General features: G+C 36.7%; 4 protein-coding genes across 5 annotated transcripts; 1 reads left to right on the top strand and 3 right to left on the bottom strand.

The window, feature by feature from the left end:
• Window positions 1–5,173: 5,173 nt before the first annotated feature.
• LOC121781548 (protein FAR1-RELATED SEQUENCE 5-like) lies at window positions 5,174–6,739 on the bottom strand. The gene is made up of 3 exons (XM_042179273.1): window positions 6,303–6,739; window positions 5,278–5,977; window positions 5,174–5,182 (listed from the first exon to the last, which is right to left on the bottom strand). The coding sequence occupies exons 1-3, from the start codon at window positions 6,737–6,739 to the stop codon at window positions 5,174–5,176; spliced, it is 1,146 nt and encodes a 381-aa protein (XP_042035207.1).
• A 29,597-nt stretch (window positions 6,740–36,336) lies between these two features.
• LOC121782947 (phototropin-2-like) lies at window positions 36,337–42,894 on the top strand. 2 transcript variants are annotated; one of them, XM_042180961.1, is made up of 23 exons: window positions 36,337–37,030; window positions 37,199–37,381; window positions 37,688–37,779; window positions 37,856–38,093; window positions 38,176–38,389; window positions 38,547–38,617; window positions 38,800–38,906; window positions 39,006–39,055; window positions 39,139–39,243; window positions 39,332–39,391; window positions 39,500–39,589; window positions 39,807–39,883; window positions 40,081–40,165; window positions 40,483–40,563; window positions 40,742–40,845; window positions 40,982–41,031; window positions 41,133–41,239; window positions 41,619–41,738; window positions 41,836–41,887; window positions 42,018–42,130; window positions 42,207–42,347; window positions 42,435–42,544; window positions 42,629–42,894. In XM_042180961.1, exons 1-22 carry the CDS (start codon window positions 36,564–36,566, stop codon window positions 42,540–42,542), a joined length of 2,715 nt encoding a protein of 904 aa, XP_042036895.1. In that variant the 5' UTR covers window positions 36,337–36,563; the 3' UTR covers window positions 42,543–42,544; window positions 42,629–42,894. The 2 variants fall into 2 exon arrangements, with proteins under 2 accessions (XP_042036895.1, XP_042036894.1); XM_042180960.1 differs by having other exon boundaries at window positions 38,173–38,389.
• Window positions 42,895–43,647: 753 nt separating this feature from the next.
• Window positions 43,648–48,461, bottom strand: LOC121782948 (ER membrane protein complex subunit 2-like). Its single transcript, XM_042180962.1, has 9 exons — window positions 48,101–48,461; window positions 47,331–47,395; window positions 46,919–46,967; window positions 45,646–45,740; window positions 45,413–45,498; window positions 45,266–45,325; window positions 45,056–45,137; window positions 44,214–44,327; window positions 43,648–44,091 (listed from the first exon to the last, which is right to left on the bottom strand). Exons 1-9 carry the CDS (start codon window positions 48,285–48,287, stop codon window positions 43,921–43,923), a joined length of 909 nt encoding a protein of 302 aa, XP_042036896.1. The 5' UTR covers window positions 48,288–48,461; the 3' UTR covers window positions 43,648–43,920.
• A 5,191-nt stretch (window positions 48,462–53,652) lies between these two features.
• On the bottom strand, window positions 53,653–54,849 carry LOC121781547. Its single transcript, XM_042179272.1, has one exon. It carries the CDS (start codon window positions 54,847–54,849, stop codon window positions 53,653–53,655), a length of 1,197 nt encoding a protein of 398 aa, XP_042035206.1.
• Window positions 54,850–72,089: the final 17,240 nt, after the last annotated feature.

The raw sequence follows: 72,089 nt of genomic DNA, 5'->3' as shown, positions 1-72,089 counted from the left end.
AAGCTTTTCATGTTCCTGTTGGAAAATGCGTTGATAGAGACCCCGTCTGACGGCCATTGCAAACCGAAGATTCTTAATTTCATAGACGATGTGGACGAAATAAGGAACCTAAACTGGTGTGGTTACGTCCTGTCTGTGCCTGAGGCTACTTACCCTAGCTGGGCAAACCGCCAGAGTGTGAACTTTAGCGGTCCAATCTACTTTTTGGTGGTATGGGAATAATATGTGCACTATATGCCCCTTTTCTTGCATTATGCATTAGTATAAATACATTATTTAGATGTCCACATTGCATTATGCATTAAATGGCCATTTCATGCATTATATAGCCATTTGCATGCATTACATGGCCATTTAAATGCATTATGCATTCTGCATTAAATGGTAATTTCCATGCATTATGCTTTATATAAGTACATTACTAAGGTGAGCTTATTGAATTATACGTATTATCTTACATTATGCTGTTTTTATTTTCAGGGGGCATATGTCGATCGTGTGGTTTATTGCCGGAGAAGGGTGATCCGTTCTTGGCCAACGATCAAAGGTTGGACAACAGAGGCTTTGAAGCAAAGGGCTGAAGTGGAGCATGGCCAGTACGGAACAGGCTGGAAGGAAGGGTCGATAAAAATAGCTGGCTGGAGGAAGAGAAACGAAGGAAGGAAGACATGGATACCATAGGAGAGCACGTAGCACCCGGCCGACGCAAAGCATATAGCCTAAGGAAAAAATTTGTTGCGTCGAGCGCCTTGATGGCACGTGCAGTTTCAGAATGGGTGGATAACTTCAATCAAATCCCAGTTAAGTTGCTCGATGACGAGTGCTTCCGTGTTGGAAGCCAGATTGGGAGAAAATTGATGGGTATTGAGGAACAAGAACTGGTGGCGGATGAGGATATTGTGACGAGGCTGAAGCAGGCGAAGGAAGATGTGGAAGAATACAGTCCTGAGTGGATCGCGGAGTTAGAAAAAATGATGGTGGCGTATGATAAAAAAAAGACATTGAACAAGAGCACCACCAGGCCGTCTTTTTCCTAGATGGCTTCGATTGCCCCGACCCTTTTGCCACACAACCATCAAACGGAGCTGGGGGGAATGGTACTGGCGGCACCGAGCCGCCAGTTGCTGACATTGCACCGGAAGCCACAAACACAGGCCAGCCGGGAGGTGAAGATGTCGAAGGAGATGTCAGCATTCCTGAGCCGTTTGATTATGAAATCCCTGATATGATGCACACCGGCGCAGGTGTTAAGGAACCACAAATCCCGCCAACAGGCGTAGCGGTTGGCGGGGGACTGCCGAGCACCACAGAGGTAGGCATCCAGATAAATATACTTGAGTATTATCAATGATTACCGATATTAACTCATTTTAATTGTGTGATTGATAGGCACAATTGAATGCTTCCGTAGAAGAACCTGTCCACGAGGCTTTTGAGGGAGTAGCAGACGCCGGCGTTGGCGGCCAAACAAAGAAAGGCAGGACATCAACAACGGGTGTGAAGATAGGAGCATTGGGCCAGAAGGGTGGAGCTGTGATGGACAATGCCAAGGTTTGTGTTTCTTAGAAAAAAGTGAACTGTATAACGTCATGATTTCATTGGCGTTACGCTCTCACTGAATTTTTATTTTATGTACAGTACAACAAAAATAAGGGGGCCGCAACAAAGGGAAAGAAGGGCAAAGAGCCGTTGTCTCGTAAGGTATCAGTGTTTAATGGAATTTTATACACAGCTCCTTCTACATTATATACTGGTTAACATGCATTTTTTGTGCTTCATTGTTCATTACAAGAATCCCCCACAGTCTAAGGGTAAGGCACCGCTTATTGAAGAGTCTAGAGCGGGTGGTAATTTGATGGATATTGTAATGCCAACTGTGGTTTCGCATGACAAAGGAAATGGAAAGGCGATACAGAAGGATGCTGGTAAGAAAAGTTAATTCCCATTTGAAAACATAGTTTGTTTACTGAATTTATGGTAGTTTGACATGCAATTGGTCAGGGAGTGAATGTAATACATGTATGTTCATTATTTGAAGTAAAAGGTTCATTATTGATATAATGGGATGCATTAAAACAATGCTTTCATGCATCATGATGCTATTGTTAAACCTAATTCGAAGAGTTGGGTGAATGCCTAAATGATGAACGGGTGTTACATCTGTATTTTACATATCTGTACTCTCATTGGTAGGCGGAGAACGTGGCGGTGACCAGAATCAAAAAGCCAACTCTGGCTGCAAGATCACCGTTCAATGAAAGGGTTGTCAGACTTACAGCCAAGGCAATTATTGTTGACAGAGAGTTGTACTACTGGGTGCTGAGCAGGGTAGCAAAAAATAAGTATGTTTGGAAATTTTGCTCATTTGCTATTTAACAAAAATTTAGTTGTTGTTAAATTGTTTGTTGCCTCTCAAGGACGACGTTGTATACCAGGACAGCTTTAGGGAAACCGTGCATGGTGAGTTCGAGTCATTAGCTCCATTCAAGAGGATCAGCCCTGCAATTATAGACACGTGGGCTTCTTACTTGAACAACATGGAGCAGCTCAAAGCTCCAGAGACAGTGTCTGGGCTCTTCTTCTCCACGAATCCATGCGTGAGTGATCTACGTTTTAATCTCATGTGCAACCTATTTAAATTCATTTTACATAATTAACATGTTTACCAATAAATTTCTAGAAGGATACCGTGGTCGACGCTCCGACGGAGTGGAATGAGAAGCAGAAACTAGATACATTCTGGACAAGACTCTTTGGAGAAGCACTTGGAATGAGAAACCTTCAATGGGAGACATATGATCTGGTAAGTGTGTGTTGCTTTGTGCATTATTCGGCTGAAACTGTGCATTATTTGGCAGAATATAAGCTTTACGGTATCATTATTGGTTCATTATTTATTGAATCAAACGACCGAGATTCTGAATCATTTTTAATGAAAATAATCCGTAGTTGTGCAGATCTTTTTCCCCATATGGGGTGCAGCGCAGAAATATGTCATATGTTTTGATTTGCCAGACGGGAAAATGAATATCATTGACCACAGTTTGGCAGAACCGCACGCTACCTTTGAAGCCAAGTTCGGCAAGACACCATCTCTTCTGGTAAGTAATAAGCTTACTACAATAGGCTGCCTTATGGTAGAAATAATTCCTATTATAAACAAGAACTTAACATTTTGTTTTGTGTTCCAGAAAAAGTTCTTTGCTGAAGCACTAACGAGGTGCAAAGTTCCTAAGATGGCAACCCAGGTCCGAAAGTGCAGAACACACGTTGTAGCCATGCCTTGGAGGAACAATAACGTCATTGATGAGGGAGGGATCTATGTGATGCGGCACATGGAAACCTATTTTGGAGAAAGGGAAAAGGACTGGGAATGTGGCCTCAGTGCGAGTGGAACTAAAAGCGTGGAGATGTTCCGCATCAAGTATGCAAGGACCCTCCTGACATGTATTTACAACACAAGAGGTGGTGACAACCAGAAGAAGGCGACGCGTTTTTGGAAAGAGAAGCCGAAAAATTTCAACTTTGAGAATTGGGTCGACATATACGGTCTTGAGTGAGGTGGGGTATGCATTATACAACTGTTGTGGGAGAAGCAATGGCATCGTTTAAGCAAACTTTTGAATTTTATCGTTATCTTCTTTTTTGTAAAGTACAGTTCTTCGAACGTCTATTAGTATGGATTTTTGGACACAAATGCCTGTGCCAGTGTTATGTGTTTTTATATCTTGTACAAAATATCAAGACATCACTGCATAATAATATCAAATAAGTTCATATTAATGCATTCACAGTCGTAAAATTTTTTTAAGATGAACAATAATTGGAATATAATACACCTAAGTTACAAGATGATTTTCTTGGTAACTAACAACCAAGCAATCCACATATAAAGAATGTATAGGCGTCAAAGAGAACCAAGCATCATGAATAACATTCTGCATTCCTCACGAAATATTCAGCTGTATCATTATATGTGTTACTATGTGCATTATTTTCCATTTATCATGCATTATATTCAGTTATATCATTATATAGTGTGCATTATTTGGTTTGATATTTACATTATATGTACTTTTTAATGCATTATGTTTTTCCATAACGGGTCTTCTGTACTCGGTGCTGAATATAAGTACTTATCATATGCATTATTATGTTATTTTAGTTCATCATGTGTTTAAAATTACAGCATTATTTGGAACCAGAAATACATTTGTTGGTGCTGGGGCCAAGATGAAATTGGTAACCAATTTTCCATTTATCATTCATTATATTGTGTGCATTATTTGGTTTGATATTTACATTAGGGGACTTTTTAATGCATTATGGTTTTTTTCATAACGCGTCTTATGTACTCGGTGCTGAATATAAGTACTTATCATATGCATTATTATGTTATTTTAGTTCATCATGTGTTTAAAATTACAGCATTATTTGGAACCATAAATACATTTGTAGGTACTTGGGCCAAGATGAAATTGCAGATGGCTAATGTGCACAGTGTCTTTCAATAAAATTGTAATTCCCGAGTTTAGTTAATTCTGATGCAACAAAGACATGTCACAAACGAAAAGAATAAGATAATATAGAGTCATATAAGAAAAATAATCCGGCTACATAAATCCATAAATTACATCACATCGTACTCTTGCCCTTCCCCAACTCTTTCTCCATCTCCATCTCTTTAAGTCTAGGACAATTTCTGGAGTCATGGTGGCCCATCTCATCGCAAGCCTTACACCGTCTTTAAGGTCGACTAGCATCCTTTAGAGCCTTTTCCCTTTTCGAAATCAGTCGGCTCTTTGAGCTGCTAGCATGCCCCTTGGTCTTGACCACATATGGAGGATGAACCTCCACAACTTCAGGCCGCACCATGCAATAGAACTCTTCAATCATTCGCCTTTTTTCAATTGCTGACGTTGTCGGATTCCCAGCTTGCAGAGATTTACCAAGTTCTTCAACGCCGCCTACAAATGCCCGTAGCAAATCAATGTCTTCCTCAAACCGCCGGAGGAAACCATAGAACATAGAAATGCCTTGCTTTGACACTGCTTGCCTATCGTCAACAACAGATCTGGTAGGAATGTCATCATGAATTTCCCCATGGACCGCCTTGGCTAGCGGAGTCTTCATCTATCTACTTTGGCAGTATTTTTCTGGTATTTTCTTCAACTCATTGTTCCTGAAAATGAAAAAAATATGTCTGCACAAATATCCATGCCTACCAAATAGTTTGCATTCGCAATAATATGACTCAACACTCCTATCATGAGTCACCAAATACGATTTGCGATTGCTATCCCCAAGCTTGTAGGTGTCAACAAATTCAGTCGAAGAAAATCCTAGCACGCGACATCTATCATTACCCTCAATGATTTCTACCTGTATTTTCCTGAACATCGTATCCGTGTAAAGCGTCGAAGCATGTTTCTCAAACGGCAATGTAGTCGCCAAAATGGGCAAAGCAGTGGCATCGTGGTAGTCTAACGCCGTCCTACTGTTACGCTGAAACTCAACAGCATGGTTGAAAATCATGTAGAACTCGGCTATGTTCGCACGGGGCTTCAGAAATCTTTTGTAGAAACTGTTCTCCGATTCGGAAATGGATGTTGTCCTAATCATCGAACCTAGTGGAAAATCTCTAAAATACGCCGGTATCCAGAAATGCTTGTGTTCGTACAATGAGTTAAACCAGTCAAAGTCTTCCAACCCATGACTTTCCACCACTCTTTTCCACTCCTCTTCAAATTCGTCAGGCTTAAGCAGATCAGACCAAACGCATGCACTGAATTCCTTCTTGAAAGCTTCATCCCTAAGCAACCTATTTGGGATCTTGGTGGACAACTTGTGCATTATGTGCCACATACACCATCGGTGACGCGTGCCAACCAGAACCTCTTCGATGGTTGATCTCATTCCATTGTCTTGATCTGTCACGATCATCTTCGGTGCTATGCCCATGCATTCAACAAAACGTCTAAACAACCATCCGAACGCACTGTTTTCTCATTGCATAACAAGCCAGCCGCAAAGGTTACAGGGCTTCCATGATTGTCCTTTCCCGTGAAAGGACAGAATATCATGCAATACCTACATAAACAATCGTTTGCGTGTCATCCAATTAATCCAACGAAAACATAATGAATCTATAACGGAATCATAATATACGAATATGTACTTTTAATGCACTTGATATAATTAACTAATAACAGAAAATCTAATCTGCATAATGCAACTGTTATACTAATATAATGAATGCAAACGTATTTATAATGCACTTACAATAGCAGAACCATATATACCTGTTTGTGTTATAGGTGGTGTCAAAGGCTACAATGTCACCGAACATATGGTAATTCCTTTTCATTAAGCCGTCACACCAAAACAACGCAACCAACTGGTTGTTTTCATTAACCTCATAATGATATGTGTACGACCCAGACATCTTCTTCTTTTTCGCCATGTCGTCCAATACCATTTGCACATCGAACCCATGCGCATATGCTTTAATGTCGCGTGACGCATTCCTGATGTCACCGACCGTACAACCAACGAGGTCAAAGCCACCGAGAGTTTCTTTCAATACCTTAAATGTCAATGTGGGTTCAATATTCGCTTTTGAACAATCAAGTATGAATTTCAGGTGAACGTCATCCAAATGAGGGTTCACAGTCATAAACTGCTGGTGCTCGGACTCAACCATCTCATGGTTATGAACCTCGCTGAAATCATGTACCATATAACCTGGATGTCCATTATCAGAGAAATACTTGAAGGAAATACTAGCTTTACAGCCACATCTCTTCGATAAGCGTCAGCGCTTCATTGAGAAGCCGGAACGTGCATTCAACTGGTCATCGTCGATGGACTTCTTATGGCCCTTCCTATTGCATACGACGTAATACCAAGTTGTAACTTCGTCCACCTTCCTCACACCTTGTTTGCGCGTGTCAAACCCAACTGCCCTAGCATACACATCATAAAACGCGATTGCAAACTCTAATGATTGGAACCTCTGACCAACAACAGGCTTTAATTGATCAGAACAGGCAGGCACAACCCTAACTGCGTGTGAACACGAAACAGTATGACATTTGGTAGGTTAAGCAAAAGATGCATTATAAGAGATATACGCTACATTACCGCACAAAATGAATGCATTATATAGTAATAATGATACATTGCATGTATAATTTTGTCCAACTACTACGTCAACATTAACACAAACACTATAGGGATGGCTGTAATTCGTGGAAATAAATACATGTTTTCAATCTAATAAAATATAACACTACTATTGCATGTAGTCAAATACTACTATTACTATCGGCTTCCCTGGGGTAATTATTGAAGGACGATGTCACCTAGTATTCTGAATGCACCATTGCCACCACAGACTCGTGACCGGTCCATCATATTTCGATAAAACAGTCAAAGGCACATCAACATCAAACACAAATTTCATGATCTACTAACATCGGGTAGTGCGACTGGACTTCGATAAGAAAAGTAAAACACCAAAAACAATAAACATGGAGAAAATTTTTTGACTTACCTTCTTCCATTGGCAACCGAACAACTTGAAAAATGAAAATATGTGTGCGATTGAATGTGAGAAAGGACGATTTCACAAAGTACTGTCGACTCAAAAAAATAAACCAGCGAAAATGGAGACTAGATAGGGCGAAAATCTGAGGGGAATAATTTGACGAATTGCAAAAATCGTGAAATGAGAAAATCATGGGACATACCATAACCAACTCCATTTGTTATTTCCTATTGTGCCATTTACACGGTTAACATGATTTAAATTTTAATGTTTCAGCTTAATATGTGAACCGCTAGATCAGTGCAAATCGACGGTGGAGATTAAGAAGGATAAAGGATTTATTAGGTGAAAAGGATTTGAATACAATCCTATATAGGTATATATATATATAGGTCCATGATCAACTGAGATTTTTTAGGCTAATTGAGAAATGAGATGCAACATCAGCCACTCATTTTTATTAAATGAGTGTGAAATGAGAAAATCATGGGACATACCATAACCAACTCCATTTGTTATTTCCTATTGTGCCATTTACACGGTTAACATGATTTAAATTTTAATGTTTCAGCTTAATATGTGAACCGCTAGATCAGTGCAAATCGACGGTGGAGATTAAGAAGGATAAAGGATTTATTAGGTGAAAAGGATTTGAATACAATCCTATATAGGTATATATATATAGGTCCATGATCAATTGAGATTTTTTAGGCTAATTGAGAAATGAGATGCAACATCAGCCACTCATTTTTATTAAATGAGTGGTCCAGATTTTGCCACACAAAAAATATTTTTAGATTAATTTATTATGAAAGGGAAGAATGGTAATTCACATCTCCCTCTCTTCTTCCCAAAAATCCTTTTTTCCCCCAAATCACTATAATGATAACCCCAATTTACGTAATAACCCTATAACTAAATCTGGACTACACATTTTTAAAATCACGTGGTCTAGATTCAAACTTAGATTTACTTCATAAAAAAAAGCGCGGGGGGAAATATGTCATTTCGATCATGATAAAATTTACGTATCCAAATTTCGCTCATTTAATTTCTGAATTTCACTCATTTTATCATTTTATCAGTCAGTCAAAAGTATCATTTTATCAACTCAGAGTATCATTTATATCCGGCAAAACTATCATTCTATGCAATAAACCTAACATATATCAATTTATAATTTTATCATTTTATCAGTCAGTCAAAAGTATCATTTTATCAACTCAGAGTATCATTCTATCCGGCAAAACAATCATTCTATGCAATAAACCTAACATATATCATTTTATCAGTCAGTCAAAAGTATCATTTTATCAACTCAGAGTATCATTCTATCCGACAAAACTATCATTCTATGCAATAAACCTATCATTTTATCAGTCAGTCAAAAGTATCATTTTATCAACTCAGAGTATCATTCTATCCGGCAAAACTATCATTCTATGCAATAAACCTAACATATATCATTTTATCATTTTATCAGTCAGTCAAAAGTATCATTTTATCAACTCAGGGTAACATTCTATCCGACAAAACTATCATTCTATACAATAAACCTAATATAATCGGCATAATACATAATATACAAACCTACAAAGCAGTAAACATATCATTTTATCAACTCAGAGTATCATTTTTATAAGGTAACTGTCATTTTATCCGCTTAGATTATCATTTTATCATGTAAAAGTATCATTTTTTTAAACAAAAATGTCATTTTATACACCAAAAATACCTATCATTCTATCGGCTGAAAGTATCATTCTACCCGGTAAAACTATCATTCTATCGGCTGAAAGTATCATTCTATCCGGCAAAACTATCATTTTATCAGTTTTATGTCATTTTGTCACGTTAAAGTATCATTTTATCAGCTTATATGCAATTTCTTCAGCTAAACTATCATTTTTATAAGGTTACTGTCACTTTATCCGCTTAGATTATCATTTTATCAGGTAAAAGTATCATTTTATTAAACAAAAATGTCATTTTATACACCAAAAATACCTATCATTCTATCGGCTGAAAGTATCATTCTATACGGCAAAACTATCATTCTATTGGCTGAAAGTATCATTCTATCCGGCAAAACTATCATTTTATCACTTTTATGTCATTTTGTCACGTTAAAGTATCATTTTATCAGCTTATATGCAATTTCTTTAGCTAAACTATCATTTTTATAAGGTTACTGTCATTTTATCCGGTTAGATTATCATTTTATCAGGTAAAAGTATCATTTTATTAAACAAAAATGTCATTTTATACACCAAAAATGCCTATCATTCTATCGGCTGAAAGTATCATTCTACCCGGCAAAACTATCATTCTATCGGCTGAAAGTATCATTCTATCCGGCAAAACTATCATTTTATTAGTTTTATGTCATTTTGTCACGTTAAAGTATCATTTTATCAGCTTATATGCAATTTCTTCAGCTAAACTATCATTTTTATAAGGTTACTGTCATTTTATCCGGTTAGATTATCATTTTATCGGGTAAAAGTATCATTTTATTAAACAAAAATGTCATTTTATACACCAAAAATACCTATCATTCTATCAGCTGAAAGTATCATTCTATCTGGCAAAACTATCATTCTATCGGCTGAATGTATCATTCTATCCGGCAAAACTATCATTTTATGTAGTAAACCTAACATTTATAAGCTAAAAGTATCATTTTATCAACTCAGAGTATCATTCTATCCTGCAAAACTATCATTCTATGCAATAAACCTATCATTTTATCATTTTATCATTTTGTCAGTCAGTCAAAAGTATCATTTTATCAACTCAGAGTATCATTCTATCCGGCAAAACTATCATTCTATGCAATAAACCTATCATTTTATCATTTTATCATTTTATCAGTCAGTCAAAAGTATCATTTTATCAACTCAGAGTATCATTCTATCCGGCAAAACTATCATTCTATGCAATAAACCTATCATTTTATCATTTTATCAGTCAGTCAAAAGTATCATTTTATTAACTCAGAGTATCATTCTATCCGGAAAAACTATCATTCTATGCAATAAACCTATCATTTTACGTGATATTTGGCGAAATTCAGAAATTAAATGAGGGAAATGACAGTTTTACCCCCGCGCTTTTTTTTATGAAGTAAATCTAAGTTTGAATCTCAAAACTATCATTCTATGCAATAAACCTATCATTTTATCATTTTACGTAATATTTGGCAAAATTCAGAAATTAAATGAGAGAGATGACAGTTTTACCCCTGCGCTTTTTTTTATGAAGTAAATCTAAGTTTGAATCTCAACCGCATGATTAGAAATATGTGTGGTGCAGATTTGGTTATAGGGATGTATTCATTTCCTTTTCCTATATTTCCTCCTTTTTCCTTCTTAATATCAGCCATTAGATTAGAGAAATGGACGGTCAAGATCAACATTGGATAATTAATCCCGTGTTGCATTATTTGTCCTAATTTATGCATTATGAGGGTACAATAGTAATCTAATAATGGCTGGAAACCGCTACGAATAATGCACCACATGGTCACGAGTAATGCATATAATTGCCTATATAATGCACAATATGTGAACTGCAATGCATACGAACAAGATGTGTTGTGTTATGATGTTTGACACACGTTTCTTGTTTCCCCTAAGGGTTTAATAAGCTTAGGGGCTAGGGTATAGTACGTAGACATGTATGTAATCTTCACATGGTAACGAGTAATGGATATAATTGACTATATAATGCACAATTTGTGAACTGCAATGCATACGAACAAGATGTGCTGTGTTATGATGTTTGACACACGTTTTTTGTTTCCCCTAAGGCTTTAATAAGCTTAGGGGCTAGGGTATAGTACGTACGCATTAATAACAAATTATAAAACGATACGAATAATTCACCAAATTGTCACGAATAATGGATGTTATTAACTATATAATGCACAATATATGAACTGCAATGCATACGAATAAGATGTACCATGTTATGATGTTTGACACACGTTTCTTGTTTCCCCTAAGGGTTTAATAAGCTTAGGGGCTAGGGTATAGTACGTAGACATTACTAAATGCACGTATGTAATCTTCAATCCGTTGATTAACTCATATACACAATACCTCTAATAGTGCATAATATACTGAGATAATGACAATTAACAGCTACATAATGCACTACCTAAACCAAATAATGCACATACGTATATTCCAATAACAACAATTTGTTAGTAATGTCTACGTACTATACCCTAGCCCCTAAGCTTATTAAACCCTTAGGGGAAACAAGAAACGTGTGTCAAACATCATAACATGGTACATCTTATTCGTATGCATTGCAGTTCATATATTGTGCATTATATAGTTAATAACATCCATTATTCGTGACAATTTGGTGAATTATTCGTATCGTTTTATAATTTGTTATTAATGCGTACGTACTATACCCTAGCCCCTAAGCTTATTAAAGCCTTAGGGGAAACAAAAAACGTGTGTCAAACATCATAACACAGCACATCTTGTTCGTATGCATTGCAGTTCACAAATTGTGCATTATATAGTCAATTATATTCATTACTCGTTACCATGTGAAGATTACATACGTGTCTACGTACTATACCCTAGTCCCTAAGCTTATTAAACCCTTAGGGAAAACAAGAAACGTGTGTCCAAACATCATAACATGGTACATCTTATTCGTATGCATTGCAGTTCACATATTGTGCATTATATAGTCAATTATATGCATTACTCGTGACCATGTGGTGCATTATTCGCAGATACCAAAATGTGGCAGTTACTTTTCCGTCAAATGTCAATAATAACCCTGTAATGCATACAACCACCTTCTATAATGCAACACGGAACCAGTTTTATAGAATCAATCTGATCCGTTGATGTCTTAGATCTAACGCGTATTATTAAGAAGGAAAAGAGATCTAAGATGTGAAAAGGAGAATAACGCTCCCCTATATATATATATATATAGGTCCATGATCAATTGAGATTTTTTAGGCTAATTGAGAAATGAGATGCAACATCAGCCACTCATTTTTATTAAATGAGTGGTCCAGATTTTGCCACACAAAAAATATTTTTAGATTAATTTATTATGAAAGGGCAGAATGGTAATTCACATCTCCCTCTCTTCTTCCCAAAAATCCTTTTTTTCCCCAAATCACTACCGCTAATCGGCCCTCCATCTTCATCTTCATCTTCATCCCTCCAATTTCGTCGACGACAATGGCGATTGCCGCCGCCATATCGCTGCTGCTGATCGCCGTCAAACATCCTTTTCGATTCGCAATCTCTCCTGCTCCTCCTTTCCTTGAATACGCCGCTGCTTCTCGGGATCATTGAGGCGAACCTCCTCCTCTCAGAGCGCGATCTCCGCCAATTATTTTCTGTTGTTCTTCCTCTTCTCCTTCTTCGCAGCCTTCCTTGAATGATATTGCGATTCTCTTCCTCGAGATCGCTGATTTTTTATGGAGATCTGCGATCTCGTCGGAATCTGCATTGTTAGCTTCAACGAATTCGTTGTCGGAGGTTGAATTCGCGGATGTGTTCGATTCCGCTCTCAATTTGATCAGCGATAGGTTCAATTCATCAAATCTTCAATTTGTTGGAGTTCATCAAATCTTTAATTCATCAAATTCGTTGCCAAGAGGTTCAATTTGTCTTAAAATCTTCAAATATTGTTGCTTTATTTTTTGGATAATAACTTGTTGGAGTTAATTGAATATTTGGATGGAATCAATTGTCATTCATCAGCTTTTCGCCGAAGGCGTTCACACATAATATTTTTTTTCCGGTGAGATTTGTGCGTGTTGCTTCTTCTATACAGAGTACTTTTTTGGTTGCTGCAAACGTGACTCTGAAAAAAATTTTGCTTAGTTTTGTTATTCTTATGCTTGGAGAGCAAAGACGAACTGTCGAATTCCTCCGATATATCGATCGCAGCTGGAGTAAAAATGCAATAATGAAAATTTGGCACAGTTTGTTGTTTTTGTGTTTTGACAGAGAGAAAATCGATGAGGTTCATGAATTCATGAGAGAGAAGGAATCGACGTGTTATTTTTTAGTTGTTGACATTTTAATACGAATTGTTGACATTTGATATTCTTGCTATTGATATGTGAATTACAAGTGTTATTTTTTAGTTGTTGACATTTTAATAGAGTTGTTGACATTTGATATTCTGGCTATTGATATGTGAATTATAAGTGTTATTTTTTAGTTGTTGGCATTTTAATAGAGTTGTTGACATTTGATATTCTCGCTATTGATATGTGAATTATAAGTGTTATTTTTTAGTTGTTGATATTTTAATAGAGTTGTTGACATTTGATATTCTCGCTATTGATATTGTTTTTGAGTTGTTGACACTTTATACAAGTCGTTGACAAGCTGTTGACATTTTATATACAGGCTATTAACATGCTATTGACATATATTGTATGAACATGATGCCAGAACTTGTGTCAATTAAAAAAATTAAGATAAATAGTTGTTATTTTTTAATTACAAGAATTGTTTTTGCGTTGTTGACACTTTATACAAGTGTTCGAATCGAATCCGTTCGATTAATGTCAACCTCCACCAACGAGCTACATAATTCATGTCAACGACCTATATAATTAATGTCAACAACAACATTTTACGTATAAATTATGTCAATAACAACATTTTACATATAATTGACATTGTATATATGTAGTTGACTTGGATTGTACATATAGTGGACATTACATGTGTGTAGTTGATATAAATTTTATATGTAGTTGACATGGATTATATATATAGTTGACATTGTTTTCGTACTCAACAACAAACATTTTCATGTCAACAACTTATATAATTTATGTCAATAATAATATTTTAGGCAATATCACAAACACCTTATCTACACAATTCACAAATTCCAGCAACACAATCGAATTAATAACGATATCCATATATTTCACAAATTCATCTACATATTTCACAAATTCATCTACAAGTTCAAAGCGAGACCCACAAACCAGAAGAGAATCCATCCCCCAATCACGATGAAGATGGAAGCGTAGGCGAATTTGTGAGCCAAAACAGCAGTCCTTTCTCGCCGACATACAACCCCACCGCCTTCTCACTCAAGCTCATCGATTCTCAATCCTTCGACGCTTGTTTTTTCGCTGTCGCTCTGCCTCCGCCGCCGTCTCCTTCCTCCTCCGCCTTGAGCTGCATTTGAATCGGATTTCTATGGTCTCCGCCTTCCAATTTAAATTTCAATCAATAATGCTAAACAACTCTAAACGAACCCAAAAATCGCAAGACCCTCGGCGTTGCAACCACCGATCAGAATCTGACGGTGGTCGGACACCAACAACTCAGATCCATCACCTTTTTCACGCGCTGCTCTCTCCTCTCCGCCACTCCTGAAGCCCCCAACATATTTCAGCAGAAATCGAATTCGTAAGAAAACAAATCCAGATTTGATTTAATACACTAAAATCGAAGCAATATACTTAAAATTTGAATCAATTGCTGAACCTGAAGAAGTCGGAACCACCGCTGAAGAAGTCGGAACCACCGCTGACGTGGAACGCCGATTCTCTTCGATTGGTGCTTCAACCGATTCAGCTACAATCGGCGCTTCAGCCGATTCTCTTTGAATCGTCATTGTAGAAATTTATGAAGTCGACTTTGAAGCGCTGATGAAGGTTTTCGATTTGAATTTTGAAGATCAGCAAACTTGTGTGTGCACAGAAGATATTTCACCGAGAGTTTTAGAGAGGGTTTTAGAAAATGATTTCAAATCTAATTTTATTTTTTCCACCATTTGATTAATGAAATAACACTTATACCCCTGTGTTGACATAATGTGATAGTTGTTGACATTTATTTAATCTTTTGGATTAGTGGCTGATAATGCATCTCATTTCTCAATTTAGCTAAATAATATCAACCTAACAGGACCCTAGGGATGTATTCATATCCTTTTTCCACATTTTCTCAAATCTCTTCATCTCAGCCGTTTATTTCCAAGATCCTAGGGCCTAAATTATTAGCTTTTACAATTAAATTAAATACACTAAAAAACCGAAAAGGATAAAAGAATCACTAAATTGTTTGTTATGGTAACTTCCATATTTTTCTCCTTTGAAGATCTTGGCGGTTATCTTCTAAAATCACACCCACCAAACGTGTTTCTCTCCGTACTCCGTCGCTGAACTCTTTCTCTCTCGCTATTCCACGCTGCAATGAAACCGTATTATTGCTTTAATTATTTAGTGCACCATAGAGGAAGCCGATACACATAATGCACCAAATTATACTGCGTAATGCATGTTATGGGTTATATAATGCACGATGTGTGAACTATAATGTATAAGTGTTCTGATCCGTTTTGTTTGTTTATGTTATACAATTTCACGAATAGTTTAAGATTGGCACTATTTGCTTGTTTGGGGCACGTTTCACTCATTCCCCAAGGGTTTAGCAATCCTTGGGGCTAGGGTGTAGTATGGTTCAAGCAACGCAACCGTAACTAAAGTACACGGGTATCAGTCCTTCTTCTATGGTTTAGTTATCAGCGTCGCTAGGGTAGTAGTTTAAGCCGATACACATAATGCATCAAATTGTACTAGGTAATGCATGTTATGGATTATATAATGCACGATGTGTCAACTGTAATGTATAAGTGTTCTGAGCCGTTTTGTATGTTTATGTTATACAATTTCATGAATAGTTTAAGATTGGCACTGTTTGCTTGTTTGGGGCACGTTTCAATCATTCCCCAAGGGTTTAGAAATCTTCGGGGCTAGGGTGTAGTATGGTTTAAGCAACGCAACTGTAACTAAAGTACACGAGTATCAGTCCTTCTTCTATGGTTTAGTTATCAGCGTCGCTAGGGTAGTAGTTTAAGTCGATACACATAATGCACCAAATTGTACTAGGTAATGCATGTTATTGACTATATAATGGACGATTTGTGAACTGCAATGTATATGTTTTCTGAACCGTTTTGTTTGTTTATGTTATACAATTTCACGAATAGTTTAAGATTGACACTGGTTGCTTGTTTGGGGCACGTTTCACTCATTCCCCAAGGGTTTAGCAATCCTTGGAGCTAGGGTGTAGTATAGTTCAAGCAACGCAACTGTAAATAAAGTCCACGAGTATCAGTCCTTCTTCTATGGTTAAGTTATCAGCGTCGCTGGGGTAGTAGTTTAAGCCGATACACATAATCCTCCAAATTGTACTTGGTAATGCATGTTATTGACTATATAATGGACGATTTGTGAACTGCAATGTATATGTTTTCTAAACCGTTTTGTTTGTTTATGTTATACAATTTCATGAATACTTTAAGATTGGCACTGGTTGCTTGTTTGGGGCACGTTTCAATTATTCCCCAAGGGTTTAGCAATCATTGGGGCTAGGGTGTAGTATGGTTTAAGCAACGCAACCGTAACTAAAGTCCACGAGTATCAGTCCTTCCTCTGGGGTTTATTTATCATTTCGACTAGGGGGTAGTATTAATCGATAAATGTAATTTACAAATAATACTGTAAAATGTAATCTATCTAATCAGTGATGTACAATGTTTGTACTATAATTGTATACAACAATTTAGTTTGCTCAGCACTTCCCCACCAGTGGCCATATCTGAGGCTGTATAGATGGTCGACCTTCCTCCTCATTGGTTTCCTATGCTCAGGCTCTTCCTGAGCTGTACTTGTCCCGGCCTCTGCTAATCTCTCCTGGAATTTCTGGGCAATTCCAACTGGAATTACATCATCGACCGCTTCGTCGATGTCCAATCTAAGCTGCTTCACTGATGTCCAACATACACCATCAGAACATGATTGAATGTATAATACTTGATGGTCGATGTATAATACTTGCTAAATAATGTACAGAAGCAATCAGATAATGCACAACGGAATATTACATTGCACCAACTAGATTCATATACACAAGCAGTCAAATAATGCATAATACTTGAGATATAATGTATAAAAATAGATAAATAATGTAAATAGGCATTCAAATAATGCACAAATGAACATGACATTCACCTATTCACCCATGTACACAAACAGTCACACAATACCCAATACATGATAAATAATGTAAACTATTAGCGAAATAATGTGAGGGATTCAATAAAATAATGCACACAAGAATATTGCATTCAGCCATTCTCCCAAGTACACAAGCAGTCAAATAATGTCTAATACTTGATAAATAATGTAAACTTCTGGCTACATAATGTACAGATTCAATTAAAAAATGCACACATGAATAATGCATTCACCTATTCACTCATGTACACAAGCAATCACATAATGCTCAATACTTGACAAATAATGTAAATTACTAGCTAAATAATGTACAGATTCAATAAAATAATGCACACAGAAATATTGAATGTATAATACTTGATAAATAATATATAATACTTGCTAAATAATGTACAGAAACAATCAGATAATGCACAACGTAATATTACATTGCACCAACTAGATTCATATACACAGGCAGTCAAATAATGCATAATACTTGAGAAATGATGTATAAAAATAGATAAATAATGTACAAAGGCAATCAAATAATGCACAGAGGAATATGACATTCACCTATTCACCCATGTACACAAGCAGTCACATAATACCCAATACTTGATAAATAATGTAAACTATTAGCTAAATAATGTACAGATTCAATAAAATAATGCACACAAGAATATTGCATTCAGCCATTCACCCAAGTACACAAGCAGTCAAATAATGTTTAATACTTGATAAATAATGTAAACTTCTAGCTACATAATGTACAGATTCAATCCAAAAATGCACACAAGAATAATGCATTCACCTATTCACTCATTTACACAAGCAATCACATAATGCTCAATACTTGACAAATAATGTAAATTACTAGCTAAATAATGTACAGATTCAATAAAATAATGCACACAGAAATATTGCATTCACGCATTCACCCATGTACACAAGCAGTCAAATAATACCTATTAATTGATAAATAATGAATACTAATAGTTAAATAATGTATAGATTCAATCAAATAATGCGCATAGGAATATTGCATTCACCCAATCACCCGTATACACAATCAGTCAAATAATGGATAATACTTGACGAATAATGTGTAAACAGAGACTAATAATGTACCCAATCAATCAAGTAATGCACAACAGAAAATTACATTCACCTACCCCCCATTTACAAAAAAATCGTCGACGAATGCACCAAGGAATACTAAATGATGTACATAAACACCAGGAATTCTACATGCAAATGAAATAGATCCCTCACCTTCAGCCGGCGTTGGTTGAGATCTTGAAGGTCGACCTCTCTTCATCATAATGTATCTGCGAGACGAAACAAATATCAAAACCCGTTAAGATTTCGTCGACAAAATCTGCAACTAAAGCATGGTAAACCAGAAAATAATTTCACACCCAATAATAGGCAGAACCCTAACAAAAAAGGAAAACGAATTTATGATTTCAGCAAATCTAAACCAAGGTGAGTTTGAAAATAGAGACTTTTTTGGGGATAAATTATTGGATCGACGAGAAGGTGGGGTGGTAGGCGGAGGATATTGCCATTCACGGTGAGTATTACAGAAAAATTAACCTTTTTGAAACCCTACCTTTTCGTCGCCCTCAACAAGATGGTCGCGTACTACGGGATTAATTTTTGGACAGAAAACCTTCCAAAAATCGCAGTCTCTCTGTAGATTTCCGGTTGCTTCAGGTGGCGGCTAGGGTTTAGAGAGTGGTGGGAATGTGGGGAGACAATTTGCAGTGATGAATTGAGGTAGTAGATGGAAGGTGATAGCAAAGTCCCTCTTAAATTTCGCACATTCCGTTTTTGGGCGGTTTTGGTACTGTACATTTACTAATTTACCCATATAATGCACAAAGGGCCATAATAATGCAAGGACGGGATCATTAGTAAGCTTCTCATCCGGATCGTCCATCCCTCAAATCTAACGGTTCCAATTAAGAAGGAACTTAAATCTAAGGGAGGAAAAGGAGATTAACACTACCCCATATATATATATATATATATATATATATATATATATATAGAGAGAGTTGTATTCAAATCCTTTTCCCATAATTTCTCCTTTTTCCTTCTACATCCTAGCCCCACGATTTTGATGATCTAATGGACGAAAATTAAGCAGATTATGATTATTTAAATTATTAAAATAATAGGAAAAGGTTAATTTTGGTATAGGAATAATTTTCAGTTATGGTATCTTCCATGATTTCCTCCCTCAATCTTTTTCCAAAATTTGTTGAAACTTTTCTGCATATTTTTCAAAGATTACACGCCAATATTAATGTCTCTCTCCCACAATGATCATCGATTTTTACAGTTTATACGCCTGCAATATTTTTTTTCTTGTCCCATAGCCATTTGTTGAGAGATATAGCAGTCAGTAGTTGTACACGACAATCTTAATCTCTCTCTCCTACGGTGATCATCGCCTTCTACAGTTTATGGTAAGTTGCTTAATTTTCTCCCTCAAAAGATCTCAGAGGTTTTTCTACTGGAATTAATCGAATCTTTCTTCCCTCTACAAAACTTTAATTCTTTCTTCTCCGTTGAAAACATTCTCTGTTGAAGACATTAGAAAGAAAATTCTTATGATTTTTTTCTCGTAAAAAACGTTGTTCTTGTAGCATTCGTGTTTTGTTTTCGTTTTATTCAACAATGGAAGAATGTATTTTTATTTGTTCATGTATTGATCATTAAATTGATTTGTTATTATAATTACCTATTTTTGGAATAATCTTTCATCCGAATGTATCTGTTGTTTGGTTGTGATATACTATATCATGAGTAGATTGAGATTGGTAGTGTTTGAATGCACAGGAAAAATAAGCACCCAAAATCGGAATGCTAAATGTTGATTCTCTGCATCTGGACGCATTGTTGGATCATCTACCTTCGTCACATCAATACGAGTATGGATTTTGTGCGCCAATAATCGTGTATTGCCAGCGGTGTAGCAATCGTTTTTCTCTCAATAATGGAAGAAGGTAATTCAGAGTTTGCCGGGCACCGGTGGTGAGCAGATAAATAGCCTGATTGACTCGATGCAGTGGAGAGATATTCACCATGGAATGAACATCTATACATAATGTACATTTTGTATAGTATAATGCGTAGTTTAGTTTCTGTAATGCAATATTTGTGATATGTAATGAACATTTATCCTGACCCGTTTAATTTAAGTTGTGGCGTGTTTTGATGTTTGGCGCACGTTTCTTGTTTTCCCTAAGGGTTTAAAAAGGCTAGGGGCTAGGGTGTAGTATGTTCTATGTCTAAAAAACGTTGTCCAAATACACGAGCTGCAGTAATTCATCTGGGGTTGCACATTCATAGCACGTAGGTTTTTTTTACTGATATACATAATGTACATATAAATAATGCACTAAAATAGCTAAATAATGTACAAATCAGGCCAAGTAATGAACATACAAATATTCACCATGGAATGAACATCTATACGTAATGTACATATTGTACAGTATTATGCGTAGTTTAGTTTCTGTAATGCATTATTTGTGATATGTAATGAACATTTATCCTGACCCGTTTAATTTAAGTTGTGGGGTGTTTCGATATTTGGCACACGTTTCTTGTTTTCCCTAAGGGTTTAAAAAGCCTAGGGGATAGGGTGTAGTATGTTCTAAGTCTAAAAAACATTGTCCAAATACACGAGTTGCAGTAATTCATCTGGGGTTGCACATTCATAGCGCGTTGGTTTTTTTTTCCTGATATACATAATGTACACATAAATAATGCACTAAATAGCTAAATAATGTACACATCCGGCCAAGTAATGAACATACAAATATTTCATTCACTCTTTGACTCATGTACAACAGCCATCATGTGGTGCATAAAACATGATAAATAATGCATTCAAATAGCCAAATAATGTACAAAATCACTCAAGTAATGAACATACAAATATTGCATTCATTCTTAGACTCATGTACAACAGCAGTCTAATGATGCATAAAATAGGATAAATAATGCATAGAAATAGCTAAACAATGTACAAATATTGCATTCACTCTTAGACTCATGTACAAGTTCCGTGACGGCTTCCTTCTGCCGTGGAGTTAAACTATTTATACAATTCAGAAACTCTGTAGGGGTTCGTCGACAATACAGATGGTCGACGTTCCTACCCCTTGGTTTCCTATACTCCGTCTCTTCCGGTGCTGTACTAGTCCCGGCCTCTGATAATCGCTCCCGGAATTTCTTGGCAATTCCTACTAGTAGTATATCATCGACCACCTCGTCGATGTCCAATCTTAGCTGCTTTGATGTTGTACAACTAACAAAATAATAACATATAATTAGTTACATAATGTACAGACTGAATAAAATAATGTGGACAGTTATACTGCATTCACTTATACACCCTTGTACAGAAGCAGCAAAATAATGCCTAAAAACTTATACATAATGCATTTTAATAATCAAATAATGTTCAGAATAAATCAAAAAATGCACCATGAATATTGCAATCACCCATTGTCCCATGTCCAACAGCAGTCACATAAAGCATGAACCATGATAAATACTACACTAAAATAACTAAATAATGTACAGATCCAGTCAAGTAATGAACATACAAATATTCCATTTACTCTTTGACCCATGTACAACAGCAGTCACATGATGCATAAAACAGGATAAATAATGCATTCAAATAGCCAACTAATGTACAGAATCACTCAAGTAATGAACATATAAATATTGCATTCACTCTTAGACTCACGTACAACAGTAGTCAAATGATGCATAAAACATGATAAATAATGCAAAGAAATAGCTACATAATGTACAGATTCGATCAAATAATGAACATACAAATATTGCATTCACTCTTTGACCCATGTACAACACAAGTCACATAATGGCTAAACCATGATAAATAATGCATAGAAATAGCTACATAATGTACAGATTCAATCAAGTAATGAACATACAACTATTGCATTCACTCATTGACCCAAGTACAACAGCAGGCCTATAATGCCTAAAACATGATAATTAATGCATACAAATATGTAAATAATGTACAGATTCAGTTAAATAATGCTGCCATGAATATTGCATTCACCCAGTACTTCATGTACAGAAGCAGACAATTATTCCAGGAATTGGACATGTACATGAAATAGAATGCTCACCTTCAGACTGGGATGGTTGTGAAGTTGAAGGACGTCCTCTTTTCGTCATGATAAATCTGGGAGACGAACTAAAAAATCAGAACTCTATAGGATTTCATCTACATAATGGGTAACTAAACAATTGTAAAACAGAAAATAATTACAAAATCAATGAAAGACCCAACCCTAACCACAATGAATACGAAATAATTATTTAAGAACATCCTGTCCAATAAGATTTTGAAAACCTCATTTTTTCTTGGGAAAAATTTGTGAATCGTCGAGTTGGTGGTGTGGTAGGTGGATAAACGGTGGTTGGACGCAGAAATTAACCTTCTTCAAACCCGACCTCTTCGTCGACTTTAGGAGATGCTCGCACAATACGAGATGCTCTGTGGAGATTGACAGTCCCTTGAAGAGGCGGCTAGGGTTTGATAGTGGATGGAAATTGGGGAGACGAAATGGGGTGAGAGATTGAGGGAGAGTCGTTTGGAGTGAGAAATTGGTAGAGTAGATGGAAGGTCGTGGCTATATGGCGCTTAAATTCCGCACCTGCCGTTTTTGGACGGTTTTGGTACTGTTCATTTACTAATTTGCCCATATAATGCACAAAAGGGCCCTAATAATGCACAGATAGGATCATTAGTAAGCTTCTCATCTGGATCGTCCATCCCTCAAATCTAACGGTTCCAATTAAGAAGGAACTTAAATCTAAGGGAGGAAAATGAGATTAACACTACCCTATATATATATAGGGATGTATTCATTTCCTTTTCTCATATTTCCTCCTTTTTCCTTCTTGATCTTAACCGTCTATTTTCATCATCCTAAGGCCGACAATATTCAACTTAAATATTTAATTTTAATCAGATTTAATTCGAGTAGGGGCATATTAGGGAAACAGTATGTTGGTGGTTATGGAAATTTCCATCAAATCCTCCCTTGAAGATCTTACGGTTTTTTGAGTAATCTCTCGCGTTCCAGAATCAATTTTTGCCGTCTTCAATCTTCGCAATTTTAGTATTCCGGACGTTGCAATCTTCGACTTTTGGTTCCCGGATCCTCTGATTGTCTATATTATTTCGCCGTATTTTTGCAATCGTTAGACTCCGAATAATGGAATAATGTAATTCAGATTTTTTTTTGCTGCGTATGCGTGTCTGTATGTATGAATCTCCGGTTTCAATACCAATTCAGTTCCGTTCGTATACTCGACACTTGTTGAAACACTGAGTGCGTGTATTCTTGTACTTTGTAAAAAAATTTGTGCTCACTTTTCCGATGGGGTTCTTGTTATAGTCTGTGATTGCCCAATTTTGGTGGATTGGTGATTTCGTATAGGGTGAGAGACAAAACCATGATGATGACCCTGTAGTTTTGACGGGTATCCTGTAATTAGTTACTAACAATACACTAACTAGTAATGGATAATGAATTATACAGACTATATAATGCGTACTATATGAAGTGCCATGAATAGGATAGAGTAAATAATGCGCGACCGCGATGTTTGCCGCACGTTTCTTGTTTTCCGTAAGGGTTTAATAATCCTAGGGGCTAGGGTATAGTACGTAAACATTACTAACAACGTTTAAGAGTAGTTTGTGTTTGACCTATAAATAAATCACGTAAGTTTCCAATGCACATAGTATACCGAATAAAGTTCGTACTATTAATGCACCAAATCAATATGCGTAATGGATTATATTGTCTTTATAATGCATAACATCTTATTTGCAATGTGTATGTTGTACCAATTAATATAGGACCGCTAGTAAGAGCAGTTTGTCTAGGGATTAGTTATCGGTTATTAGTTTTGATGTTTGGCGCACGTTTCTTGTTTCCCCTAAGGGATTAATAAGCCTAGGGGCTAGGGTATAGTACGTAAACATTAGAGCATCTCCAATGCCGGCGTCAAAATCGCGACGCCGATTTTTCGCCGACGCCTGTTCTGACGCCGAACCATTGGAACCGGCGTCGGCGAAATCGGCGTGGCCATACCGATTCGCGCGATGACGCCGGTTCCGACGCCGATCCTCACGGCGCCATTGTAGGCCCCCTATTCGGCGTCAAACCGGTGAATAGCCGCGGCGTAGGTGGCGATGGAGGCGGCGGCGACGACGGTGAAGAAGCGCTGGGCGACGACGGAGACGAGGACGGCGGCGAGGAGTGATTTTGTTTTACTTTTTTAAATTAATGTACTTTTTTTATTTTTGTACTTTTTTTAAAATTATTGTACTTTTTTAAAAAAATTAATGTACTTTTTAAGTTTTAATATTATTATTCGAATTTTTCGTATTTGTCTCGTAAATTAAATTCCGTATGTTGATACGAGTGTAAATTAAATTATATAATTGTTATTAGTGATGTGGATAGGTAGTGTGAAGGCTATGTGAGGGCTATTTGATGTCCAGTTGATGTGGCAAGCTGATGTGGCAGGAGAATTGTAGTGCTGATGATGTGGCAGTGTGAAGGCTATGTGAGGGCTATTTGACGTCGAGTCTTACTGGAGATGCTCTTAATAACAACGTTTAAGCATAGTTTGTGTTTGACCTATAAATAAATCACCTAAGTGTCCAATGCACATTGTATGCTGAATAATGTTCGTACAAATAATGCACCAAATGAATATGCGTAATGGATTATATTGTCTGTATAAAGAATAACATCTTATTTGCAATGTGTATGTTGTACGAATTAGCATAGGAGCGCTAGTATGTCGCGTTTGTCTAGGGCTTAAATATCGGTTATTAGTTTTGATTTTTGGCACATGTTTCTTATTTTCCCCTAAGGGTTTAATAAGCCTAGGGGGTAGGGTATAGTACGTACACATTAAAAACAACGTTTAATAATATGGTGCATTTTACGTATACATAAATCACGTAATTGTCCAATTTAAATATCTTACGGATTAAATTAATGAAAATCGTGCATTAATTGTCTGCTTACTATGTAAAGGATGCGACAAGGCCTCTTAGACGGTGTAAGGCGTGCGATGAGATGGGTCATCACGACTCCAGGAACTGTCCACTACTTAAAGAGATGTCGATGGAGAAAGATGCGTGCAAGGATAAAAGAACAGCTTGAGTTGTGTTATTTAAACAACGCATCACAGCTTTTGTTTGGGCTCTAGTAGTATTGTTGTTCAAATTTTTTGTCGTACTGTTATAAGTTGAAACAGGTGGTTGTTGCATTAGTAGAATTTTTCTGTTAATTATTGGATTATATAAAAGTCGAGTACTGAAACAGGTGGTTGTTGCATTAGTAGAATTTTTCTGTTAATTATTGGATTATATAAAAGTCGAGTACTGTATATATGTGTGAAGTTAACTCAATGAAGCCATGGATACTTGTGTTCCCTACTGCATGCAAAATAATGAGCATTTGTTGATGCATAATGCACTCTTTAAGTTAAATAATGCACATATATACTCTCCGTATCTATATCCACTTTTCAAAAAAAATGCAGCACATAAGTAATGTCAAATTTTATTTGTCTGATGCGGACGGGATACTTCACTAATGTAATATACCAAATACAAAAGTAGGTAAGAAACTAAACAATTGCACGCCTGTTAAGGACTACAAAAATCGAATTTACCCATATAACCAGGATAAATCTCATAATGCATAATATATAGTAAATAATGGTTTACTATTTATTTGTAATGCACTGCATAAACAAACATACTGCACATAATACATTTCTGAATAAGTGCATTATTTGTGTTATACCGTGCATTATTTACTGTGTTATTTTGCATAACGTGGAATACGTTAAGGATCCTTTAAGTAAATGCACATCATCAAAAAATAAGGCACACATCATTTGTTGATGCATAATGCACTCTTTTAGTTAAATAATGCACATATCTAGTCTCCGTATCTATAACCAATTTTCAAAAAACAATGCAGCACATAACATAAGTAATGTCTAATTTGATTTGTCTGATATGGACGGTGATAATTCAAATGTAATATACCAAATACAAAAGTACGCAAGAAACTAAACAAGTACACGCATGTTAAGGACTACAAAAAACCAACTTGCGCATATAAACAGGATAAATCTCCTAATGCATAATATATAGTAAATAATGTCTTTGTATGTATACATAATGCACTGCATAAATAAACGTACTGCACAGAATACATTTCTGAATAAGTGCATTATTTGTTTTATGCCGTGCATTATTTACTGTGTCATTTACATTACGTGGAATACGATAAGGATCTTTTAAATAAAATTAGACAACATCAACAACGTTAGGCACACAGTATACGGATGAATAATGGCATGTACTCCATTCATAATCCATATTCCCAAAATCATTGTCAAATATCAAAAAGCTACTAAAAGGTTGTGAAAGCTGTTAGTTCCAACGCAAAAAAGTCAACCAAGCAATCAAGGAATTCAATAACATCCATCACCCTATAGTCGAACCATCGCTCCCTACAGTCAATGAATTCGGACGGCGTCCGACGGGAGTAGAGTCGATCTTGTTTCCGCCCTGTAGGTGGTTTAGGCTCACCCTGAGCTATCTCGGCTAATCTCTGCCTAAATTTCTTTGCAAGCGCCACGGGAATAATGTCATCGACAGCATCTTCTATGTCGACTCTAAGCTTCTTATCTGAAATGGCCCAAACAACACATCATGAACAGAGTTTAAAGAATGATTAATGCATATATAACAACATATTATGCTTAAGTCATAACAAAAAATGACTTAAGTATGTTTTTTTACCACCACAGCTAATACCAGTAGTAATGGTTAATATTCCGACTATAAAGCATATATCATGGTACATAATGCACAGTTTAAGTTCAATAATGCACATAAAAATTTGTCTTGAAACTAGTTTGTAAAAAACACAATACACTACATACATCTCTACAATGCACCATATACTGCAACATATGCTATTATTCTTTTACATAATGCACTGTATATTTAACAAGACAACATCAGATGAGATAAATCGGGATAAATACGTCCAGCAAGACAAACATGATGCATTACGAACAATTAATGAATAAAACCCTACCCATAACAAACATGATGCATTCAGTCATAACAAATAATGACTTAAGTGTGTTTCTTAACCACCACAGCTAATACCAATAGTAATGCTTAATATTCCGATTATAATGCATATATCTTGGTACATAATGCACAGGCTAAGTTCAATAATGCACATAACAATTTGTCTTACAACTAGTTGGTAAAACACACAATACACTACACACACCTCTAAAATGCACCATATACTGCAACGTATGCTATTATTCTTTTACATAATGCACTACATATTTAAAAAGACAACATCAAATAAAATAAATCGGGTTACATACATACAGCAAGACAAACATGATGCATTACGAACAAATAATGAATAAAACCCTACCCATAATGCATAATATAAAGCAAATAATGATCATTGTAAATGCACGTTTAATCATTTTCTATCTAATCATCAAATAGATTCCTCTGCAACAAACCAATACAACTAATGACCAATGTTAAAAGCAACATAATGCATACATCATGATACATAATGCACTGTCTAGTCTACAAAATGCACACAGAATTCTTACATACTGTATTCTGCAGCACACTATCTACTCTACATAATGCACAATTTAAAACACACAATGAATCTCCAAACATATACATAATGCACTAATCCGAACAAACAATATATGTATATGCTCTTAAGCACTACACATCTAAATACCCCTAAAATGCATTCTTTACTGCAAGTCATGAAACTAGACATCTAAATAATGCTATGCATATTCATAAAAAGTGAAAACACAAACAAAATTTTAACGAAGCAATTGACCTCAACACATTTACATAACATGGTACAGTAATCCCCTTTTTACACTGTATAATGAGCAACAAATAGACATGCAAGTAGCAATCCTCACAAACAACAGATACGATATTGAAAAGCACAACCAACGAGTGAAATATACCTGCATCCTGTGATGCTTGAGAGCGCGGACGACCTCTTTTTGGCATATTTGATCTGGCATAAACCAAAAAATATAAGATACCTGAATCGAGTCGTGGTTAACCCAACACAATGTCCAGCACTGATAATCAGAGACAACCCTAGACGAATAACTAGGTAATTCTGATTTGCAACAGTCTAGGCATATGCAAAGTTGAATGTTTTACATTTACATACCTGCGAGATTTGTTGAATATTCGACGAAACGCGTCAACGCTTGTCGATTTGTGGCCGATGTAACCACCGGTGGAGTGTAATCGCCGAAATCTGGGGCGGAGGCTGTCAATTCCTTAGCTTTGGCGAACGACTAGGGTTTTAGAGAGTGGAGGGAGTGGGGAGAGTCGAATCGGCTGCTGGAGTAAAGAAGGAGAAAAATGAGGAGTCGGATGATTGCAAATCGCTTAAAATTCGCGATTACCAAAAATATGGCGGTTCCATTTTCCCAACTTTACTATATTACCCCCATAATGCACAACGAAAGGTACTATAATGCAACGCGGAAATAATTATTAAGGATTAACGTGGTCCGTTGATTGAAAGGATCTAACGGTTATTAGTAAGAAGAGAAAAGGATCTTAGAGTGGAAAAGGAGAATAGTGCTCCCCTATATATATGTGTGTGTATATAGGTCGATTTTAAAACATCAAACAAAGCACAATATTGGTCAATAAAATCAACAAAGAAAATAGTTAACCGAGTGATGTTTTCCAAAAAAACTTTTTATTGCGTAGTTTTTTTCTGTGTTTTTGCAACATCATGTTATCGTGTAGCACCGTCATCCTCTTATAGTGAGGAAAGCATGTCTATTATACATGAGAAATGGATGGCTCACTATGGATTATCCTACGAGAATGTGGAAGTAAAGGAGAAGAGGTTAAAGATATTTAAAGATAATGTGCAGCATATTGAAAGGTTTAATCAAGAAGGGAATCACTAGGGGTGAGCAAAAAAACCGGAAACCGAATATCCGAACCGAACCAAACCGAAATTTTGAAATTCGGTTCGGTTATTTCGGTTTTTCGGTTCGGTTCGGTTTTGAAAATACAAAAATTTCGGTTTTTCGGTTCGGTTCGGTTCGGGCGAAGAAAAAAACCGAAAAACCGAATAACCGAATTATATATATATTCTACTAATTTAATATATTATATTATATATAATATATAGTATATTCTTTTAATAAATTCTACTATATTATATATATTATATGTATTATTAATTTTATATTATATATAAATATTCTATTAGTATATATAAAATAAAATAAATTACACATATATATATATATTAATATTATATTTATTTTTTCGGGTTTTTCGGTTTTGTTCGGGTTTTTCGGTTTTTTAAGTTCGGTTTTTGGTTTTTCGGTTTCGGTTTTTCGGTTTTTCGGGTTCGGTTCGGTTTGGATTTTGAACTAAATTCGGTTTTATCGGTTTTGGTTCGGTTTTGACAAAAAACCGAACCGAAACCCGAATGCACACCCCTAGGAATCACACATATATACAAGCTTGGGATAAATAAATTTGCAGATTCAACGAACGAAGAGTTTGTGGCTAAGTATGCAAGAAATTAAATGCCATCATTCAGGATATCATCGTCGAATCAATCACATTTTGAATACAAGAATGTGAAAGATGTACCACTTAGTCTTGATTGGAGAGATCACAATGTAAAGGGTCAAGGAGCTTGTGGTTAGCTTTCTCAGTCTACGCATGGTGATGTATATTCCGATGAAATTGAATAGAGATGAGTTGCCATGAATAAAACGAGATGGTGTCAACTGCGTAATTTTACATATTTTGTAATGTAGATAACTATCTCTTGAATTTATTTTCCTAGGACATGTTTTTTTCTTTAATTTACTACTATTATGGATGAGTTGTTGTGATTACTATATTCCCTTTTTATAACAATGAGATCAAAATACAAACAATGATGTTCAACAAAATAAATAATCAATTTGTGCAGGATCGTGTTGGGCATTTGCAGCCGTTGTCGCCATTGAAAGCATAGTAGCCATCCGATCAGGCAAGCTAACTCCACTATCAGAGCAACATGTTTTGGACTGCAACTACGAACAGGAGGACTGGAAGAATTGATCATGCTCACGAAAAATGGGGGTCTTGCTTCTAATATCGACTATCCTTACATTCCAACTAAAGGAGCAAGCACCAATAATATACCGTCATCCCTTTCCACACACCGATCACTGGCTATCGTTATGTTCCTGTTAATGATGAGGCAGCATTGTTAGCAGCAGTAGCTAACCAACCTGTCGCAGTTGGTTTTGACCCAAAACTCATCCATTTCTATCACTCTGGGATTTTGAGTGGGCTAATATTGTTCATGCAGTTGCAATAGTTGGCTATGGCGAAAGTGAAAATGGAGTCCAATTTTGGTTGGTCAAGAATTCGTATGGGGAGAAGGTGGATACATGAAAGTGCAGAGAAATATAGATTTTAAAGAGGGAATGTGTGGTATTGCAATGTTCCCTTCTTATCCCACAGCATGAATTGGTGTTAGGATATAGTTCATCTGGGTAGAGAAGAAGCATATGAAGGTAGGATTATTTTTGCCCTTTTAATTTTCTAATATAAAAATTTATCATTTAAAATGAGAGTCATAAATTTTGATGCTAGTTTATATGTTTTTCATTGATAATACAGATATCAACTTCTTATTACTCTGTTCCTCATCCAACTAATAACATATTTTGACAAAATTTTGTTTTTACTACCAAATTTGAATATGAGGAAATTCAAAGTGTGTAATGAACATCTCATTTGATTATAACGAAATTTGAATATGAGGATTACAAAATGCACCAAATTTGAATATAATAGTACAAAGTTAATCTGGTGATTAAATATCAGCTATGTTCACATATGTGTTGAACAACTTTCATCTATTCAATTTGTTAATCTGGTGATTGAATTTCGCAGCTATTCAATTTAACATATCCTTTATTTTAGTTAGTTATGTTTATTTATTTTCTACATCTTTTGTAAGCTTTTTATTTATTTATTTATCTTGCTTCATTAGCAAGATACACTTTAGGGTTTAAAATTCTATATATAATAATATTCTATAGTATTTTGATTCATTGAGAAATAAAGTATTTATAAACTTATTCTCATTCCTAGCACATCCTAGGGTTTTATCGTAGCACCTCAACTAGGTTTTATCGTTTCCATTCATCTTCTCTCATTCGTGAGCTCTTTGATTTCTGGCGAAGATGGTCTATCATATCGTCACCCCCCGATCGTATATTAAGCAATATTGATTTCCTCATAGACTTCGTGAGTCAGTGTTTCGTGTGGGTTTGGTTAATATATACTTGAAAGTTTAAAGTTTTGCTTGATATTAAATGGAAGACAGCAATTGCTTCCGTTATTTCTTGATATAAACGTAGGGCAATATTGTTATATTCGGTTTGGTGAGTTAAATGACTTATTAATGCTAGATTTATTTTCATTAATTAATTTCTTCATTTCTTGAATTAATTTTGAACTTGATCTGCCTAATAGTTTAAGAAAATCGACCACACAAATCGTTTTATCAACATTTATTCACTTTTTGAGTAACCCATATACTATGAATAGTTTATAACTGTTTAATATACTAATCATAATACTCCCTCCGTCCATAAAAATATGGACGGATGAGATGACACGGAAATTAAGACAAAATTGGTAAGTAAGAGAAATGATGAGAATGGTATGTTAAAGTAAGAGAAATAGGGAGAATGGTAGTTAAAGTAGAGTTAGTGGATAGTGAGACCTACATTATTAAATTGATATAACTTTTCAAAAATGGAATGCACATATTTTTATGGGAAGAACGAAAATGGAAAGTGCACATAATTTTATGGGACAGATGGAGTATATAGTATTTCGTTTATATGCAAGAAAACGTGATTTACAATTTACATAATATTATTATGATTAAATTTAAGAAATCCTACTTTAGAAAACTAATTAAATTTGTTTGTTATGTTAATCAAATATACTGCAATCAGGTTCCTCCCCTTTGATGTTGTCCTTTGCCCCCAAAAAAAATCCCCACTGCATTTGAATAATGCATTTGGCCACTGATGTGAATCCGGGTGTCATAAAGATGAATCGAAGAACTGGATTTGAGGACAAATCCATTCACAAAGAAGGAGATGATGATGTGAATCTGGGTATTCACAATCATATAATAAAACGATGTCGAGAGCCATGGGTTGATTGGGGTCCAAGAAGAGGGTGGAGACATGACAAGGAGCCAAGCCGAATGTGGAGGTCTGATTCAAACTGGAATTTCCCTATGAATATAAAGTCCAAATGCTCTCCTCAGGCCACCAATATCTTCATCATCGAAAGAGCTTCGCGTGAGTATCTTGCATGCATCTATCTAAATCATAACACCTTCATCTTCTTCCTTTTCCACATTTTTTATTATTTCATTTCTTGTTGGATTTGTTGAGTTGTTGAAATATTTACAAGAGGCTAAGGTAATAAATCAGAAGATTATTGAGAATTGACTTGATTGGACCAATCTTCCCGCTTTGGGCAAAGTATTTGCTTTCCACATTGCGAGCCTCTTTTCCACCTTCTCGGTGATGGGCTTCTAGGTGAGGATCTTTCTCGGGTTAGTGCCCAACGGAATACCTAGGTAGGTAATTGGTAATTTGGCAAGCCCAGATTGTTTTTGTAGCTAAGAGTTCTTCAATAAGTTGCTTCTCACACCCCGAAGATAGATTTTCCATAGTTGATCTGTTAAAACTCCTAAATCTTATCCAACATCGACTTGGTGATGATCCTATCTTGTCTATATAAGTATGGATAACCATCCCCTTACAAGACCTTTTAAGGGGTGAGTGACTCATTTCTTATATAATTCTTAGCCCAGTCATCAATGTGAAACACTGGAATAACTTTTTATAACTCTCTAGGACGTTCATATTCACTGGGGCGAATATGATTGTATCATCCACAAATTGGAGGTGTGTGAGTGGGATCCCATCCCTCCCAATGTTGATACTTTCAAGAATCTCGCATTCTCTTCCTTTATTCACGAGCCGGTTGAATGTTTCCACCACCAAGATGAAGAAAATGAGAAAGAGGATCCCCTTGTCGTAGTCCTCTATGTAATTGAAAGGATGATACACGCAGTTAAAGCGGAGAGGATAATTGTGCTCACTTAAAATGGAGCCAAACCTTGGCGCCACTGACTTACTAAGTTGTTGATGCTCGTTACATTTGTTGGTGTTGTGGTGCTCGCAAAAAATTACTCCCTTCATCCCCCAAATATTGTCTTATTTTGATCCGGCACGGATTTTAAGAAATGTAATGAAAAATAAGTTAAAAAAGTTAATGGAATGTTGGTCCTACTTTTATATATTAATTTTATAATAAAATGTGAATAGGAATGAGTTAGTGGAATATGAGATCCACTACTAAAAATGATAAAAAGTAGAGGAATCATCATTTTTGGTCCACGAACTTTGTCAAAGTATCATTTTAGGTCCGTGAACTTTGAAAATATCATTTTAGGTCCGTGAACTTTGAGTTAATATCATTTGAGGTACTTTTTACTATTTCTAAGTTTTTTTGGACAAAATACCCTCAATACCTTAAAGTGTATATATTTTTAATAAATTTATCATATACTCATAATTTTTTATAAATATCTTTACAATATATTTTTGACAAATTTTCTAAATATAATTTGACCTTAAATATTACCACTTAATTTTGTGACATGCAAGTAAAATTGCTTCTTCAATTTTTTATATTAATTTTTTAAAAGTGAATAAAGAACTTTTCTTTAATAATAAAAAATTGAATAAAAATCTTTTTTTGCATGTCACAAAATTAAATGATAATATTAAAGGTCAAATTATATTTAGAAAATTTATCAAAAATATATTGTAAAGATATTTATAAAAAGATCTTTATTCAATTATTTTTTATTAAAGAAAGTTCTTTATTCAATTTTTTTAAAAAAATAATATAAAAAATTGAAGAAGCAATTTTACTTGCATGTCACAAAATTAAGTAATAATATTTAAGGTCAAATTATATATAAAAAAATTGTCAAAAATATATTGTAAAGATATTTATAAAAAAATATGAATATATGATAAATTTATTAAAAATATATATAGTATTGAGGGTATTTTCGTCCAAAAAAACTTGGAAATAGTAAAAAGTATCTCAAATGATACTAACTCAAAGTTCACGGACCTAAAATGATATTTTCAAAGTTCACGGACCAAAAATGATACTTTGGCAAAGTTCGTGAATAAAAAATGATGTTCCATTTAAAAAGTAAAATGGGACAAATTTTGTGTGAGTTACGAAAATGAAAAAATAGGACAAACTTTTTGGGATGGAGGGGGTAGTACTATTGTTTAGGAAAAATAGGAGAGCATAATGGGTTCTGGCGAAACAATTTATTGAGAAAAATCCTGCAAAAAGCAATGAAATTGAAAGAGAAACGACAAGCATCATTAGTGGTCGCCATTTAAGCTGGTTTTGTATTTTGGTGCGGAAATTTCAACCCAAAGTTTGCAATTAAAAGGGGAAACGGCGAGTGCACGGTGCTCGTTAAATTGAGCATATATTTTATGCATTTCCATGATGTTAAAGTGCAGGTGCATTGATTGCAGTGACAGTTAAGGGTGAGAAACTAAGCACCATAAAAAAAATGAAATTCTATTTCTTTTTTCATTTTTGTTTCTTGATTTTTATGTTGGTATACTTGTAAAAACACGATATATTAATATGAGGCTAAAAATGGTGAGCTAGTATAGATTTGGTCCCATTGATGATCTTATGTCGTATATTGTGAACGACAATACTAATACTATGAAATATCATCATATGCTTACCACAATTCACAAAGGCTACCACATTTTACGTCCTATTCTCCATGCTATCAATTTTATACTTGTTTTATTATCATAAATCATTCAATAATTGCTCTACTATGTGAAATTGAATTACGGGATAAATTTATATAAAAAAAAATATCACTCTTTAAAATTCATAATGATATTTTTTGTTGAATTTCGAAGGATTCCACTCCTTCATATTGAAAAATGAAGTCATTGCCAGTGATATTACTTTGTCAATCGAATAATCAACTACTGAAAAAAAGGCAACAACAATTAGGGGAGATCACATCGAATCCAAATAAAATGAGAGTTTTCTCTACATTATTCTCTTTATTATTTTTGGACGGATTAACTATTAATTAAAAAAGCATAAATTTTTATGTCCGATTTGGGTTACCCTGAAATGTGAATTGATGTGCTGTTGACAACTTATAACCTGAGCGGATTGCGAGATTGGCATGAGTAGTTAATTAGTTATAGATGGTTAAAATAGAGGACAGGGGCAATATCGTCATTTAAGCAGAGGTTATAACTGAATTGAATGGGGGCATGGTACGAACACAGCCACGCACACAGAAACACACAGTGCAGACGATGTCCACGTATATTCCCTCCATTGCTATTTATTCTGTGTACCATATCTTCCCCCTTATCTGCTCTGCATTTTCCACCTCCAGGTTCTCTCTCCCTCTCCAACTACTCACTTCACTTCAACTCTAGTTTTTTTAATTTGATCACGAATCACGATCGTTTCATATCTTCGACATGTGTTTTGCGTGCGTGTGTATTGGAACGCCATGTTGTAGCAACTTGTTCGTCAAATTCGCCTAATTGTTCAGTTAATTCGCAGGGGAATCGAATCGATTGAGAAAATTAAGGTGTTTGGTTATGACCTCTTGCTGATTAGCTCTGCCGTAGCTGGAGATGGATCCTTCTACTAGGAGTGGTCAAGGAAGTGGATTGCAGGTTATTGCCTCTTCTGATCGGACTCACGATAAATGGATGGCATTTCAGTCCCAGCCTCGTGATGGCGATGGCGATTCCAACAGAGAAAATGAGCTGATAGCGGAAAGAACTGCGGAGTGGGGGCTTATGGTTAAGACGGGTGTCGGTGGAGGTAGCTTCCACGCCATTCCTGTTGGCTCGGGGGAAGGGGATAAGGCGAGGAACTCGTCCGAGAGGCCTACTGCTTCAGCGCGTTCGTCCGGGGAGTCTTCTTTCGGATCTGAACGCCCGAGGGTGTCTCAGGAGCTGAAGGACGCCTTGGCTACTTTGCAGCAGACATTTGTTGTGTCTGATGCAACGAAGCCGGATTGCCCGATTATGTATGCTAGCAGTGGATTCTTCACAATGACTGGCTACTCTTCAAAGGAGGTTATTGGAAAGAATTGGTGAGAACTCCCTGCATTAGTTTTACTACCTTACACTGACAGTTCTAAGATTGTGTGATGTGAATTAAGTGGAAAAAATCAGTAAAATGAATTGTTTGGTTATCAAAATTTACTAAAGTTTGTGGACTTTGGAAAAGGTTTAGAGGAGGTTACAGTTCTTTGTTTCAGCCGCTTCCTGCAGGGGCCGGATACTGACCAGAACGAGGTGGCTAAGATAAGGGATGCAGCTCGAAACGGAACAAGCTATTGTGGGAGGCTGCTGAACTACAAAAAGGATGGCACCCCCTTCTGGAATCTGTTGACAATCACCCCAATCAAAGATGATAAAGGAAAAACTATCAAATTTATTGGGTATACTTTAACTGTTATTACTTATATTTTGAATAATCGAATGTAGATAGTATCCGCTGCTCTCCCATAGAATGATACGGTACTCTGTTAAACGTGGTTTCCCGTTCACGGAAAGATGCTAAACTATTACATAGTACTAGCAAAAAAAAAGATCATGATAATGTTATAGAACAATCAATGTGATGGAATTTCAATTGACATTGTTACCTTGCTATTGAATGTAGAGCTTCTGATTATGTGTTCGTTTAAACTTCATCGTCTGCTTAGTTCTCGTTTTGGCTAACAGGCTAACGATTTCTCGTGCAGAATGCAGGTTGAGGTCAGCAAGTACACAGAAGGAGTGAATGATAAAGCGCTACGTCCAAATGGATTACCAAAGTCATTAATCCGTTATGATGGTAAGCAGTCGTGCATTGCGTGTTTTCATCACATAATAAATTTGTTTCTACGATCTTACTTTATCGGTTGCTTCAGTTCGTCAAAAGGAAGAGGCTTTAGGTTCCATCATAGAAGTTGTGCAAACCGTGAAGGATCCAAAATCGCAAATTTCATCAAATCCCGACTACATGCTTCCTGGACTTGCCGAAAGTGATACTAAAAGCACCCCAGGGAGACTTACCCCTCAACTGGATGGAAAGAGTGGCTTGAGTCATTCTGGTTCTCGTCAGGAGACGAACAAGTCCAGAAAGTCTACACGTCTTTCATTGCTGGGGTGAGCATGTTTGTAGATTTTGATCCTTTCACTGGATCAGATTGCTATAAGTTTGTTAAGCGCTGCTGTTCGCGTGCAGTAGCAAAGGGAGGACTTCAAGCAACGCAGGAATGTTAGAAAATCAGCTAGCTATTGAGCCAGATATCCTAATGACGAATGATTTTGAACGTACACCAAGTTGGGAACGGGCTGAAAGAGAGAGAGATATACGTCAGGGGATTGACTTAGCAACAACGTTAGAACGCATTGAGAAGAATTTTGTGATAACAGATCCTAGACTCCCTGATAATCCTATTGTAAGATAAATTACACTCAAAGTATTTCTCAAACCTCATATTTATTCTGTTCAGTTTGTTTGGGCAAACTTGATTGGTACTTACATTTTTTCCCTCTCTGTTACGTGTGATCCATGTTATGCGAGAAAAAACAATAACAAAGCTGATTCTCTTGCAGATATTTGCTTCAGACAGCTTTCTTGAACTAACAGAATTTACGCGTGAAGAAATTTTGGGGAGGAATTGCAGGTAATAATTTAATCTATGCATCACTATAGTTCGAAACACACCGTCTTTATTGGAACTTCGATTCATACATGAATTTTATGAAAGTATTCTCTCATTTTATACATTCCTTTACTTTAAGTTGTCGCGTTTTAAGCTCGTAAAAATGTCTCTAGCAGAATTAAACATGGTTGAAACATATCCAGGTTTCTTCAGGGACCGGAAACTGACCAAGCCACTGTGCAAAAGATAAGGGATGCCATCAAGGAACAAAGAGAAATCACTGTTCAGTTGATTAATTACACAAAGAGTGGTAATTTATCGATTTTGATATCCTTTACGTACAAACCAATTAGAGGCTCTAATGTCTGTTAAAACCTTATCTCGAAACTGAATGCGAAACAAACTTCAGGGAAAAAATTCTGGAACTTATTTCACTTGCAGCCTATGAAGGATCACAAGGTGGAAGAAGCTTCTTATGTTTAACTTCTAAATCTATTTCAGTTGCTTGATTATGTTTGCTTATCGGCATTAGCCTTTTTCAGGGTGAAATACAATACTTTATCGGTGTGCAACTAGATGGCAGCGATCATATGGAACCGCTGAGGAACCGCCTCTCTGAAAGAACAGAACAACAGAGTGCTAAATTGGTATAGTTTTTGTGATTGTCTTTTTACTTTATTGTTATTAAGTTTCGATAGTCTGTGCTGCGACATCTAGTTGAATCTACTTCACCAGGTTAAAGCTACGGCAGAAAATGTCGATGAGGCTGTTCGGGAACTTCCTGATGCCAACTCGGTAAGGTATTCCTTCCTCTTTATAGAATTTGAAGAAGTGCTTTTGCATGTTACGATCATATATAGCAATCTCGTTTTTCTGATGCAAATGAACGTGTTTCATGCTCAGAGACCAGAGGACCTGTGGGCTTTACATTCTCAACCGGTACGGGCCAAACCCCACAAAAGGGATGGTATTGCATGGACAGCAATAAAAAAGGTACACTATTGCAAAATGGTAATTCTATCAAATTATCCTTTAATACAACAGCTTATAAAGTGAAGTCTTTATAAGCAGAGAATCTAGGTTTGTTACAAAATTTGAATGCATAACTTCATAATGTAGATGTTACTCTACAGATATGACATGTCTATTTTAGTTAAATCACTATTTTATTTATCATCATCTTATAGGTCACTTCATTCTTTCGTGATAGGTTACTGAAACTGGTGAAAAGATTGGACTGGATCACTTGAAGCCCATACGTCCGCTGGGATGTGGAGATACTGGCAGGTATGCTTCCTTTTCTTTTTATTTATTTTAACTTCCTACTCCTAATCGTAACATATAGCCATCCTCCGGTCGAAACTAAATACTTGTCTCTTATGTACTTTAACTTGTTTGTTGTTTGGCATTGCATTTTCTGATTCATGCTAGCTAAATGTTTCAAAATTGTATCTTACACACGCCCTCATGAGTATTTCCTGCAGTGTTCATTTGGTGGAACTAATTGGTACTGGTCAACTGTTTGCCATGAAAGCTATGGATAAATCCATGATGCTAAATCGTAATAAGGTATACTGAAACTCTTCTCGTCTTTCAGGACATATTCGATCATGGGCCTGTTTAATTATATCATTAATCATTTGGTATAGAATCAAACTAATCACAACACTATAGGCACCCTCATTGATCGTCTATCCTTTCATAAACTAGATTATCTTTTGCTTTTCACGCCATTTTTTTAGGTATAAGTAATAAAATGATCAAAGTTCCTCAAAGCAATCGAAATAGGACCATAACTTACATAGTAAACAACTAAACATTTACATAGTGTGTGTTAGTTCTTTCGATTTCTCAACGTTAGATTGAGGAGTTACGAAAATTTTCAGGTTCACCGTGCATGCATTGAAAGAGAAATAATCTCGCTCCTGGATCATCCGTTTCTTCCCACACTGTACTGCTCTTTTCAGGTTCTCATTTTTAACTCAGTCCACTACTATGTCATCCCTTTCAAGCAAAGTTTGTGAAGGATTGATGTATTACTATGAAGATTGCATCTGACTTATCATGGATTGGAGATCACCGATTCTAATTTTTTCCGTTCAGATTGTTTTTTCATGTTTTAACATGGTATTAATTTGTCTCCAGACCCCTACGCACGTTTGCTTGATAACAGATTTCTGTCCGGGGGGAGAGTTATTTGCATTGCTTGACAAACAGCCATTGAAAATGTTTAGAGAGGATTCGGCCAGGTGATTATGCTAAACCTAATCAAAGTTAATACGGAATCTTTACGTTATTATCCTGCCATCTTTATATTTCACAGCTCCTGAGATATTGATGCAGTATGTCGATTCTCTTACATGACTAAAATAAATTATTTTGTAGGTTTTACGCAGCTGAAGTCGTCATTGGTTTGGAATATCTTCATTGTTTAGGTATTTCATGCTGTCTAAGTTATTAGGAGTATCCTACTCTTGATGTATTCACCATCTTACATTAGTTTTTTCTCGATCTGTTCTATTGTGTCTCGTTGCAGGAATAATCTACCGGGACTTGAAACCAGAAAATATTCTTCTTCAAAAGGATGGGCATGTTGTCTTAGCTGACTTTGATCTGTCACTTAAAACACCTTGTAGACCTCAAGTATGTGATATTTGCTTACCTGTTTTTACTTGAACTGACATTTGAGCTTCTTCTACTAGGAAATGCTTATATTCACAAGAACACTAAAAAACATTGAATTTTGATTGTTGAAGCACAAGTAAATATAGTTTCCAATTGATATTGAAAAATACTCTCTGAATCTACAATGGAATGGCATTGTTGGTTTATTTCTATATTTGAAATTTTGTTGTAAGAAAGACCTGAAACATTCTGCCAATTTTTTCCAGCCTCTCAAATAATACACCAATCATTTAGTATCAATTCTATAAATCTCATTTAACCTTGAACAGCTGATGTTGTCAGATTCTAAGACAAATTCAAGTTTGATATGCTATTAATGGTCATATTTCTCTTTCAGATTATAAAGCCTCCTCCACTAAAGAAAAGAAGGTCAAGGAGTCAACCACCTCCAATTTTTTTCGCAGAACCAACTGCGCAGTCAAATTCTTTTGTCGGAACTGAAGAATACATTGCACCGGTATGTCAATAATCGTTGTTTGTAGTATTCTCCTTTTGATTATGCAAAGATCACACCAACATACGCTTAACACGTTCTACTCGTGCCTTGAATACAGGAAATCATTACAGGTGAAGGTCACAGTAGTGCCATTGATTGGTGGGCTCTTGGTAAGTTTCATGAATGTTTATCAGATTATTCACAGTAAACTTTACATCTTCTTCTCCTGGCTCATTTTTCTTGTTTAGTTCTAAATTATTTAGTTTCATGACTTCGATGCGTTTCAACCTCAAAACTCAGGTATATTGGTGTACGAAATGCTTTATGGGCGTACACCATTTAGGGGGAAGAACAGGCAGAAAACATTCTCCAATATCCTGCACAAAGACCTCACCTTCCCAAGCAGCATTCAGGTATATCGAAAATCATGATAGCCACAAATGTTGAATCATCGAGTAGACTAAGAATAGCCGTCTGTGATCAATCCAGGTAACTCTCCCAGCAAAGCAATTGGTTCATGCATTATTGAATCGTGATCCAGACAGTCGTCTTGGATCAAATGGCGGTGCAAATGAGATCAAGGAACACCCTTTCTTCAAAGGAATAAACTGGCCCCTCATCCGATGCATGGTATCTATCCACTCCCTTTCTCTAAAATCAATACTGCATGAGGCTGGCTTGAAAAAGTTACAGCTGAAAGTGGCTTCTTTTTTCCAGAGCCCCCCGCCTCTGGATGCACCTCTTGAGATAATCGGGAAAGAAGATGCAAAAGATGTAAACTGGACAGACGAGGGAGTTCTCGTACATCCTATGGAAATGTTCTAGAGGTGTGCTCGCAAATTCCAAGCATTTCGCGATGTTGTTTTGATATCTATAAGCATTATGTGTTCACTACCTCTTTGTTTGGGCAGTATAGTATCGTAACGAGATCTTCTTCATCTGGAGACGAGACGGAGGACAGAGGTAGCATGTTGTTGTACAGGAAAAATACACAAGAGAATCAGAATGCAGTGGATTTCGAGACAGTTTTTGCCTTATACAATGAGAGGTGATTAGGGCTGGCAATTTTCGACACGACACGATAATCCGACACGAATCCGCACGAAATTATTGGGTTGGGGTCAAGTCTTATTGGATCCGTGTTCTTATCGGGTTGACCCATTAAGAACCCGATAATTTTGGGTTGGGTTCGGGTCGGATGCAGGTCGGATACGGGTAACCCATTAAGAAATAATATTATTATTTTTATTATTATTTCAAAAAATATATATTACTTTAATTTTTTAATTTCTTATAAATTAGGTTTAAATAGTATAAAACGAATTTTAATTGTGTAAATTAGGTTAAAAATTAAGGTTTAATCGTGTAATATTAGGTTTTAATCGTGTAATATCAGGTTCGGGTTGTTATCGTGTCGTGTCAACCCATATTATATCGTGTCGATAACGGGTTCGTGTCGGGTGCGGGTCGTGTTCGGATTTGAAGGTAGCAGGTCGGGTTCGTGTTCGGATTTACAGTTTCCTTAACAGGTCGGGTTCAGGTTAGGCCTTATTGGGTTGGGTCATTATCAGGTTGACCCGATAACGACCCAATCCGCACGATTTGCCAGCCCTAGAGGTGATGATGGTACAGATCTGCAGATAAGAAGATTAATGTAGTAATTTCCTTCAGTTATCACTGTGTTTTGATTATTTTGTATCTAGTGAGTTTCAACCATGCACTCTTCCCACTTCTACCTCTGAATGTTTGTTTTGTATGATGATTATGCAACTCTCATCTATGTATCTATCTGCACATATTTTACAGCATTCATCAGCTCAAGAATAATTATCACTATTTTGTTAGCCCTGTCCATTTATTTCTCTTCTGGTTTCTGTTTCAGACATCAAAAACCCAACTTTGTTTTATTACCAAAAAAAATATGAATATCTAAAACTCAAAACCTTGATTTTTTATGAAAAACAATCACAGTGCAACATCTATTGGAAAAGTAGAAATCTATTATTCCTATAAAATACATGGAATCAGTTATAATCCTCTAGTTTCACCAACAATCATATTGAAAACAATTTGCTCTAATATAAAAATCGAGTTGCTCAACTGTAAGAAGCAGGCCGAACAATAAGGTTTCCCAATATACCGATCCTGAGACACGGCATGGCCTTTCACTGAATCAAGCAACGAGCTATGGCTGAGTTGTTGATCATGATGAGACCTTCAAACTTCTCAGCGCAGAGCTTAGGACCGAAACTTTGGTAGGGGATTCCTGCTTATAGGCTTTCTCTAATGCTGCTGCTGAGAGAGAATGCAGTTCCGAGTTCTCCTTATCATCCCTGTTGCGGCCTCTAGTCAACTGTGCAATAGCCGAAGCACACTGAAAAAAGAATATTTCATCCAGTCAAATGGCAAGCTGAAGGAATACGACACTGAGTTATTCGCATTTTTAATAACTATAAGCTCACACTTCAAAACCAAAACCAAAGTGGAGAGAGAGACCAGGCATATGCCGAAAAGAGCCCGAGTGTTCTTGCCACCAGTCAAATCTATAGCTGCTGCATAATATTTCTTTGCCGCGTGAAGATTTTCAACTCCTCCAAGTGTGTAGAGAACCTAGAATCAAACAAATGAGAAGTAAAGATTACCTGACTCTGTAGCAAATATTTTGTTGCAATTTCATTTTTACATAAAAATTAAACATGAATCAGGACTTCACATGTCATTGAGGTCTTCGTATAGAAAAGAGTAGAAAATGGTATTCTTGAGGGACTAAAAGAAGAGCATTATGATACAAATATTATCCATGAATGGTAGTTGGCAATGAAGGTAGAATCTTGGGGGTGAAAAATAAACAAAATCACCTCCGAAGAGGTGAAGACACAGCAACACATTTACTGAACTCCAAGTGATATTTCAGAATGCTGACACATAGGAAACAGTACCATAATGAAAGCCTAGGGCGGTATGCTTACGGGCTTCAATTAACGAAAATATAACCGAACAACTTAATATCAGAAATAATAAATATTCGACTAACAAAATTCAAGTTAACAATGACTAAGAAACTAACAATTTATACTGCACAACTATCAAATGCATGTATACACTATACATTCAAATAAAACTAGAAACAGATGAGTATATTTTCAGTTCAAGGATACAGCAACATGATAATCCAAACTCTCAAACCAGCCCAAGGTAGGTTCTTTTAGATTGAAACCTCAAATGTCAATACAAGTAGATTGCCCATATACCATGAATTAACAAGATCTATATATGTCACTCTCGAAGAAAAAACACTTATATCAGCTCAATAAACAAAGTTCATATAAGCTACTTACATCAGCATAGGAGAGGTGGTATAGTGGAATGGTAGGGTGTGATAAGAGCAGCTCCTCATAACAGAAGGCAGCTTGCTTATACCTATTGACAGAGCAAAGAGCAAGTTAAGAAAATATACCAACTTGTCTTCAAGATCAACCATGTGTCCATGTGCGATTGCATCCACTTTCAATTTGGTAAACAAATTGACAAAAGAAGAGATAACCCACATTTGTAGAGAGACGTAAACTTCTGCTAGTTCTCTCCATGCATCATGATCAGCCATGAATCTGGATAACCAGCAACAAGCTACAATAAATCATACTACCAGAAAAAAAATTCAATAATCAAGAAACTATTATATTTAATTCTCTTACATTTCAAGATACTTGTTTAACCACTCAATTGCTCCTGAGAGATTTCCTTGTGCCTTAGCCATTGCCACTCTTCTTTTGTGTATCACCTGAGTATTTCATTTCGAGATAAAGTTTGGATATGAATGTAGCTCTCTATTTTTCGATTAATACGAATTTTATTTGTTTTCTGTATACCATTGAACTTAAGCAATAAATAAGTAAGAAATAATCAGAAAATCAATTTATCAATCTACCTGATCGAATTGACTTTCTTCTAAAAGGCTGGAGTAGGCCTTTTCAGCTTCTGCCCATAGACCTTTGGCTTCAAGCAACATAGCTTCCAGCCTTCCTGCAGGTGCAAATGGTATTAAAGGTACATGATGCAAAGAACTTGATGAATATAAGTACCACCAAAAACAAGGGAAGAATATAGATGACCACCACTAACTGCCAACATTAAATCTCAAGACAGTGGTCAATTAACCTCTTCAAACAGTCTTTCTAACTATCCTAAAAGTAAAAAGTCACAAGACCAGGATAAGTTTTAAGAATAACATGCATATCCTGATAATTTATGGCTGGTCTACATTGATGCATTCTGTGACATATGATTTCCAAAAACATGTTGACAAATCCCACAGTTATTTCGTAAAGTGTCTGAAAGAAAAAAGGTTTACAGTTCAATCATATCAAAATCAAACTCATACTCAACATTGAAAGTGATGTGTGATAGACACCCAACGATTCAATAGTTTTTAATAAAGAATTGGAGGATCTACTTACTAGCGAAATAATGCCAAAATTGTTTGAGATTGAGGTTTTCTATCAAACCGGGCTCTATTAAAATTGATACAGCCTAAGGGGATGGTAAAACATCGACAAATTTCAGCAGTAAAGATTAAAATTAGAAATGTTCTCTATTTTCTAGCACCTACTTGTTTACATTTTCAGAGCTGAATGTTTTCTTTACCCTAATTAATCATTAAGCAATATGCCCTCGCATATCTTGTTCACCATTCAAAGATGTTCCCTACTTTTTGCTCATATACTCTCCTCATGTTACTTCAATATCTTATGATAGATGTATGCCGCTGGTTATGGGTTTTTACTTTTGTAATTGCCCAGCACCACTGTTTGCTAGTATTACATAGACCATTAACAATCTCACCAACTAAATACTCTTAACCAGCAAACAACAAGGGTAGGTTACTTAAGATATGACTATGCTTTTGCTCCCAAATGAGATTTTTCACAGTGCAAGAATAAGTTTGTATACTGAACACGGTCACAAGAATACTTACCCTCACCAAACAGGTACAACAAGAATCACTTACCTGTTTGTATCTAAATTCTAAAATGGTGTACATTCATGAAATTGATGTCAGAACCATAAGCGCACAAAGAAAGACTATATTTGCTGAGAAATGTACAGATTCCTTAATATTATTTGGAAGTCACAAGAGCACTAAATCAACATGACAGTAAAACTAGCTGTAACACATCACATAATCTTCTATATAGACTCACCAACTCGTTTACTCTCATGGAACTTTCCCTGCAAGACCTTGATATACTCCTACAAAAAAAGAGTCATTCAAATAGTTGAAGGACACATCAAGTGAAGCTCACTCTACATATTGTTAGAGAAAGACGCAAGCAAAACGGAAAACGAGGGGAAAAGTGTTTCCAATAACTGCAGACTATATAAAATTGAAAACTCCAACCTCTTTGGTTTTACCGTTTTAGATTGCCCATAACCCTTTTCTATAAGCATAGGAGGATTACAGCTAGCATATCATAGATAAACAACAACAATAGTTTGTGCACGAACTCAAAAGTATAAACAACCCAAAATCTCCTAAATAAGATTGATTCTCATGCATGTCTAGAGGAAATAAAGTTGCAACTTTTACTTCAGATTAAAATTTAAAACATATACCTTTGCCACATCAAGACGCGGGCAGTCCATCGCAGCAATAGCAACTTGTTCATATAAAGTCCACTCTATATTAATCAGAATGGAGGGAAATGTCAATCTAACAATTAAAAGTAAACAAAGCAAAAAGGGTAACACTGCATCTTAAACCAAGCAATATTCGTAGGTGTTATTGAATGGAGCAGTACTTAAGATATGTTATCCAATCAATTATTTGAGATCATAATGAAACACAATATCCAAAAAATGAAGTTAAGATTTGCACTATAATAAACAAAATGCAAAATTAAAAAGGATCGGCATTGCTTCAATCAATCTATCTCCTCCTAACCAAGCACAACGAGATTTGGGGAATACCAATCTCCAACATTATTTGAATTTCACATCGAACTGAAGTCCTTTGGCATCCTAAGTTTTTCATGTTCGAAACAACGCCATAAAGAAAATTGATAAAAAGAAGCACAAGAAATCACTCCACTCAACCAAAACATATGCAAGCAGAGAGGAAAAGTCTAAAATCTCCAGTTTAATTTAGCAAGAAAAACCCCAAAATTTGTAATTTTCGGAAATAGACAGATAGGAATTGGCGATACCACACCGCAACAATTCTGATCAACCAATTGCCGCTGAATTTCTCGGCTGATTGATAATAACAACCCAATTTTCACCTCTAAAAAACAAGTTCTGAAACTAGAGACACAATCACAAATTCACAATCAAAATTAAAGATCCAACACAAAAATTCGATCTTTAAATGAGCGAGAGAAGATGACCTTCTGGGCCAAGCGCAGATCGCTTCCTAGCGTCGCTGAGAATGGCGGAGCCGTACTTGAAGACCTTGTCGGAGCGGCGGAGCTTGAGCTTCCTGACGAGACAGAGGTACTCCCACGCGCCGCCGCCGCCGTTTTCCACTTGGCTCTCCAATCTAATCAGTTGCTCTTCCTCTGTTTTGCTCACCATCTTCAACACTGTTTTGGTCACAGGCAAAGTGGGAGAAGCTGCCGGCGATACCCAAAAATCAAAATTGAATCTTTGCTTTTGGTATTAGATCTTGGTTGATTGAATGTAATTATAATTCCTTCGCCGATTTGTCACTTTCTATGTCCTATATCCTCGAAATCTAATTCATGAATCTCAGCCCAACCTATTATCCTCACTTATCTCGTAATTAATTTTAATTGTTGATCAAATACCCCCTCCGTCTCCGATTAAGAGTCACTCTTTTCCATTTCGGTCCGTCCCCGATTAAGAGTCACTCTTCCTACTTACTATATTTGGACATCAAAAATACCCTAAAAGTCAAAGAGGTCTCACATTCCACTACCTAACTCCATTTATTACACCACACATTCAAACACTTCCTTAAAACCCGTTCCCGATCAAAGAGTGACTCCTAATTAGGGACGGATGGAGTATAAATTAACAAAAATGAAATAAATGGGTGAAATTACCCTCAATGCCATAAAAGGCAGTTCTGCATATTGGCTATATTTTTTCATACTAAAAATAATATTTTGGCAAAATTTGTGTACCGAAAAGGATGTTCATTTAATATTTTAATAAAGAATATAGGGTAAATAGATTGAAATATCCTTCATGGGCTTAAGAATATTGTCGCCCATAAAAAATTTATATCAGTGAAAATTTGCTCAAATAATATTAAATATAAGAATAAAGTACTATTTTGGTCCTAAACATATGGCCGAAATACGATTTTGGTCTAAAATATACACTTTTAGAAAATCGATTCCTAAACAAATGAAAACGTCGCCGAATTAGTCATTTTTTACGGTTCCATTAAAAACTGACGGATAACCACAAATTAGTGAAAATTTGACTTAATTAATATACTAATACATAATTAATTAAAACAAAATATAATAACAAAATATAATAACAAATTTAAAAATACGACTTCCACACCCTCTCTTGTTCTCTTCCACCTCTCTCATGTCCTTCCTTCTTGCCCAAATCGCACTCTTTGTTGCTAGCGCCTCGCCGGCAGCCGGAGTCCGACTGCTTATTATGACTATTGAATGACGAGCCTATCAGTAGGCCAAGATAAATTAGAAGCAGCATCAATTAAAATCTTGTAAACATGGGATGGATTTGATTTCATCATTACAGACAAAAAGGAGGTTAATTATTGATGAGATGCTTCTTTTTCGTTGAACATGGGGATTTGAACAAGAACCATAGGGAAATCGGCAATCCCCTCTTCTAAATCGCCTTTCATGGCCTCCCATTTGTATCTTTTTTCAAGCTTATTCCAGAATAGCTTAACCAAAACGATGACGAACCCATGTAAAGCCTCTCTATGAAAACCATGATGGACATCGCCAGACTAATGTACACACAAATTGTCAACAACGACACTATCAATGGCGCATTTATCAACTCCCACCTCATCCCAATTTCTGAAGAATACGTCGGGAATGATTCCGGTATGAAGCTCTTTCCAGATACTTCACCCATTTTTTGTTTCTCAATTCTCACACATCTGCTCTGTTTTTCATGAGTATCACTCTTACTTCTCTTTCTGTAGTTGCAGTAATCAATTTTATTATTAGATTTTTTATACTAATCAATTTTTTAAAATCGATTCAAGTTACTGACTATTTTATTTATTATTATTCCCAGTCTTGAGGACCTGCTTCGCGAGCTCCGGCGAGGTGTGTTGACGACGCCGAGCTTGAGGGAGTAGATGGGGTCGTGCAAATGGGCGAGACCGGTGAAGTAGGTGTGGAGCTCAGGGTCGAGGGAGAGGAGGTTGCCGATGAGGGGAAGATAGGGAGAGAGACAGACCGATTTGGGGAAGAGTGAAGGAGAGGGGAGAGATGGAAGGGCAGAAGAGAAAAGAGAGAGAAACTGAGATACTCACAGTAAATTTTTATTTTTTCTTTTTTAATATTAGCTACAGTGTTCAAAATCATCTAATACGATCAAAATTTCACTAATTTACGGTTGATCGTCAGTTTTTTACGGAACCGTTAAAAAAGGACCGATTCAGCGGCGTTTCATTTGTTTAGGAGTCGATTTTCAAAATGTGAATGTTCTGGACCAAAATCGTATTTCGGTCTTATGTTTAGGACCAAAATAGTACCTTTTTACTCTAAATATAACTTCATGGACCTCAGAAGATAATTTCAAATGTTACAGACAAAAATTGATACCTTGACAAAGTTCGGGACGAAATAAAATGTTTCCTCGAAAAAAATCCATCCAACCGAAACGGTCTACAATAGGCCAGAAAATCGAACATTACCTGAAACGTCTACTAATACCTCTCCTACTATATTAATACTCCATCCGTCTGTCATTAAATGTCATATTTTTCCTTTTTCGTCTGTCCGCCCGCCAATAAATATCCCATTTCACTTTTACTATATTTGTTAGGTGGACCCTTCATGCCACTAACTCATTAGACTCACATTTTATTATAAAACTAATATATAAAAATAGGTCTCACATTCAACTAACTTTTCTACCCACTTTACTATGTGAAGTCAAACAATTTCTTAAAACTCGTGTCGGTCAAATATGGAACATTTAATCATGGACAGAGGGAGTACTAACAAATAGACATTGTGGAATTCTTTTTAAGATTGAAAAAAGCCTTAACTTATAAAATTCCTAATATATCTCCGATTTACGATTTTGGTCCAGAACATTCACTTTTTGAAATTCAAGTCCAAAACATACGAAAATGTTATCGTTCACATCCTTTTTTTACGGTTTCGTCAATTAGGCCAATTTTGATCCGATTAGCTGATTTTAATTACTGTAGCTAATTTAATTTTTTTCAGATTTTACATTTTAAATGTTGAATGAAAATTGAAAATTGGGTAATATAATTAAGAAACTCCAACACTTCATTTCATTTCAAATTTCTTCTCTTCTTTCTCCCGCTCCTTCTTCCCCCCCCCCCCAAGAACCCTAATTTTTTTCCCCATCTCTGCAACAACCAAACACCTTCAAACATGGGGCGTTCGATGTACAGTCGCGACTCCGTCGACAGCGACGACGTTCGTGACTTCGGAGACCTCCGATTTAGCTACGCTTTCTGCTACTGTAAGAAGACGGCGGTGCTTCGTATTGTCACCGGCCAAGGCAAACCGTCGAGGGGGAAGCTTTACTTTTTATGTCAGAGGAAGGAATGCAGTTTCTTCAAGTGGTGCGAGCCAAATCGTGATGTCTAAGCACGAGCCTGTTCTTCGTTAACCGCATTCGGTGGTGCCGATTTTGAAGATTTGGCATTAAATCTAACTGAAATTATGGATAAAATTCAGAAATTAGTGAATGTTTTGCGCTTTGATATTTGTTTTGTTGTTGTTGTTATTGTTATAACACTTATTTGTATGCTCAATTAATTTGATGGTTTGATGGAGTGTTTGAAAACCCTAATTTTTTGTTCCTATTTGAATTTTGAAGTGAATCCTTCTTATTCTTCTTAGAAAAATCGGCAAAAATGAAACTGATTCAATAATTGGACAACCCTAAAATACAAGACAAAGTAGTCTTTCATATAAATAATTTACTTCCATTTGGTTTAAGCACACCCATTGCAGACTTACAAGCTAAAAAATTTGTAGTTGATGTTGGTTTCATACATTATGTGATTGTTTCTTCGTCGACTATGTCAATAAACTGACATCAAATTGAACCATTAAATGGACAACAAAATACAATATAAAGTAGTCCTTCATATTCATTTTCTACTTCGAATTGGTCATGAACATTTAAACAATCAAAAAGACATTGTCATAAGGTACTGCATCCTAACATCAATCCTAACACCAACAAAACTCAAAAACCACCACAGATAGTGTCGAATTACATCCACAAAAAATATTGTCATAAAGTACTGCATCTGCCTTAACACCAACAACACCCCAAAACCATCAAACCACAAAAAATAAGCAAGTATTCATTGTATTTGTTACACAACATGACAAGCAACATGCCAACATCAAACACCCTTCCATCAAGGTGTTTACTTCTTCGGAGGGACAGAGGAGGCAGCAACAGAGGAGACAGCAGCATTTGAGGAGTCGGGTTCTGCAAACATATCCGCAACCGCACTTGAACAAGTTGCCCTATTGTGACCGGGTTGGTGGCACAACGTACAAGTCGGTTGTTCTTCATCACGATTAAGCTTCTTCCTAACCGTTGGCCCTACAAATAGTTTAGAAAAGAAGTGTCAATATTTATGGTTTACAGTTGAATGAAAATAGTTCAAAAAAGAAGTTATACCATTCGGTTTTCCCCATTGAATGCCTTGGAGACATCTCCTTTTGTTGTGTCTTTTTTCACAACAAAGCCGACACTTGTACTTTGACATCAGTCCCTTCCTCGACATTCTCTGGCCACCATCCTCCTTATCCCGGACTGTGACAACTCGATGGGCTATCTTTGTTGCCTTTGCTTTGTCTTTGCTTCTTTCAGATAGTTATTCAGCCGTTTTCTGCCTTGTTCCCTTCGGACGTCCGGGCAATCGCGTAAAGTCTGGTGGAACGATATCAGGATGGGGGGTCCTCAGCCACATATTTAGTCCATGTACCGGGTAGACGATAGGCGCATACACCAATTGCAAAGTCTCCGTTGAGTAGCATTTAGCTACAAAGGAGTCCACATCCTCGATCGTCATCTCAATAGCAGTAATTGCGTGTTGGCACGGTAACCAGGTCAACATCCAACGCCTGCAGCTGCAACTCCGATCCCGTATATCGACCACAAACTACTCATTAATTTGGTGTTCACCTATACACCTATTCACCATCCTCTCTTACCATACAATGTCCAATCTTTTCCATTATTTTCTCAAGCTTCTTCCTTATCTTGGGCCCGACACAATCCTCCAACTTTGCAGCCATCTTCCACCGGGAGGTGAACCTGTCCATCAAATACATGCGGATACATTCCAACATGCCATACAAGGGCTTCTCTCGTGCAAAAAAGAGGACTCTGTTGTAACATTTTGAAATGTTGTTGACTAGAATGTCACACATGGCCTCAAAACCGAAGAAAGCTCGGCTCCAACTCTCCTTCACAGTGTGCGCGGTCAGCCACATGTGTGCAGCCGTATTCAGCTCTTTCACCTCATCCATGACCTTGTCGAAGGCGTATACGTTTGTTGCACGGGCTGCTTCCTAAATTTTGTCTTTCAGCTTAGGGGACGGGAAAACCTTCTTGAAGTTGTAGTGCATATGCCACACACAGAAGCGGTGTTCGGCATTATTGTAGCAGCTTCAGACGGCATTGATCAGGCCATGCCCATGACGAAGAAAAAACATTAGCTAATAGTTAACTGACTAGAATTTACAATTTAAATCTGTACCTTCTGTCTGTCAGAGATGAATGTCCACTTGCTCGAATCCTTGATTTCCAAATCCTTTACCAACAAACTTAAAAACCAGCTCCAAGTATCAGTGTTCTCAATAGCTACAACACTATATACGACGGGAAAAATCTGATCGTTCAAGTCTAATCCAATGGCAGTGAGCAGTATGCCCTTTCCTTGTCCTTTGAGATGGCAACCATCCAATCCTATGATGCGTCTACAGTGCTGCTTGAAGGAAGTTTTACAAGCTTCATAAGCTATGTAGATTCCATTGAACTTGTCGTTTCCATCCGATAGGTGCCTAGTTGCTAGGACAACGGTGCTCCCTAGATTTGTCCTCAGAATCTCTGCCCTATAATCATGCAGCCTCTTGTACTGCTTGATTGTATCACCCTCGATCAGCCTCCTCGCACGTGCCATTGCACGCCTCGCCTTTCCCACAGAAATGGTTATCTTCAACTCCCAATGCACCTTCTCCAAAAATTGAGCAACCGTCATCCCGGGGAATACCCTCATATCCTCCTTGAATAGTTTTGACAAGTACTTGGCATTAGCACAACCGTGGTTGTAAGAAGCACCTCCATACTTGTTTGTATCACGCAGAGCTGAAATCTGTCGACAACCAAGCCCATTCCTATAGGATAAGGTAACCGACCAAGGACATTCTGCTTTAATTTTTTTACTTCGCATCAACCCTTTGCAGCGAGCAACACAACATATTATGTCATTTTTCTTGAGCCTCAACTTCTTACCCAATTTGACACCTTGATGACGAATAAGTTCTGTAAAATCTTCCTTCGTATTGAACCACAGTCCTACTTCCAACCTTAGATCATTTAGATCCGTTGCAAGCTTGTATCTTCGGCTTATGGTTTTGACGACATCACAGTCACCTTCGCCAGCCAAGTCATCCTCACTCGCACCCGAGCTAGGTGAGTCACTGCGAAGATTGTCACTTTCTCCACCATCATCTAAATCACCAAGGACTCTCATGGAATTCACCACGTTCTTCCATCCCTCAACTTGAGCCGTCATGATGTTGTCCTCTTCCTTATCACTTAGATTATAATCACTGTCTACAAATGTAGGTTGCCCCGCGTTGTCGTCATCAGCATCAGCATCAACACCAGCCTTACCTTTTCCCTTGGCCTTTCCCTTTCTTTTTCCCTTCACAACAGCCATTTCCTCACCATCAGCTTTCCCTTTTCATTTCCAACTCTCTCACCCTTTCCCTTCCCCTTCCCCTTCCCATTGCATTTTCCGTCACCTTTCCAAGTCCCACAACCTTTCCTTTCCCCTTCCCCTTACTCACAACTCTCTCTTCTTTAGACTCCTTCTCACTTTCCATATCCAACTCATAATCACTGGCTGAACTTTGTACTAACCATTCATTTACACCAACTCCCTCACCCTTACCTTCATCAGATCCCTCACCCTCACTCTCTCTCAAGAAAGGGTTTGAGAGGGAAATGAGATTTGGGAGATAAGAGATCATTTTTATTTCTGTGTATTTTCTATACAAACTTTACCTTCCTTTATAGGTAGGAATATGAGTAAATAAGGCAGAGTATAAATCTATTCCTAACTGAATCAATTACATATCAATTATATGTTAATTGTGATACTTTCCCGGTTTAGATTATTCTCTACAGTCTTCTCTTCTTGATACTCCCCCTCAAGTTGAGCAACGCATCTCCGATGTTTAACTTGCCCATAACTTCCTTGATGACTTTGGTGTTGACTGCCTTGGTCAAGATGTCTGCCAGTTGTTGTTCGGACTTGACGAATGGAAGCTCAATAACTCACTCATCTAGTTTCTCCTTGATGAAGTGTCGACTTCAACGTGTTTGGTTCGATCATGTTGAAGATTTCCGGAGATACTGATCGCTGCCTTGTTGTCGCAGTATAGTTGACTGCTTTATGTAGGTGCAAAGCTCATTTCTAAAAGTAACCTCTGTATCCATAAGATTTCCGTTATGCCACTTTTTTACTACACGGAATTCGGCCTCAGCACTTGACAAATGATAGAAGGTGGTAGCTTTACTTCTCCAAGAGATTGATGGATACACAGTTGTTGTTTGGATTGCTTGCCCAATCAACATCTGTGTATCCATCAATCTCTAAATGTTCCTTTTTCTCAAGGAATATGCCATAACCGGTTGTGCCCTTCAAATAGTGCACGAACCTCAATGCTGCCTCCATGTGACTTTCTTGGGGTTGAACTGGCTTACCACCCCAACAGCATAGGCTATGTCTGGACTAGTATGTGCAATATATATCAATTTTCCAACCAGGCGTTGGTACTTTCCCCGATCAGTTAACTTGCCTCCCTCTTCGATCTTCAATCCATGGTTCGGTATGATTGGGGTTTCTGTCGGTTTACACTCAAGTAGACCAGTCTCTGCCAATAAATCTAGGACGTACTTTCTCTGTCGAAGGAATATGCCATACTTGATCTCAGAATCTCAATTCCTAGACAGTATTTCATTGCTCCTAGATCATTCATCTCAAATTCTTGAAACAAGCTTCTCTTTAAGTTCTCGATTTCTTCCTCCTCGTCTCCAGTGTGTTGGAACATATATACTAAAAAGCATTTTTTCGAGTTTATTATGAATTTGATAAATTGCTTGTATATTGTAATCTCTCCTCATTTAATGAGAATAATAAATGTTTTCTTCATGCGGTGTATTTTACTTTAATGGGTACTATCCGTCTTTAATTATATAATTAAAATGTCGGAAAATAAAATCAGTCTAAGCCTTCTACATTGAAGGTTGGGTCGTGGAATAGGTCATCACAGTAGGTGACCCAGCCGGAACCTTGTAGAAGTAAAACTTTTTCACAACCTAGATAGGCTTTGGCTACCTATTACCAAAGGTTGCACTGTCCATCCGAAAGTCGTCTTTACCTTGAGAATGACTAGTGACACTAGTGTGGTATAGCATTGAAAGGATCTAAAATATAGACACGTCTTTATTGCTATATACTGTAAGACGATGTCTTGGAGATTTAATATTTCTTAATCTTTGTAATAATATAAGGCACACGTTATTTAATCATACGCTGCTTTGACTTATCAGTAGGTGCGGGTTTTTCGTAACCCAATATTCCTGATATCTTAGGCAGTAGTAATTGATAGCTAATATGGTGTCAGTTTTATTATTACAGTGAATCGTGTGCTTGCGCGGTATGACTATATCCCCAAGAGGTTTTCGAGAAAGGCCGGTTTGGATTTTATCCAAGAATAATAGAAAATGCAAAGTATCTTTTAATATACTTCTCGTACTAGACAAACTCTTGGAAATAAAAGATATTGATTAATTTAAAGTCCATAGCAGACTACAAATTAATTAATGGAAATAGAAAGTCTTAGACACGGGAAATAATATATTAAAGAGGTTGACCCGGATTGCTTGTAATCACGGATTGGATAGGCGGTCAGTATTTATTCGATAGTGACACAAGAAATATTCTATTGGTCTTATATTGAATTATGGGTTATAATTTAATTAGTAAAGAAAGTTCAATAGGGGAGGCACAATCCAAGCCCCATAGATCCCTAACCTTGCCCATCACAAACTCTATAAATAGGGATGAAGGAGGTGTGACAAATACACACAACACATGAAGTGAAACCCTAGCCTCCACACCTTGGAATTTTCAGCCATCTCCCTCCAATAGAAAAATTTGAAAATTCATCATTAAGTGTACTTGGCGTTCTTGTCTTCTCCTTCGAGATCCTTATAATTTTTAAGAGATTCCTCCCACAAGGAATTTAGATCTAGAGTTGGGTCATAGGTTAGAAGATCATTGGTCTTGCAATCACATTCAAGCTTCAAGATCTACACGTGGAGAAGTAGCAAGCCATTTCGATTCTTTCGAAAATCATAATTGTAAGTATTCAACATCATAATTTAATTCTAAATTATGTGATTAATTGCGCAATAATATGTCTCTACATGTTCAAGCAGGAAATTGAATCGATCCACATAATCTCCTAAATAGATTCTTTTGTGGATTTATTTAATTTGCAATTTCCGCTGCGATATCCCCCACAATTGGTATCAGAGCCATGCTTTTAGGCTCTGATTATGTAGATTTAATCTAGTTTTTCAAATTTGAATGGATCCGTGAAGAATATTTTAGATCTATAATTCTAGATCTACTAAAGAACATTCTAGATCTATGAATTTTATTCAAGATCCGTGAAGAATGTCTTGATCTATGATAGAATATTCCAAGATCTAAAGAGTATATTCTAGATCTATTTTTTAACATAGTTGCAAGAAAGAATATTCTAGATCCAAGAGAATATTCTAGATCCAAGAGAATATTCTAGATCTATGAAATTATATTCTAGATCTAAGAGAATATTCTAGATCAAGAATATTGTAGATCTATGATAGTTTATTCTAGATCTATGTTCTTGTGTTCTACATATGTGTTTCAATTATGTAGATCTACATGTTTGGAAAATGTGATGGATGATTGTTTTCATGCTTGTTGTATTGCGTGATTGTTGAATCTTGTTGTTTTTCGTTTTATTGTAAACCCACGGGGGTTGACTGTGGTAGATTAGGATTTGTTTTTCCCTTGTATTTTTCTTTTGTAAACAAATGTAATAGTTATAATACAAAGAAATGTAATACAATGGAGCAAACTCAACGAAGAACGAGACCGGCTCCAGGCTGGCGGCGACGGTGGCGGCTGGGCAGGCCGGCGGCACGGGCTGACGGCGGCGGCAGGTCAGCGGCGTGGCAGCCTTGGCGGCTGCCGCACGTGGATCAAGGCGGTGGCACGCCTGGCGGCGGCGCGGCTGGCGCCAGTGGTTGTCGGTCCTCGGCGACGGCTGGGTAGTCCGTATGAAGACGGCGGCGGCGGCTAGTTGTTTTTATTTTAGGGCAAAACCCTAGTTAGGGTTTTAGATAGCCTGATTAATAGGCAAGACCCAATGTGTGGTCTTGACCTAATTTTTATGCCCTAGATATTTGATTTAGTCAAATGGGGAATATGTTTTATTTAATCCTTTTTTATCCGGAATACCATGGTTCATGGAAATGATAAATATGTGATTTATTTTAATTATTTGATTTTAGACACTTAGTGGTTTAAAATCAAATGATTTATTTGATTATGTGTGATGTGACAAAGTGTGCAAAATTGCTTATGCGATTTACATCTTATGTTAGTTAAATATTTATTTGCTTGCATGATAATTAAATGAAAACCATTTTATTTAAAAATAACTAAACGACAATTACGAACAGTCATGTTGTATATGGTCTCCATAAATAGTATTCAAATGTGAAGTAAATTAGATAACATTTCGACCTTTCTTTAGAGGAGTCATGTTATCAGTAGTATTTACAGTTTTCGCAATTTTGAATAACTAATATGGTTCTTTTAAATGAAAGGCATATATGATTCTCGAATGTTTTATGGTTTCATGTATGGTTTGTGTGAAGGATACCTTTTATTTTTCTCATTCAATATCAATTGTGTCGCTCAATCCATTATCTGTGATCTTGAAAGAAAACTCGAAGGCCAAAATTAAGTAGACTGGAAATATAAATGGATAAGATTCTCATTGTTGAAAACTTAAAGTTTGTACTCACCAATTCATGTCCTCCATTTCCTCGACAAAATTTCACAAAGAAAGTTTGAGAATGCATTTTATGCATGTACTCGACAAGTTCTTTAAGGTAGAAGGTCAAGCTACTTTCTTGAAAGTAGTAAGACAAGTCTTGGTTTATACCGATGTAAAAGGGATATCTAATGAGGACGTTGTCTAGATTTTATTGGAAATCCAAAAGAGGTAGAATGTTTTGAGGAATCTTCTGATTACTCAAATAGTTTCTATACTCAGTTCATCGACAACTGTAGTAAGAAGTGACTATAAGAAGGTTGTTACTGAAAAGTTGGAAACCTTCAGCATGATATTCACTTTATTACTATTGGAGGAAGATAACATGATAGTTGACGAATTCATCAAGGCTACATCTTTTTCTATGTCCTAGTTTTATCGAACAGAAGACTAGCAATGGAAAGATGGAATAGCTGAATTGTCATCAATGTCTGCTAGAAAGCAAGAAAGGCAAGGAAAATTTGGTGAAGAAGCAAAGAGAAGATGCATTGTAAATCGGATTGACCTCTTCTATAGAAGGACAGTAGCTTAGATAGCAATGCAACTTCTAAAAGAGAGTAGATACATTGTAAGTCGGATTGACCTCTTCTATAGAAGGACAATGGCTTAGATAGCAATGCAACTTCTAAAAGAGAGTAGATGCATTATAAGACGGATTGACCTCTTATAGAAGGACAATGGCTTAGGTAGCAATCAAGCTTCTAAAAGAGAGTTCCAGATCCAATTGGGCAGTTGTTGCAGTGGGAGCTATTTACTTATGCTCACTTTATTGTTTTGTTTTGATAAGTAAGATTTTGTTTTGTTGGTACAATTTTGTTTTGTTGGTACAATTTTGTTTAGAAAGAATTCAGTTTCAGTTTCTAAACTTGTGTATGATTAAGCGATGTTCGATGTCATTTTATAATGCGTGCATTATTAAGAAATGTGATTCGGATATCTATCATAGTACCATAGAAAAACATTACAGTATCTAATCTAAACAATATAAATGCAACAAAGATTGGGCTTTACACAACCGTTCAACTTCTTAAACAATGAACGATAAAGTATTTATGACACTTAGACATAAGGCCAAGAAAGTACTTAGAGATTGTTCAAACTGATTTTGTCTAACTCAAGTGACTATCGAGATTTTAATAACTTGTTTGTTAAATAGCTTGAAAGTCAAGAAAGTCTGGTTGATGCACTATAAGTTAGAATCATTTGATGGTTCAAAGGGTTCGGAATACTTATAGAGATGCAACATAGAAAGACTAGCAAGTCTAATTGGTTTACACCAATGAGACGAGCAATGACTTAAAATTAGTAGTGGGAGTTAAAACCTAGTTGACTACTTCAAGCATTCTTCTAAAGAATGAGATAGTCACATAAGAAGATATTGAAGTCTCTCTATGACAAGTTCGATATGTGAACAGTTTTACTCAATAACACCTCATCATTGATGGGATATACGTTGGAAACAACGAGTTATACCTTAAAGAAACTACCATAACATCAGTACCTTCGACAACACACGAGTTATGAACTAGAGGTAAGTCTAGTCCAACATATCTCAAGGTATGCAATTACTCCAACACATGTTTTGGAAAAGGTATCCAAGTAATTGGAGTTGCGTACTGAGGTATGTTTTTTCCCAAATGATAGAAATGGTATAAGTTCTAAAAATCTTCAAAACTCAAAAGATATTTGTCTATACGAATATTAGATTTGGATGAAGATTATGAGAAGAACTACAAGCCTAACAAACATGATGATTCTCAAGATAATGAGAATATCTTATTTTCCATCTTAACCAAGAAGTCATACCATTAGAAACCTGTGCACTAAGAAAAATAATGTTTATACCTATGATTGTAAGAGTCATGCCGTAGTGGGAGCGTTCTTTGCGAACATAATAAGTTCATGGGCCTAAGAGAGTCATAGACCCCGTCTTAGATCAACTTGAACCTAATCCATGTAACTACAAGGACGCATTGACTCATTCAGATAATCGTTTTTGTAAAAACAATAGATTATGAATAATAATCAAAGATAGAAAAGAATGTTTGCAAGACTTGCGATACTACCCATAGGCTATTTAAGCCAGTGGAAGCTAGTGGATCAACAAGTGTAAACATGGATCTTAGAAGGCTAGAATAATGGCTAATGGGTTATGCCCAGAGATAATCATCTTCTCGCCTGCCATTATGCCTAAGTCGATCTGTATCATATTGTCTATTGTAGCCTACATAAATTAGGATGTATGTATTATGATTGTCAAGACAGTTCTCTTTGGTAGAAGTCTTGAGGAGATCATCTACATGGAACATTTTAATGTTTATGTAATGAAGGGCAAGAAACACATGATTTGGAAGCTTATGTAGATAATTTATTGTCTTAGACAAGGATCTAAATCATAGAACATGTGTTTCATCCTCGTTGTCAAATCTTTTCAATTTGACCAGTGCCCTCAACATAGCTACAAGTACAAGAAAGTTAAAAGTGCACTATATTTGGTATTTTTGGTACTCTATGATGATGACATCTATAAAAGTTGATAAACAACTAAGAGGGCTCTCTAGCGTAGAAAACTGGTTGTCTACCCAATTTAACGATGAAGGATTTGAGATAAACTAGTTACATTTTAAGCATCTAAGTCTTTAGATTGCTAGAAAAGAATGTTATGTTTTCTTAAAAATTCTACATCTACATATACTTAAACAATTTGGCATTAAAAATTCCAAAGAAAAGTTTTACTTCTCTAGATGGAATTATCTTGTCTCTGGTCAAGTGTTTTTTCAACACTGAATGAGATTAAGAAGAATGAGACAAGTTCTATAATTGGAAGTCTTATTTATGCTATGATGTGTATTAAGTTAGATATTAGCTTTAGTGTTGGCATAGAAGTTTGATATCATATTAACCATGGCCAATGACATTGAATTCGGTAAAGAATATACTCCCTCCGTCCCGTGCTACTCGCACGTTTGCTTTTCGGCTCGTCACAAAGTCCTTACACTATTTATAATTTAAGTTAGAATTAATCCATTTAATTAATATGTTAGTTTAAGTTAAGAGCTCTTTTATTAAGTGATGTCTCATTACACCTAAAATTCTTTTTTAATTACACAAAAAAATCAATCCCAAATTTACGGCCTAAAATGAAAAGTGCGAGTAGCATGGGACGGAGGGAGTACTATAGTACTTGAAGAAGACTAAATGGTATGCTCTAGTTTACCAGATATCCATGTTATGTCCTTTAGGTTACATCGACCAAATTTTATAATTGATCGATGATCAAGCAAGTCATCCTTTGACTATGTGTTCCGTTAGGAGTTGAAAACTGAGTCATGAAGGAGTGTGATTACATCACGGACTCTATCATGAAAATTACAAGTGTGGTTTCGTCAGAAACTGCTAAGGTAGTTATTCATCTCAGTAATTTCCTAACAGCTTTGACCGTGATTCCGAGTATGCCAATGAGTATTATATTTTATTATGATTACTCTAGCCATGCGCCTAACTCAAGGGAAACACGACCTGATGAAGCTACGCAAACACATAGAGATGAAGTATAATATCATTCAGGAGATTGTACAGAAATGAGACATGCAAGTAGTCAAGATTGCAATAGAAAACAACCTTGTTGATCCTTTCACAATAGCCCTATCGGGTGGGACGTTTTATCATCATATGGAAGACATAGGTGTTAAGTGCATTAAAGACTCAGACCTGCTTTCTCTATAAGTGGCAGAAATTGAAGAAAATTGATAGTAGTATACTCGAAAGCATGTTTTGAGTATAAGTGGGAGATTGTTGGAACATATATACTAAAAGGCATTTTTCAAGTTTATTATGAATTTGATAAATTGCTTGTATATTGTAAACTCTCCTCATTTAATGAGAATAATAAATGTTTTCTTCTTGTTGTGCATTTTACTTTAATGGGTATTGATCGTCTTTAATTATATATTTAATTATATAATTAAAACGCCGGAAAGTAAAATCAGTCTAAGTCTTCTACATTGAAGGATGGGTCGTGGAACAGGTCATCACAGTAGGTGACCCAGCCGAAACCTTATAGAAATAAAACATTTTCACAACCTAAATAGGCTTTGGCTACCTATCGCGAAAGGTTGCAGTGTCCATCTGAAAGTCGTCTTTACCTTGAGAATGACTAGTGACACTGGTGTGGTATAGCATTGAAAAGATCTAAAATATAGACACATCTTTATTGCTATCTACTGTAAGACGATGGCTTGGAGATTTAATATTTCTTAATCTTTGTAATAATATAGGGCATACGTTATTTAATCATATGCTACTTTGACTTATCTGTAGATGCGGGTTTTTCGTAACCCAATATTCCTGATATCTTGGGCAGTAGTAATTGATAACTAGTATGGTGTTAGTTTTATTATTACATTGAATCGTGTGCCTGGGCGGTATGGCTATATCCCCAAGAGGTGTTCAAGAAAATTTCTATTGTTCGGAAACCCAACCGGTTTGGATTTTATCCAACAGTAATAAAAAAGGCAAAGTATATTTTAATATACTTCTCGTACTAGACAAACTCTTGGAAATAAAAGATATTGATTAATTTAAAGTCGATAGCAGAGTACAAATTAATTAATGGATATAGAAAGTCTTAGACATGGGAAATAATATACTCCCTCCGTCCCAGGGAAGATGACCCCTTCCTAGGACGGGACGGGATTTTATGCAGACTTATTTAATATGTTTAAGTAGAAAGAGAAAAGGTTGGTGGGTGTTTTAAGTATGAGAGAGAAATAAAGTAAGAGAGAAATAAAGTAAGAGAGAAATAAAGTAAAAGAAAAAAAATATAATTGGAAATTTTAAATAAGAGAGAGAAATTATCAAAATACACAATTAAATATTGACAATATTATCGATTTTTTTTCATGATATGCTGGATCAAAAATTTTGAAATTTTGGAAATAATTTTGTCATTTTCTAAGTTAATGAGTTATCAAAACGGAAAACATGATTGCAGTTTTCAATATTGTCCATTTGATTTTTCATTTAATTAAAGTGTGAAAAACAATAAATTCAAAAATTACAGTGTAAAATTATGTGAATTTAAAATAGACATGGAATATAAAACCTGAATTTTACTTAGGCGGCAGATCCATTAATGGAAATTCAACTTGGCGGCATATTTAACTTTCATCCATTTCATTTTGAAATATTCAAGTTTGGCGGCAGAATTAACAATAGATGAGGCAATATCTATAAATAGATTTTGAACATTAACTTCCTAACAATAACACTAACAGATTTAAAGGAAGTCATGGTGGGCAAAAAGGAGTCTTCCACACAAAAAATTAATCTTGTCGTCCAATTTATTATGGGGGCTTGTGTTGACGGCACACCACCTCGGGGCATCTTCAAGGACGCTCAACGCAAGTTCTCACTGTCCCGACGAACCGTCAATTGGTATTGGACTGCTGCAAAAAAACAACAAGACGAAGGCAAAGCAGTGCAATTAGTGAGTGGTAAGAAATTTAGAAACAATTCTAAACGTGTTACTCTTGTTGTCTAGTCTACATTACACAAAGAGAGGTACAATTAGGCGACTTGCCGTTGGTTTGGGGTGCTCGAAATCTACTGTCGGAAGGTGGGTAATTCAGGGTCTAATTAGAGCTCATACATCAACCATTAAGCCGAATTTAACAGCCCCTAACAAACTGTTACGTTTGAGATTTACACTTGAATCTATAGAGCTTGATAGAATGCTCAATGTAATGAGGTTTAGAAACATGCACAACACAATACATATTGATGAGAAGTGGTTCTACATGACAAGATCAAGTCACAGATTTTATATGGCACCCGGAGAAGAAGAGCCACATAAAATGTGCAAAAACAAAAATTACATAGAGAAAATAATGTTTATGTGTGTTGTTTCGAGGCCACTTTTGGCAGATAATGGTGAAGTGTTATTTGATAGCAAGATAGGAATATTTCCTTTTACTGTGAAAGTTCCAGCAAAGAGAAAAAGTAAGAATAGACCAACCGGGAAAATGGAGACAAAAGCTATACAAAGCGTCAATAGAGAAGTGATGAAAGCCTATTTGATCACTAAGGTAACAAAATTTAATTTTATGCATTGATTTTATGTGCTTAATATTAAGACAAAGTATGCAAAACAAAATATTTTTTGAGAAATTTCTGTAATTTAAGCATTGATATTATGAATTTGATATTGGACTTGTAGATCATACCAGCCATTGTCTCAAAATGTCCAGCATTTGCTCCTAAAGTAATCTACATACAACAAGACAATGCAAAACCTCACATTCTGGATAGTGATCCAGAATTCAGATTGGCTGCACAACAATCTGGTTTTGACATTAGATTGGTACAACAACCACCAAATTCACCAGATACAAATGTTAATGACTTGGTTTTTTCAGAGCTATACAATCTCTACAAGTCTAGACATCATGCAAGAATGTTGATGAGTTAGTGAATGCAGTTAAGAAGTCGTTTGCAGAATTGAGCCCTACTACACTTGACAATGTGTTTATAAGTTTACAATGTTGCATGCTGGAAATCATGAAAGCGAATGGACGCAACGATTACAAATTGCCACACATGAGGAAAGATGCGTTGAGAAGGTCACATGAACTCCAACAGAACTTGCAAGTTCCTTTAGAGTTAGCAATGCAGTGCATCAAATATCTCCAAGACATGGGATGCAGTGAGGCAATAGCCACAATAGTTCAAGCTCTGGGCTTGGAGCCTATTGATGTCATGTGAATGAATTGCGTAGATGATAAATGATTTTTGACAGGATGCGCTAGTTTTTGAAAAGATACATCATTTTTTTTGTAAAGATCCATGCTGATTAACATTGTATGGTAGTGAATGCAATGATTTTTTGTTAAGATGCATCACTTATTGAAATGCTCTTATTTTGTAAAGATCCATACATATCAAAGTGGATGGATTGAATGCAATGATCTTTTGTAAATTATCTATCATATTTTCGGTAGAGACTAATGTTAATGTAATGCATGATGGTGACTAATGTTAAATTGTTAATGCAATACAGTGGATGGTGACTAATGTTAATGCATAATGAAGCTAACACACCAAAATTACAACAAAACACCACAACCACAGCCAACACACTACAACCACAACCAACACACCACCACCACAACCACAGCCAACACACCACAACCACAACCAACACATCTTGATGCTAGAGTAAACAATATTCTCTCATGATTCTACTCAAACTGAAACCCAAATATCAGTTTCATTTTAGCATGAATGGAGCTCAAACAAGTCCAATCTGCAAGTTAACAGTGCACCTCTAAGCAAGAAACAAGAAAAATCAAGTCTTTATACTCCAAACCTAAGTAGTGCACAATACTATTCAAATTTCAGAGTGGAAAATCAACAATTGTGACAAACAAGAGCAATATTAGAGTGAAGGAAGATAAGATACACAAAATCAGGAGCATAATGAAGAAGTGCAGATCTGAGTGAGAAACGAGTCTTACTCTTGATAGGCGGAGAGAGCGAAGAAAGAGACGAAAAGCAGTCTACCGAGGAAAGATACGAGCGCCATTGCAGCAGGTGACAGCTTCATACGAGAAAAAAAGCAATGAGACCTGGGAATTTTCATTCAAGATGAGAATTTCTTGAAAAAAATAAAGAAACAATCGAAGTATCAAGAAATTCAATAACCAAAAGACAAATGCGATGCTAAAAACGAATAAAATGAGTCATTTTACCGTCAAACTTGGCCCGGCTAGATTCATCCATCATCTCCGTCGGAAAAATCGGCAATATGCCTGAAATTTGGGAAAACTGAAAGGGCACCGTTGGAAACCACACCGCTCTCATCGGTCATTGCAGGGAGGGTGGCGTCCTCTGCGCTATTATCACAAACATAAAGAAGATCGGTGAAAGGAAAAGACAATTAAAGAGTTTATCGAAAGCAGTGGTGTCAGAGCAGGAGACTATTGCCGGAGAACGAGATCGCCGATTAGATCTAGGGTTTCTCCAAAGTGAAGTTGGAAGGCAGCGCCGGAGAACGGGATCGTGATTAGATCTAGGGTGGTTTCTCCAAAGTGAAGTTGGAAGTGGACGGTCAATTAGGTGGGTGGATTCTAATCTTTAGTTAATTAGTAAAATAATTAGGGTTAACTAATTACCCTTAGAATCCCTTATTTTTTCTTAATTATTTCCTTATTAAGTAAGGGGTCATCTTGGTTGGGACAGACGAAAAAGGAAAGTGGGTCATCTTTAATGGGACGGAAGGACAATTAAAGATGTTAACCCGGATTGCTTGTAATCACGGATTGGATGGGCGGTCAGTATTTCTTCAATAGTGGCACAAGAAATATTTCATTGGCCTTATATTGAATTATGGGTTATAATTTAACTAGTAAAGAAGGTCCAATAAGGGAGGCCCAATCCAAGCCCCATAGATCCCTAAACTATTCCATCACAAACTCTATTAATAGGGATGAAGGAGGTGTGACAAATACACACAACACATGAAGTGAAACCCTAGCCTCCACACCTTGGAATTTTCGGCCCTCTCCCTCCAATAGAGGAATTTGAAAATTCATCCTTTTGTGTACTTGGCGTTCTTGTCTTCTCCTTCGAGATCCTTATAATTTCTATGAGATTCCTCCCACAAGGAATTTAGATCTAGAATTGGGTCATAGGTTAGAAGATCCTTGGTCTTGCAATCACATTCAAGCTTCAAGATCTATGCGTGGAGAAGTAGCAAGCCACTTCGATTCTTTGGAGAATCATAATTGTAAGTATTCAACATCATAATTTAATTCTAAATTATGTGATTAATTGAGCAATAATATGTCTCTACATGTTCAAGCATGAAATTGAATCGATCCACATAATCTCATAAATAGATTCTTTTGTGGATTTATTTAATTTGCAATTTTCGCTGGGATTTCCCTAACACAGTGATGATCATATCATCATAGATAATTAGGCAGGTGATCTTGTCGCCCCTTTCCTTCAAGAACAGTGTGTGGTTAGAGTTGTGTTGTTTGAATCCAGCGGAAGTCATATCCTTACAGAACCTTCCGAACCATACTCTAGGGGACTGCTTGAGTCCGTAGGGAGTTTTCTTCAATTTGCAAAATTCTCCATTCTCGAACTCTGCAGAGTAGCCAAGAGGAGCTTCTTCATTCTCTTTCAGTTCTCCATGTAGAAAAACATGGTCACATCAAATTGGTGTAATGGTTAGTCCTTGCATGCAGCTACGGAGAGCAGCACTCTCATAGTGCTCATCTTGGCGACCGAGGAGAAGGTCTCATCATAGTCTATCCCATAGGTCTGAGTGTATCCCTATGCTACCAATCTAGCTTTGTATCTCTCGATTGATCCATCTGCTCTGCGCTTGATTGTGAACACCCACCGGCATCCTACTAGCTTCTTCCCTTTAGGCAGGATATGTTTCTCCCATTTTTATTTTTGATCAAGGCTTCCATTTCTTTTTTCATTGCTGCTCTTCAGTGCTTGTGTCTCATGGCTTCCTCGACAGAACGCGGTATTTCTTCATCTTCATATAGAGCTGCTTCAAAAGCTCTGGCCATCTCAGTCAGCTGCCCAACTACAGTATAGGCTGCATGATACCTGGGCTTGCGTCCCTGCCAATCTGGAGAGTACCGTTTGGGTGGGACTCCCCTAGTACATCTGTAGGGAAACTTGTATAATCCCATGTCTTGATCCACTCCTTGATCCTTAACTTTATCCCTTCCACTGGTCTCCCCCTCACTTCTAGTTCCATCAACCTTCTGTCTCACATTGTTAGTCTCATTAACTTAAGAAACATAACTGGGGCTTACCTCAGGAGTAGAAGACGATGAAGATAGATTGGGGTGCTGATTATGAGACGTCGTGGACAGCTCGGTGGTGTTGCTAACCTCCTCTGTGGGACCATCATCGGGCTCCTAACTTGACACCGGATCGGTTAGAGGAACAAGGAAGGGTAGAGGTGGCTGTGGAGAGTTAGTGGGATAAAGGCAACTTGGAGAGTCTCTAGTTTCTGTCTCCCCCTGTCTCCCCCTGACTCCCAAGTTGGTGGTAAAAGTAGTCTATTTCAACAAAGTCACAGTTCATGGTAGTGTAAAGGTGGCGGGTTATTGGATCATAGTACCTGTTAACGCCATATCCGACGAAAGCGCATTTGACCGTGCACGGTAAGAATTTTGAACGGTCGTGTTTTGGAATGTGGACAAAGACTGTACATCCAAAGATTTTGGGTTTTAGTGACAAAGAGGATGGTATTTCTGTGAAGGTGGATAGGATATCGAGAGGAGTCTTGAAATTTAGGATGTATGTGGGGAGCTGATTTTGTAGGTGGACTGAGGTGGCTATTGCTTCAGGCCAAAAAGATTTTGGTGTACGGGATTCAGTGAGAGGGCCCTAGTCATTTCAAGGAGAGTCCTATTTTTCGTTCTGCTACCCCATTTTGTTTGGGTGTATAAGCACAGGTGGTTTGGTGAACAAGGCCATTATCAGAAAGAAAAAAAAAGGTTTGCATTTTTGTGTTAATGTACTCGCCCCCATTGTCTGATCTAAATATTTGGATACGTTGCTTATATTGTGTTTGGACAAGGTTGTAAAAAATCACAAATTTCTCAAAGACTTCAAGAAATAAACCCAAGATATTCTAGTGCAATCATCCACAAATAATAAGAAGTATTTAAATCCATTCCCACCAGTAACGGGTGCAGGACCCCAAATATCAGAGTGTATCAAAGTAAAGGGGTTACTCACACGAGTATTGTTCAACTTGAAAGAGTGTCGACGGCTCTTGGCCAAAAATCAAGTTTCAAAATTTAAACTATCTGAAGCAAAATTTTTTAGAAAAAGTAGGTGTAAATATCCTAGAGATGGGTGACCAAACCGATAATGCCAGAGCCAGGTTTGCCTGTCAGTCAGTCCATGAGTCAGCATTGCAGCCCCGGGTTGAGCCATCCTGTCTACATAGTATAGTCATCGGTGCTCAGTGCCACGCCCAATTATCCTTCCCTTCTTCGTATCCTGTAAAACGCAGAATTGATGTTGCATTAGTAAGTTGCAGTTAAGTTCTCTCGTCACTTGACTAACAGGTATCATTTTGTGAGACAATGAAGGAACATATAGACAATTAGACAGCATTAATTCCGGCAAAATAGTAATTGGGCCAGCTCCTTGGACACGTGCTAAATCTCCACTTGCAGTTTGTATATAAGGTTTTTGTGTGGTGGAAATATTGGTAAAATCAGAGGCATCATAAGACATGGTATTGGTGGCTCCACAATCAAATATCCAATGGACGGTTTTTTCTTATTTTTCAGGAATAGTTGGCAAGTCGGCTAACGCTTGGAAGACATTTTTACACTCAACATTGGGCTTAGTGTCAAAAATTCTAACACTTGGGGTCTTTAAACATGATTTTAGCTTTTCAGGGGGTACAAATTGGCACATAAAGGACATAGAGGGTTGGAAATCATATTTGGGAGAAAATTGGGGTTCTTTTTTTGCATAAGGGGAACCTATGGGGTGCAATTTGAGAATTTAGGAAATTTGAGGGGTTTGAAATATAAAACCCCTCTTTACCTCCTGGAACCTTAGCCGCCACGGTTAATCCCCATCTGATCTCTGCTTGTTGTGCTCCGTCCCCTCTGAGATTTCCGATTGTCGTCACCGATGTAGTCGAGACCGATGACGTGGTGCTACCCACCGGAATTCCACCGGCATTTGGATGTAGTCCGATGCTAGTAGCATCAGTAACCCAGCCTCCTCCTGCCACTGCCATTGCTGCTCTTCCACCACCGGCCCGATTCTGGTTACGATTGGCCACCCTCACTGCCCTAGTTTTCTTCATTTCATCCCACCATTCGGGGTATCCGATTAGGAGGAAACATCCTTCCTTGTAACTTCCCTCCACAGTGAGAGCATGTAAGTCTATTCTTTTCCTCCTCCCATGTTCGGCCACGATTTGCGGTGTTTGAGGAGTAGCCGAGTGGTGGTGGTCGGCTGACGGAGGCTAATCCAGCATCGATGCCGCCTGTCGGTGGCTCCTTCGATTTAGGTTTGATGACTCCCGAATTAATGGCTTCTCTTCGAATAATACCATATGCTTGCTTCACTGTTGGAAGAGAATCTTTGTTGATGATTTCTTTCTTGACTGCATCGTACTTATTATCTAGGGCTTGCATGAACTGGTATACTCGAAACCTTTGTTCTCTCTGGTTGTATTTCTCGATCTTTGATGGCTAACTCATTGGGTTTGGATCTCGGATGTCAATCATGATCCATAAGTCTTGAAACTTATTCCACAATTCTTCTAACGTCATGGTTCCTTGTCTCATGTCATATGCTTGTTGGTGCAGATCCCATATCTGGACAGGATCAGAGCCGCTCCCGTATGCGAAGGCAAGTCCGTCCCATAGGTCTCTCGCCGTCTCATACCGGAATACCTCGTTTACCAGACTTGTTTTGAGGTTGTTGATGATCCAATTGAACACCGTATCATCCCATTGTTGCCATTTTGCGTAACCGAGATCAGGGGGGGTTTGAAACTCCAATTATGTGAGACGCCAAACCTTTTCCCCCGATCGCTCATTTCATGAGGGTTATCCACAAGGGATAGTTGTCTCCATCCAGTTTGGTTTTCACAGAGACTTCCCCGAAATTCTTGGGGTGGTTGGGTTGAATGTGGGTTGTTATCGGTGGAGTTACCGGCTTTATTTCTTGTGGCATATTGAAGTTCTGTTTCATGAATGTTGTAAGTTGT

The sequence above is a fragment of the Salvia splendens genome, chromosome 20 (genome assembly GCF_004379255.2).
Source record: "Salvia splendens isolate huo1 chromosome 20, SspV2, whole genome shotgun sequence".
NCBI classification, from domain to species: domain Eukaryota; kingdom Viridiplantae; phylum Streptophyta; class Magnoliopsida; order Lamiales; family Lamiaceae; genus Salvia; species Salvia splendens.
This window is presented reverse-complemented; position numbering and strand designations above follow the sequence as displayed.

Coding starts and splice junctions, on each gene's coding strand:
- LOC121782948 (XM_042180962.1), bottom strand. CDS start 48,287: ATGGTGAGCAAAACAGAGGAAGAGCAACTGATTAGATTGGAGAGCCAA. Junction 45,326..45,412: donor TTAAACAAGTATCTTGAAAT/GTAAGAGAATTA, acceptor CTGGTTATCCAG/ATTCATGGCTGATCATGATG. Junction 44,328..45,055: donor ACCACCTCTCCTATGCTGAT/GTAAGTAGCTTA, acceptor GTTTGATTCTAG/GTTCTCTACACACTTGGAGG.
- LOC121781547 (XM_042179272.1), bottom strand. CDS start 54,849: ATGGCTGTTGTGAAGGGAAAAAGAAAGGGAAAGGCCAAGGGAAAAGGT.
- LOC121782947 (XM_042180960.1), top strand. CDS start 36,564: ATGGATCCTTCTACTAGGAGTGGTCAAGGAAGTGGATTGCAGGTTATT. Junction 37,031..37,198: donor GAGGTTATTGGAAAGAATTG/GTGAGAACTCCC, acceptor TCTTTGTTTCAG/CCGCTTCCTGCAGGGGCCGG. Junction 42,348..42,434: donor GGCCCCTCATCCGATGCATG/GTATCTATCCAC, acceptor TCTTTTTTCCAG/AGCCCCCCGCCTCTGGATGC.
- LOC121781548 (XM_042179273.1), bottom strand. CDS start 6,739: ATGGTACATGATTTCAGCGAGGTTCATAACCATGAGATGGTTGAGTCC. Junction 5,978..6,302: donor ACCACCTATAACACAAACAG/GTATATATGGTT, acceptor ATGGTTGTTTAG/ACGTTTTGTTGAATGCATGG.